Here is a 60,948-nt window from a genome sequence, read left to right as displayed (position 1 = left end):
GGTGGGCAAACTGCCCTGGGCACTCTGCACCCTGCCACACCACGCCACACTCGCGACATCCCTCCCCCCACCTCTGTAGATCTTCGCTAGCGTGAGCAACTTCTGCCTGTTGCTCACGCCAGCCTGGTTCCCCTCTGAATCACTTCCGGGTCAAGGGGGCCGGGAAGTGACATCAGAGGGAAATCCAAAGCTGGCGCGAGGAGCATGCTGGAGAAAAGCCATTTGCACTGGCGAAGATTAAGAGGTGTGGAGGGGAAGGGACAGTGCGAGTGGAAAGTGGGGGTGGTGTGTGTGCAGAAGGAGCGGGGACGCGGAGAGGAGGTCGCAGGGGGCGTGCCAGTGCCCCAGGCACCTCCTTTCCTTACTATGCTGCTGTTGAAGGAGTCTGGGACTGGTTTTCCTAAGTGTTGAACTAAGTTTTCTCTTTAATAAAATGCTGAATTATGTTTAGCTGCAGACCTAACTTATGTTCTAGCCTGCCGGCACTGGGTATTTTAGTTTGGGCATTCTAACTTCTTATGGCTATCTCAGCATACACGATATTGTATTCCGCCCTCCTGGACATGTAACAGAAAGACTGCAGGGCTTAGATAAGTGACCTGCTAGTGTGAGCTCAGGACCAATGATTGTTAAGAAAAGTAACACGTGAAAAGTTTTTTCTAGAATTCAGTTGTATAGCCAGAAGAATGTATAAATATCTCTGAAACTTCCTGGTTTCGGGACTTCTGAAGCCAGCTTGGGGCTCAGGGGTCCGCATATGGTGAATAAAACATCTGTGCTTTCTTCGAGTCTCTAAGTTTTGTGGCTGCCCAAAGTGGCCTTTCACTGTTAGGGAATTGTGGGAATGATTAAAACAGACATGGGTACTGAACAGGAGTTATGAGTTTAAAGCAGCCTCAAAAAGATGGGCATTTAGTCTAGATTTGGATACTGCCAGAGATGGAGCTTGATGTACTGATTCAGGAAGTCTATTCCAGGTATACAGTGCATCAAGATAAAAGGAACAGAGTTTTGGAGCTGCAGTGGAGGAGAAAGGTGCAGATAAGAGAGACTTACCCAGAGTTCCCAGGGAGGGGGTGTAGGGAGAGTGGAGAAATACTGAGGAGCTGCAGAGGGAATGCACTTGTAAGTAGGGTTACCAGATTTTCTAAACGGAAAAACCAGACCCCTAGCCCCCCCCCCCCCGGGTCCGCCCCATTATGCCCCAGTTTTTATAAGCTTTATATTGTATTTTAAATTATGTGTGTGATCTTTGAACACCACTTAGTAATAAGTAGTGCGTAAATGAATACATCTAAGGGCTCCTTTTACGAAGCTGCGTTAGTGGTTTAACCCGCTTAATAGCGCACGCTAATTTGCTGGCCGCACTAGCCGCTACTGCCTCCTCTTGAGCGGGCGGTAGTTTTTCGGCTAGCACGGGGGTTAGCGCGCACTAAAAAGGTGCATGCGAAAAAGCCGCTAACGCAGCTTCGTAAAAGGAGCCCTAAATCTAGGTCATACAGAATTGAGGCAAAGCGTTTATAGACAGCATATCTCACTATTTACACACGCCCTTTATTGAATACGCCAGCAAATGTTCTGGTATATATGGTCTCTATAGATACATCTTCGTAATGTTTTATTAAACGTTTCACTAGCCTCGGTGGTGCCTTCTGCATGAAACAAACTTTCTTTCATACAGGCCAATGGCTCACAGAGATTAGTAGTAGAGATTTTTATTTTAAATTATCTCATTCGGAATAGATAGTAATACTCATCTCAGTCTACGCGGGTGGGGAAAGCACTCCGACATAGAAACTATGTTTCGCCCAAACTGGGTTTTATCAAGGAAAGCCCCCTTTACGCCACACGACTCATGCTCCCCGCGCTCAGTTGTTCAGTCAGCTAGTCTCTGTGAGCCATTGGCCTGTATGAAAGAAAGTTTGTTTCATGCAGAAGGCACCAACGAGGCTAGTGAAACGTTTAATAAAACATTACGAAGATGTACCTATAGAGACCATATATACAAGAACATTTGTTGGAATAACAGATCTTTGGACATACAATTTTGAGTAATTTGGCTTGCTTTATTGTCACAGCATCTAGCTGTGTGCTATTCTATAAGGCAGGGTACCTAACTCCCATAGCGCATATCTGAAAAAGGGGCCTGGCCATGGGAGGGGCATGGGCACGTCAGTGGGGGGGGGGGGGGGGGTTCTAAAATGCTGCATGCATTCTTATAAAATACAGGATGAGTTGGTTCCAGCATTTGTACCATCTTTCAGCAGATATAAGTCTGGTGTCCAAAGTTTGGGCCCAGAAATCGGCGCAAGCGTGATTTTATAAAGGCCATGCGCTCTTTACAGAATCGTGCACAGTGCCAGTCTTCTCTGGCACCCATTTTTGAGCAAGATGTATAGAATATTTTCCCCTTGCTGACCATTTACCGCTACCATTTTTCCATGTGGACCCAGAAAGGTTAGAAAGATCCTAGTAAATCTGAACTTATGGCTGCGCGGTGAAAAGGCCGCAGCTTTCGTTCGCCGTGTCCCAGTATATGACACACAAATCACAACACTCTCTGAAGAGAGATTCTGTTGTAAAATTAACAGACTTTTATTCGCTCACAAAGTATTTATTCTTTAGAAGAGGTTTTCATTGCTTTTTTTAGGTGCTTGATACTTAAGTTTCTCTAAGTGAAGTCGGGGTGATTAAAGCGATCTCTTTTTGCTTCTCTTCCAGTGTTCATTACTCAGCTGTAACAAGACATAAAGAACAAAAATTAATTTTATATGTTTATAAAGGGCCCGATATTTTTTAAAAAACGCTCTCCTAAATTGGTGTCTTATTTCAAGCTGAAAAGTCATCTTAAAAGTTATGGGGCTCATAATCGAAACAAAAATACATCTAAAAACCGGCCTAAATCGGCAGATGGACACAAGTTGTCCAAGTGCCGATAATCGAGCCAGGTTTTAGATGTATTAAAAAAAAAAAACTAGGCCTTCACAGTGCTGCTGAATGACCAGAGCTAAAAGGGGCGTGTCAGGAGGAGTGTCGAGGGCGGGATTTGGGCGGGACGTGGGCCGTCCTAGACTTAGTCGTACTGCATGTATAACCGAAAGTTTTACAACACTGCCTAGACGGAACCTGGACGTTGTGACTTAGGCCATCTAAAACCAGGTCTAAGTCACAAGAAGGTATCCAAAATGACCAGATAAGCACTGCAGAAACAAAGTACAGACCCCCACACACTGCCCCCCCCCCCCCAGCCATAAAAATCATAATAACAACTTTACATATCTGCCTCCAGAACATCAGCACCTGGCAGCCTGGCATAGGAAAGCCTAGTAGAGCTGCGCAGAGGTGGCTTAAGTGGTCTTGGGAGTGGGTTAGTGAACCATGGAGAGGAGGACCCATGCCCATAAGCCACTCTAATCACTGCATTCATGGTGAAACATGTGCACCCACCCCCCAAAAAAAACCCCTCCAAACCCTTTTGAACTGCCATATAAGTGGCTCCTGCAGCCCTAAGGGCTATTGGGGTGGTAGATAGGTGGGTCCAGTAGATTCTGGGGGTGTTTGGGGGGGCTCACCATGACCTAAGGGAGCTGTAGTGAGATGTTTATGTGGGACCCTTTTTATGAAGTTCACAGCAGTACTCTGTAAGGTACCCCACTACTCTGGTGCCATGTCTGGGTGACCAGTCCATCACTTTTCTGGCCCCTCCCATGCCCAAAAGGTCTTTTTCTAGGCGTTTGTGACTTGGACAAATTTTTGGACGAAAATGGGGTATAAAGATGGATGATTTAGTGGCCTGGAGGATCAGATGGCTAGATATACAGTTAGACGTTTTTTTGGAAAAAAAAAAAAAATGCACCTTTTCCCATGTCCGACTTTGGACAACTTGCGACTTAGGCCCAAAATGGACTTAGATGTTTCTTTTGACTATGCTTATCAATTTAGGCCTGACATTCATTTTCTAGATTTAGGAGCCTCATTTAGGGCTCCTTTTTCAAAGCCACGGTAGAGGTTTCTAATGTGGGCTGGTGAGGTAAATGCTCTGACACTCTTAGGAATTCTTTGAGCGTCAGAATTCTTTGAGCATTTACCTCACTGGCCTGCGGTAGAAACCTCTACTGTGGCTTTGAAAAAGAAGCCCTATATGAGGCTCCTAAATGTAGGAAATGAATGTCAGGCCTAAATTGACGTCCAACATATTTTTTTTTTCCGAAAATCGTCTAAATGTACGTCCATCCATCTGATCCTCCAGGCCACTAAATCGTCTATCTTTATATCCCATTTTGGTCCAAAAATTCATCCAAGTCATAAATGCCTAGAAAAGCCAACTTTAATGAGTCTAGTGCTGAAAATCAGTGCTAATCTCCTAAGTTTTTTTTCCCAACTCTAAATCCACCCCTGTTGTCACTCACTTTTTAAGCTCCTAAATTAAGGAATTTTGAGAAATTTTGAATATAAATGTAGGCCCTCTGCCCTTGTACATTTTCAAAAAAAGGCCAATTTAAGACCTAACTCACATGAGTGCCTGTGTGTGATGTCATCCCGTCGATGTCCACACATGCGCTCGTGAGATGTTTATTTGGAACCTTTCATGTGAAGTTCATAGCAGTGCCCTCTTTTGCCATGTCTGGGTGGCCAGTCCATTACAGGACTGGCCCCTCCCATGTCCAAATGGTCTAGGTGTTTGGGACTTGGATGAAATTTTGATCAAAACTGTGGTATAAAGATAGACGTCCTGGCAGTCAGGATGTCCCAATGGCCTGGACCATAGAGGATAGAGGATTTAAAATATATTTCTAGACGTATGGTGGTTTGCCTTTTGATAATAGGCATTTTTTTTACTTCCAACTTTGGCGGGGAAGGGGGGGGACATGTGATGGCAGGGCAGGGGCAGAACAGGTTGGAGCTAGAGGTGGATTGGAGCAGAGATGGGGGCAGAATGGAGCAGGACCAATGGAGCCGGGCTGGGGCAGGACCAGTTGTCCTTTTTTTATATAGAGGAAATCTGGCAACCCTAGCCACAGGACCAGTCTCGTGATAAGGTCCTGCGGCAGCATGAGATGGCATTTTATTAAGGCCGTTTCCTGCTGTTGCTGGGAGGGAAGGCGACTGATGGTGCCACAGGATTTGTTAGTGAGGTGTGTCAGAGGCAGAGCTATGGGTAGCTGGATCATGCCCTAAATCCATCTGAAAAAAAACTGTCTCTCTAGGCAGCTCTGCTGTAGAGGTGTACTTAACTGTTAACGTGTTGACCCAGAGCCTTGAGAGTGGTGTCAGGGGTAGGGCTGCCAGATTTTCCTTTTGGAAAATCTGGACCCCCTTAGCCACACCCCCAGGTCCGCCTAGTTCCACCCATCCCAAGCCCCGCCCCCACTCCCTGCTCTTGTCGAGCAGGAAGTCCATGCATGCGCGGATGCTACTCGGTGACGTCACACGGCCACGCATGTGCGGACTTCCTCCCTGCCCGACACAGCTTGTCAAAACCCAGACAAAGTGCCAGGTTTTGAAAAGCCGTCCGGACCCCCAGCCATGTCCTCAAAAGGAGGAGATGTTTAGGGAAATCCAGACGTCTGATAACCCTAGTTAGGGGTGGATATTTGATTTAGCAGAGTGGTATTACAGTTGACATCTTCTAAAGCTGAAGGGATGGAAGGGGCACAGAGTCACTATTTTGGTACCCCAGCCCCTTGTGCTAGGTACTGTACAGCCCACAGTAAATGGTCACATTTTTCCAGGTTAGTGTGGGAGACTAGTCTGGTTTGGCTGGCTAGCCTGGCTTGCCCAGAGAGGTCAGCACATATACGGCCAAGACACAATCGCATATAAAGAGAATTTTTATTGTTAACGTTTGCCTCACACAAAATAGAATGAATTTGGCTTACCTCGGCCAAACTCCTGCAGGCACCGGTCTGTTTTCCCAAGGCCTGCCTTCGCCTATCTCTAGGGAAAACTGGAGAGTTCCTCTTTCTCCCTCGGGGACCTCTCTAGAATGAACCCAGCCCTGGCTAGAAATACCTCTCTCCTGTGAGTCCCATCCCTGTGACTCAACACTGAGCTCCGTAGCCCAGTGCATGCTGGGACTTGTAGTTCCACATTTGATTAGTGGCTCCTGCTGCCCGGGGGTATAATATTTGCATGGGGGGGGGGGGAACCCCTTAATCTGTTAGTCAGTTAATGCAGCCATGTTTACTTTAACATGGCGATGTTCTGCAAATAATTATTTTAATAAATCCTGCATTAAAGTGGGATTTGGTGAACATATTAACATCAGCATCTAAGGAGCATCCAAAGAACATCAGCATCTAAAGAACTTTAAGGTGAGTCACTGACAAATGACTGTTTTTGAAATTACCGGTATAGCTCAAACCACTGAACCATCCCATAACAGAGAGTGAGAGGGGGTTAAAATGTTTTTACCTTTCTGGGCCTCTGATGTCTGCTCATTTAACAGCATCTCCAGGAGAAGCCGATACTTCTGCAGCTGTCTGGAGTCCACCCTCATCCCAAACTCCACGGGAGCAGTCGGCTGTGGAAGAGGAAATCTTGAAAGGGTCCAATCTCATGGGTTTGATGCAGCGAGCTTGTATCAGAACTGTGCGCTAATGATTAGGGGCCAATTCTGTAACTGGCCTGGGCACCTCTGATTAGATGCCCTGAAGGTGGGTGGGAGGAGCTTATTCTATAAGGCTAATGCTAATGTAACCAGTATTAGCACTTCTAACATTTAGATACCTACATCAGTTGCATAGCCAGATCTGACGTTTTGGGTGGACTCACTGTTAAGATAGGTTGTCTTTCCAAAACTCCTCCCCCATTTGCCTGCATCTCTTTCCCTCTCCTCTTGCCCCCTGGATCCAGCATTTACCCCACTCATGGTCCAGCAACCCCCTCCCCCTCCCCCCAGTCTTCCTCAGCATCCGCTGCCTGCACAAACCTCCCAGATTTCCCTCTGCCATATGCCCCCAGAGTGGAAACATTACGGGCTAGATTCACAAAGCAAACCGATCAAGTACCCATCAGTTTGCGACCCCTTTGCGACCAGATTTCCCTCGGGCCCCATTCACTAACCTCTCCTGCGACCTGCTTTGAATCCGTGCATGCAAATGAGGTGAAATACATGCAAAGTAGGCAGGGACGCAATTCACAACACCAAATTTCACATCCGACTGGGCGGCCAATCAACTGAAGAAGCGACTGCTGGGGACCAGACGAAAACATCTTTCCGACTCTGGAAGCCCTGCTCGCCGCCCTCTCCTGCCTGCTCGCTCCCGGAATCTCCACCCCGGTTTTCTCCTGTCCTGATTTCCCCGAATCTCTCCTGCCCTTCCCTGCCCTGCGAGCCTGTGGTTTTAACCCATGGGTTAGAACCACAGGATCAAAACTAATCATAAAAGTTAAAGTAAAAAAAAAAAAAAGATTACGGCGATCCGTGCCAGCAGATGGGGATGTTCCTCCGATTGCCCTATCTGCATATTATAGTTTCCTGAATTTGTCGGACCTGCCCAGATCGGGCCCGAATCGGGCAGGTTGGTTAATCTGGCCCTAAGTGATGTCAGCAAGGGTGGGACACAACAGAGGATGAGCATCGCTGCCATGCTGGCAAAGACGCAGGGGTAGATTGGAGAAGGAGGGGGAGTTGCTGGGCCACAGGTGAAGGGAAGAAATGCTAGATCCAGGGATGGGAGAGAAGAGAATGAGTTGGCCGCCAAGGGACCTTTTTGGTGGGCCAGGCAGGGTGGGCCTGTGCTTGCCCAATGGTGTAATGGGGGGAGGGGGCAGACCGCCCCAAGTGCCTTCTTCGCCTCTTTAAATGTTCGCTGGTATGAGCAGCATCTTCCACTTGCTCCTATCTGATGTCACGTCTTGGTTGCAGGAGCCGAGACCAGCGCAAGGAGCAGGTGGGAGATGCTGATCGTGCCGGCGAACATTTCAAGTATGCAGGGGGTGCTCAAGCGGCAGAGAAGGGGGGATGCATAGGCAGTGGGGAATAGTGGGGATGCATGATGCGGCAATGCCGGGCCCCACTGCCCCAGCGCCAACCTCCCCGCTATGTCACTGTCCACCCATGGCCACCTCTAGCAATGCCACTGATCCACACTTAACATCAGCTATACATATGCTAGTGTATAAATATTTACATGTGCAGTGGGTGTGTAAATGTTTGTGCCTCAGTTATAGAATTGCCCTTTTAACGCAAAGCATCCTAACACTAGTTAAACAAAAACATTTAGCTCACCAGTGCAGTAACCAAATAGTATGCAAATGGACCATGCACAGAAATTGTGTGCTAACTTGAGAAAACACACTGGATACATATGTACAGTGTGCCCCGCCCCGTGAATTCACGGTTCATGGACTCAATCATTCGCGGTCTGCTCCGACCGCCTCTTCCTCTAGTAAAGTCGGGCTACACCAATCAGGAGCTGCGTGTCAAAGCAGCTCCTGATTGGTGTAACCCAACTTTACTACAGGAAGAGGCGGTTGAAGCAGACCGCGAGTGATTTTCTTTACCCGTTGGCGCTCCAGCTGAACCTCTCCTGCCTCTCCAGCTGCCCTCTCCTGCCTCCCCTGCCTTTTGGCATTTGCGGTTTTTCAAAATTTGCAGGGGTTCCTGGAACGGAACCCCCATGAATTTCGGGGGAGTACTGTACCTGGGTCTGTGCTGTGTCACCCGCAGGTCTTGGGCAAAACCTCTCATTGCTCCTTCCCTTATCCTGACTCCTTAATCCCCATGAATACTCTGAGAACCCATAACTCTTTGGACCTCCCCAAGCCCCTCAAATGTCCCTAGTTGCTTGTGGCCCCTGGACCATGACCTTTCACACCCCATCCTGAAGATTTTCTCTGGTGGTCCCTCTTCCCTTTCTCCCCAAATACACTCGGAACCCATTGAATCCTCTACCCCCCCCCCCCCCCACCTCCACCAAATATCTCTAGTGGTCCAAGTAGGTCCACCTACCTGACCTTCCCTCTCTACACACCTCTAAGTTGAGAGGCAGCATCAATACCTACTCACTTCTGCCTTCACACTGCCATGACCCTACGCTGGAGAGGCCGACTTGGGCCACTAACAATGCATGGATCTTGGGGTCTTCGGTGATGTTCAGTGATCTGAGGTGAGGTTTGGTTGGAAGAGTGCATGTTATTAATAACACATTAAAATTATGAAATTTTGGGTTTCTTCCTCTCATTTTTATTTGACATGAATGTGCATCCCTACTAAATATCCTGATCTGTGCATTTTTGGGGATTTGGGGGTGACTGGGTGATGTTAGTGGAGAGATTTCTACCTTGATGATTTCTGCCTCATCGCTGCTATCATGGTCCATGATGTTCATGTAACCCTCCTCTTCTGAGTGTGGCTGTAAGTTCAGCGATTTCCTCTGAAGCCTGTTCCTCTCTCTGTCCTGGAGTTACAGAAATTGCAAGAAGCATTTTACAGAAATGTCTCAAGAACTGTAGTGCAGAAACAAGATAAGCCAATCGCTCTTTAAGATCTGAAATTGCAGTTCGTTTGCCCAGACCAGCATTATGGAAAGCGCGCTATGAAGCAACTCACAGATGGTCTCTTTCAATTGCTGGTCCTGTTATTGTGTAATCAATTGCCAATGAATATTTGAATGATAACAGATATAAAGCAATTTAAAAGACGTTTTAAAAATTATCTGTTTGTAAAAGCTTTTGGTAGCAGCATAATTGAAGATAAACTAATGTAGTTAGTACACTTGAAGATATAGAAGAAGCAGAAATTAGTTGGTGGAGATATAAATTATTCTGAGTCGCCTTCAACCTATTTAAGCATAGTGTGACCCATAAATTGAGGATTACCGTAGATTTTATATTAGTGAGAAGGGCAGTTGTACAGTGTGTTATAGTGTGCTTTTGTATTAGCGGGTATGTAAATGTTTTTATAAGGTTTACCTTGTGTTTTTAATTGTGCATGTGATCTTTGTACACCGCTTAGTTAATAAGCAGTTTGCAAAGCAATAAATATAAATCTGGGCCATATAGAATTGAGACAAAGCATTTATGAATAACAATTCTCATTATTTATGTGTGCCCTTTATTGAAAACTGTCAGATGCGTAACTGCTGCGTTTGGGTGCACCCATTTTACACCTGTCATTGAGCAAATGTAAGTGGTGAACTGGTGACACTTAAATTTTCAAGCCTAATTGCTGACTTAAGCTGGTATTCTATAATGGATTAGTTAAGCTCTGGAACGCGTTGCCAGAGGATGTGGTAAGAGCGGATAATGTAGTTGGTTTTAAGAAAGGTTTGGACAAGTTCCTGGAGGAAAAGTCCATAGTCTGTTATTGAGAAAGACATGGGGAAGCCACTGCTTTCCCTGGATCAGTAGCATGGAATGTTGTTACTCTTAGGTTTTGGCCAGGTACTAGGGACCTGGATTGGTCACCGTGAGAATGGGCTACTGGGCTTGATGGACCATTGGTCTGACCCAGTATGTTCTTACGTCAGCCAAGTATAGGACCATTAAGCCGTTGTATCTTCACTGATGATTTTGGCTCTGAGGCACTTTGGAGTGAGGCATTATGACATCACAATCTCAGCTCTGGAATGTTGCTCTCATTGGGTTTTGGCCAGGTACTAGTGACCTGGATTGGCCACCATGAGAACGGGCTACTGGGCTTGATGGCCCATTGGTCTGACCCAGTAAGTCTATTCTTATGTTCTTACGTGAGCTATGTATAGGACAATTAAGCCATTGTAGCATCACTGATGAGGTTTGGCTCTGAGGCACTGTGGAATGAGGCATTATGACATCACAATCTCAGCTCTGGAATGTTGCTCTCATTGGGGTTCCAGAATCTTGCTATTCTTTGAGATGCTGGAATGTTGCTACTCCTTATGTTTTAGGCCAGGTACTAGGGACCTGGATTGGCCACCGTGAGAACGGGCTACTGGGCTTGATGGACCTCCCAGTAAGGCTATTCTTATGTTCTTATGCACAGATTAGGTGCTGTTATAGAATACTAGTGTGGTATCTAGATTTGGGATACCTAACTTTTAGCCTCTTGTAGAGAATTTGGGTATCTAAATAAAGGTGCACTGTCACTGATATCTTTTGTGACATTGATCAATTCACGATCTCCATTGCTTCAGTACCCGCTTAGGTAGCAATACATAAGAACATAAGAGTTTCCAACAGTGGCTAACCCAGATCACAAGTACCTAGCTAGATCCCTAGTAGCAAAACAGATTTTATACTGCCTATCCTAGGAATAACTACTACTACTTATCATTTCTATAACGCTGCCAGACACATGCAGTGCTGTATATAACATGCAAGAGAGAGTCCCTGCTCGAGCAAGCTTACAGTATTATTGTAACAGACAAACAGGGTGAATCTAGATGTTGCTCAGGTAGGGAATTACAGAGGGAATATCAAGGCAGATAGGATAGGGAACTATAGAGAGAATGACAAACAGATAGGGGTGCTTTACAAGTGACTAAGACATGCAATGTAAAGTCCTGGATTATTTAAAGTCCAGTGAGATTAAGAAGTTGTGAAATAAGAAGTACAGCTAAGCTCTTCTTGAAGCAGTGGATTTCCCCAAGTCCATCTTATGGAATTTTCTTTTAGGAAATGATCCAAAACTTTTTGAAACCCTGCTAAGCTAACTGCTTTCACCACACTCTCCAGTAATGAATTCCAGAGTTTAATTGCTATAAATTAAGTGCTAAGATTTAGGCATTGCAATGCCATTTGCTGAGCACCAAGCCTACGATGGCATCGTTGTACAAGCAGTTGCTACCAAAGAGTGTAGAGCAGTGGTCTCAAACTCGCGGCCCACCAGGTATGTTTATCATAATCACAAAAGTAAAATAAAACAGTTTCTTGATCATATGTCTCTTTAGCTATAAATTACAATATTATTATTAAGACTTAGCCAAAAGGAAAGATTTATAAACTATAAAGAGTTTTTTACCTCATGCAAAATTGTAATTTCTTTAATAAGACATTAACTATTTTTTCTGATGCCCTCCAAGTACCTACAAATCCAAATTGTGGCCCTGCAAAGGGTTTGAGTTTGAGACCACTGCTATAGAGTATTCTGAAAACAGACTGATTAGGCCAAGTTTTAATCCTGATATTTTTAGATTGGTTGTACAAACACTGGTATTAGTCCATATTGATTATTGCAAAATCATTTACATAGGCTGTAAAGAACCCATTCTGAAGAAACTTTAAAGCCTCAAAATTTGAGAAGGCCGCACCACTGTTGTTGAAGTTACATCAGTTGCTGGCCAAATCACATATTATTTTAAAATTATCACTGGGTTTTACTAAGCCACAGTAGAGATTCCTACCGCTTCCCGGCGAGGTAAGTGCTCCAATGCTCATAGAATTCCTATGAACATTGGAGCACTTACCTTGCCAGACCACAGTAGAAACCTCTGCCACGGCTTAATAAAAGGAGCCCTGTGTTGTTCAGTTTTCCTATTGCATGGTCATGCCCCCCAGTTATATGTTTCAGTTTACTGATTTGCCAGAGAAAAGAAATCAGGATCAGAGTCTAGGGAATTCTTAATCTTACTAGTCTTATAGCCCGTTACATTAACGGGTGCTAGAATATATGTGTGTGTGTCTGTCTTTATTTTCTTTTCTCTCTCCTTAGCCGCTTTCTGTATTTCTGTCTGTTTTTTTTTTTTTTCCCTTGGCTGTCCACTACCACCCCTTGCCTGCTCCCCCTGTCCATTCTCCCTTCTTTTTACCTCCCCTGTATCCTCCACCACCCCATCACTGCTCACCTTATCCAGCAGAAGCCCTTCTCCCTTTGTTTTATCTCCCCCTGTCCATCATCACCTCCTTCCTGTTCCCCCTGTCTTCATTTTTCTGCCCCCCTCCCTGTTCATCAGCACCTGTTCCCCTGTCCATCAACCCCTTTTCTGCCCCTCCATTTCCGTGTGTTGCAGCATTTCCCTCCCACCCCACTTCCCTGTGCAGTATTTTCCTCCCCCCCATACCTTCCTGCTGAACTCCATGCCCTACTTATGTTAACGGCCTGCAGCCTCCGACAGCCGCCGCGGCCAGCAGCCGCCGCGGCCGACATCCGACTCGGGCCGCCGCGGTCGACATCCGCCTGGGGTAGGAGGAAGAGAGAGAGCAAGCTTCGGGCGGCCAGCAGCTGCCGCGGCCGACATCCACCTCGGGCCGCCGTGGTCGACATCCGCCTGGGGGGGGGGGGAGGAAGAGAGAGAGCGAGCTTCAGGCGGCCAGCAGCCGCGGTGGCCGACATCCGCCTCGGGCCGCCAGAGAGAGCGAGCTTCGGGCGGCCAGCAGCCGCCGCGGCCGACATCCGCCTTGGGCCGCCGCAGTCAACATCTGCCTGGGGGGGGGGGAGGAAGAGAGAGAGCGAGCTTCGGGTGGCCAGCGGTCGCCGCGGCCGACATCAACTTGTCTTGCCTTGTGAGGCCAGACCATAAGCCGCGCATGCGCACTTCCTATGGGTCGCTACAGCTCATGGAAAACGGACGCACGCATAGGAAGTGCGCATGCGTGGCTTGCCGTTTTATTATATTAGATGAGTATATTACCCCAGCACCAGGAAGATTGTTTATAGGAAGATACTGTCAGTGACATTTTCATATCAGGCTGCAAATAGAAGGGATGATTTGCCTAGTATGATAAGATATCAGGCAGACTATAGTATATTTTGGAAATTGTTGAAAATGTACCTCTTTAGAAGGTACGTGAATATTAAATAATACTATTTGGCTATTATAGTTAAGGGCCCCTTTTACAAAACCGTGGTAGCGATTCGCATGCAGCAAAAGTGACATAGCCCTTCAATTAAGATGGACTGCGTCACATTTACAGCGCCATGACTCATTACTACGGCTCTGTAAAAGGGGCCCTACATCTGTAATGTCCTGGGAACGCCCAGTCTCTTAGCTTGTTGCCGCACTGAACTCAAGAGGAATGTGTGGGGTATACATGCCACAATATAATGTAATGCAATTGTTATGTGGGCATTGACATGCCTAAAATTAGACATCTGTAATTATGCCAAGCCAATGCAACTGTTGGCACCCACAATAATTGTGCCCTGAAGTGTGCATAACTTGTAGCATTCTATAAATTGCACCCATCTACCCACAGTATAGCAAGCACAAAACAGAACTCCAGCCAGCTGACCTTTTTAGATATCCACAAAGAATTTGCATGAGATAAAAGTTACTAAAATGCATATCTATCTCATACGTATTCTTTGTGGATCATCTGAAAACTTAACTAGCTGGGAACCATTGCACTAACCTAGACCTCCATCCCAACCTCTAATTTAACCTTCAATCCAGCCCATTCCATCAGCTCTAAACCTAACACAATTCCCCTAAGCCTAATCCACTTCTTATAATATAATTTTAACTTACACAAAGTCTTATATCCAGCAACTTTCAACAAAAAGTCATATAGCATGGGTTAAAGAAAGATAATACTACAATATAACCCTAAACATCATTTTAATTCATCTCATTATCCCTAAGAAAGACCTGGCACAGGCAAATCAAAGCAAGTGGGATCTCTTAGAGAGAGGAAGAGATAATGGTTACTGCGGATGTGTAGACTGGATGGGCCATTTGGCTTTTATCTGCCATCATGTTTCTATAACCATAAAGTTCTATGACATCACAATGCAGGTGTAAAGAGCCTTAGCCAATAGGGAGAGGAAGAGATAATTGTTACTGCAGATGGGCAGACTGGATGGGCCATTTGGCTTTTATCTGCCATCATGTTTCTATAACCATAAAGTTCTATGACATCACAATGCAGGTATAAAGAGCTTTAGCCAATAGGGAGAGGAAGAGATAATGATTACTGCGGATGGGCAGACTGGATGGGCCATTTGGCTTTTATCTGCCATCATGTTTCTATAACCATAAAGCTCTATGACATCACAATGCATGTGTAAAGAGCCTTAGCTAATAGGGAGAGGAAGAGATAATGGTTGTGGTTGGGCAGACTGGATGGGCCATTTGGCCTTTATCTGCCATCATGTTTCTATGAAACAAAATGGCTCCACCTCTGCATGGATGATTTACTGCAATGGAAGAGACTCACATGGGACAGCCTTACCAACTAAGGACTGTCCTAATACTGCTAGAACACTGACTTTACTAACCCTAATCCAGTCCTACAGCCCAGTCTAAATTTTAATTGCATTCTTCCCAATGTTAAACTGTGGCTTGCTGTCAGTAGCCCACTCAGTCTAACATGATCTCAAACTTCTTCACTTTCTCCCCAATTCTCCTCCCCTCCTCTCCCTATCCCAATCACTTGTTCTCCCAGACTCTCACTTGCCCACTTGGCACTAGGATTTAATTGTCATTTCCTCCTTACTTTCATCTTTGTGGCATCATTATGAGATACAAAGGAGATGTATCCCTCGGAGCACTCCACCAACAGCACCATCACATACATGACCAGAAGAAGAGATGCCACTTTCTGGGAGACCATAGTGAGACCTGAGTTAAGGAAAAGCAGAGGGAAGAGGTTATTTCTTTCCAAGCCAAAGGGACTCGGCATCTTAAATATAGTTGCCATTATTGATATAAGTACCATTTATGTTCACTATATGAGTAGGTGATAAAACGTTCTCAGCCCAACCGCCAACTTCCTAAATTCTGAGGGTTATTTTGCCACTGTAGCTGAAAAGAGTGTTATCTTATTTCATTAAGTGCCAATTTGCAGAAACAAAATTCTGTTTTGACATTGTTTCAGATCATTGATTGAACCATATCAAAATCATTCTCTTCGTGGTTGGCTGAGAACTTTTCAGCAACCCCTCATAGTGTGAAGACTTTCAGTCTCTGATAACCAGAGCTGAGCTTGTGATTAGAGAATGACACGGTGAAAAAATTGGTCCCCGTCACCGCCCCGTCCCCGTCTCACCATCCCCGTCACCGCCCCGTCCCCGTCTCACCATCCCCGTCACCGCCCCGTCCCCGTCTCACCATCCTCTTCACCGCCCCGTCACCGCCACTGCCACCCCATTCACCGCCCCGTCACCGCCACTGCAATCCCATTCACTTTTCTTTATTTACGTATAAAGGAAACATTCTTTAAAACTTTAAAACTTTAAAACTTAGTTAAATATTAGTTAATAACTATACAAAAACAAAACACGCAGAGAAAAAATTAATTAATATAAATTCTCAAAACTGACACATTTTGATCACTAAATTTAAAATAGTTATTTTTCATACAGTTTTTCAATCACTAATCTTCCACCACCCCTGGGGCTAGCAATGCAAAAACAAACACGACATGTACTTTAAATGCTTACAATGTTAGCCTATATGGTAATTAGACGCGGCCGCTGTACCTAATCGCGGCAAAGATCTCCCTGCCGTGATTAGCATAGTGACCGCGGCTACGGCTGCAAGTCTCCCCTCCCCCCAGCGATCACGGCAGGAGGGCACCCAACCCCTCCTGTAGACCCCCCCAACGGCCCTCCCGACAATCGCAGCAGAAGGGTACCCAACCCCTCCTGCCGGTCCTCCCAATGGCCTCCCCTAAGATCGCCGGCAGGAGGGTACCCAACCCCTCCTGCTGGACCCCCCCCCCAACGAACCCTCCCACCCCGGAACCCCCTTAGTCTTACTTTCCAAGTTGGACCGGACGGCTCCTCACACGTATGGCCAGCAGGCTTGCCTCCGTCCAAATGAGGCGGATTCCGCCCCTACCCTGCCCAACCCACAGGATCCTAGGGCCTGATTGGTCTAGGCACCTAAAGCCACTCCCGCTATAGGAGGGGCCTTAGGTGCTTGGGCCAATCAGGCCCTAGGATCCTGTGGGTTAGGCAGGGGAGGGGAGGGGGCGGGCCCGCCTCATTTGGACGGAGGCAGGCCTGCTGGCCAGACGAGCGAGGAGCTGTCCGGTCCAACTTGGAAAGTAAGACTAAGGGGGTTCCGGGGTGGGAGGGTTCGTTGGGGGGGGGGTCCAGCAGGAGGGGTTGGGTACCCTCCTGCCGGCGATCTTAGGGGAGGCCATTGGGAGGACCGGCAGGAGGGGTTGGGTACCCTTCTGCTGCGATTGGCAGGAAGGGTTGATCTGACAAATGAGGAGCACGGTGAAACACAGGTAAATAGCGGTTCCTAGAAGGGGGTACATTGGCCCGCGGGGACAAACCTGTTCACCGTTTCCGCGGTCGGTGAATGGCCTTGTCCCCGTCACCGCAGCGACTGCTAGTTTTCTTCCCCGTTTTCGGCGGTGACCCGCGGCTTAAATGCGGTGGCCGCGGGTAAACCGTCACCGTGTCATTCTCTACTTGTGATGTCATACTACTTCATTTCACCAATAAGAGCCAACCTCATCCGTGATGTCACAATGGCTTGATTGTCTTATACTTGGCTCACTTTAATTACATACAAGGGGGTGCTGAAAAGTTCTCAACCCAACCACCAACTTTCTAAATTCTGAGGGTTATTTTGCCACTGTAGCTGGAAAGAGTGTTATCTTATTTAGTTAAGTGCCAATTTGCAGAAGCGAAATTCTATGTTTTGACATTGTGTCAGATCATTGATTGAACCATATTCACATCATTCTCTTCTTGGATGGGCTGAGAACTTTTCAACATCCCCTCGTACCATACATAAATATAGGAGAGCATACATCGCTATCCATCCCATTGGGGGAGGGGAGAGAGAGACTTGGCATCTTAAATCATCTGTGTACATTACATTGCATAGTACAACACAGACACTTGCATAGCACAGAAGAACTGAAGCAAATACTATTTAGTCATATAGCAGTGATAATTATATATAAAAGCTTCTTAGTGTACATAGCATTGAGCAAAAAACAAAAGGAATTGACCCCAAAATATCCACAAAGAAGAAAATCCAGAGAAAAACCAAAAAAACTCTGTGGAGTGACAATGTTCCTAAATGGACTTTATTTGAAAGTATCAAAGTTCCAAAGGTACACTAAAATCATCCACATAAAAATAATTCCATCCACATAAAAGTAAATCATCCACATAAGAGCCTTAAAGGACCTAGTCCGCTAGGGATACAGGACCCAACATGGTCCGCGTTTTGACAAAAAGTCTTCTTCAGGGGTCCCTGGGGGTCCTATAAAGGTGAGTACATGGGAAACAATTGTGTGGTGAGCCGGAAGTGAGACACTGCTTGTACATAGCATTGTACAGTAAAAATTACTGAAACTGGATGTATACAAAATAATAGTGGATTATCTTTGGATCTGGGAAACCCACTAGATATGTGAAAGTGGGGACTTGTGCCCCATGAGCTGCTAACCAATGGGAAGGCAGCTTTAGCAATGCATAACAATGTGAGCTGATTAGCATGATGAAGCTGGGCAAAATTCTAAAAGGGCTGAAACCCACAGAAGATGGGTCTGTTTAACCAAATGAATACCTATGGAAATCTGAGACGTGATGGGAATATCAATTTTTCAAGACCCAAGCTGCTATCCCTGAATCCTAGCATCCTCTCCTGGTCTGTCCTTGCCAAACTCAGCTATGGCCTGGCTGCATCCACTTTTAGGAGAAGCCTGGATCTATGTACTTCTCAAATGCTTAATTGTTCAAGGATGATATAGCTTTTTTTTAAAAAAATTTCTAATCAGTTTAGCTCAACCTAGTGTCTTAGTATCTGTACTAAAAATTGACAGATTCAGAGTTTGGTTCCTAGGCCTGGCTTCTGTTCTTCACGTTAGCCAATGATGCTAAGGGTGCAACAGCTGTGATAACATTCCCAGTCCAGAATGGGGTGTGGGGTGGAGCGAAGTCTCTGTCATTGCTCATCAGTAATTCTCTAGTGGCACCTACAGGTCAGACTCAGGGTATACATGTACCAGGTTCTAGAGGGAGCTGCAGTCTATGACCTGGCTCAGAACTGTCTCTGTAATGGCTGGGCTAGGTGGAGGAGGGGTTACAATGAAGGAAAATTCTTTAGAAAGTTGCCCCTTTTGAAGGACCTGCACTGCAATCTAGCTCCTTGTCAGCATAGCCAGTCCTGGTTTTATAGAAGACAATTTTCTAAAAGATCTAGATACGTAGATATTTTGGTTTGAACCTTACCCCAGGCAGAGTGGAAAGACACTTTGGCCCAAGTTCTCTATAGATCGTCTAAAAAGAATCAGCGGCACTAAACGCAATTCTATAAATGTTAGGCGCACTGTATAGAAACGGCATAACTTTTGACGCACCGTATTTATGCCAGGGTTTTCTTGTCCTGAGTGAGGTGCACAACATTTCCTGTTCAAAAAACAGGTGCCTAACTCACTTTTAGACGCTTTGGACTAGGCGCCTACTTTTTATAGAATCACGTTTTTCAAATTAGGTGCCTAACTTTCAGTTAGGCCCAATTAATGGCAATTATGAGGTGTTAAGTGCCAACTAGTGCCAATTAAGCCTATTAACCAATTAAGTTAGGTGCCTACATTGGCTAGGTTCGCCAAAGCGGGTGCCTAACTTTAGGTGCGCAATATAGAATTTGGGTGATTGTTCCCAAAAGTCACCCTTAAACTAGGGGCTCCTGCTCTGAACTCTGTATGCCTCATCTGGTGTCATGTTTTTTCGGTTCATAGACAAAACCGCCGAAGACAAAGGCGCGCGCCGACAACTGAGCGCAAGACGGAAGCGCGCACCGAAGAAAAAGAGTGTTTTTAGGGGCTCCGACGGGGGGGTTTTGTTGGGGAACCCCCCCACTTTACTTAATACAGATCGCGGTGGGGTTGTGGGGGGTTTGGGGGGTTGTAACCGCCCTCATTATACTGGAAACTTAACTGTTTCCCTGTTTTTTTAGGGAAAAAGTGAAGTTTTCAGTAAAATGTGGGGGGTTACAACCCCCCAAACCCCCCACAACGCCCCCACAACGCGGTACGATCTGTATAAAGTAAAGTGGGGGGGTTTTCCCCCACCCACCCCCGTCGGAGCTCTTTAAAACAGACATTTTCTTCGGCGCGCGCCTCCGTGTTGCGCTCAGTTGTCTGCGTGCGCCTTTGTCCCGGCGCGTTTTTGACCTGACACCGTTTTTTCACTTGTTGCTTGCTCTGGTTGTTATGCCTCTCTCTGTTTTATCTACTTCTGGTTGTATGTCCCTTTGCAATTGCTAATAAAAATATAAAAAATAAATAAAATAAATAAGCTAGGGGCTGCTTTTATCAAGGTGCGGTAGGTGGTTAACGCGCGGAATGCCGCGCGTTCAACCGCCTGCCGCGCTAATCGCTAACGCCTCCATTGACGAGGCATTAGTTTTTTAGCTTGCCGCGAGGGGTTAGCGCATGATGAAATGTCCGACGCGCTAACCCCCGTAGCGTGCCTTGATAAAAGGAGCCCTAGGTGTTTCCAGAGGCATGTTTGGGGGGGAGGGGGAGACAGACACACAGACATGCAGAATTTCTCTCCTGGAACACTAGTAGGTAAATTGTAGGTGCAAAATTTGGGTCACCCAGTTCCAGGAGAGAGATTTTAAACCAGTCCTGGATTTCTGCCGGCCTCATTCTGATGCATTATGAGTCGCGCAGTACTAATTAGGGATTACAAATCCCATTCTGCTTTGGGATGTAAGTTTAAAACCAAGGCTGGTCAAGAAGCCTCCCTCCTGGAACTGAGTAACTTGGCAGCTCTGCTAATGTTGTCCTTGTGTCCTAGCCAGGCCTCTCTTTACCCCATTGCATGCAGGGAAATGTAGTCCTGAGAGTCCCTTAAGAAAACAGCCCTATATCCTTCTTCATGCAGTGGGGTAAAACCAAGACTGGTTCAGCTTTTCCTTGATGACCTGTTGCCATCTGGTAACTCTAGTAAGTAAGCAATATCTGAAATAAGTTTTTATTTCAGAAAAATCTCAGCAGGGTTTCCTTTTTCCTGTCATTAGTGCACATGTCCATGTTTTCAGTTTCAGAGGACTTGCTGGCACTCCCTGAACAATTAGCATGCAGTCTTTGCACTTAACGTATACTGAGGTTTTGCTGTTGGGGGTGCGTTAAGTGCAAAAACTTAACACACTTTAGCAAAATACCCCCGAAAGTCTTTTGCTGCTGTCATTTACAATCATGGGTATGGTGGTTACCACTGGTAACAGAATCACAGAAGGGAAGACAGAAAAAAATTATTACAGATACTTACAGAGTACAGAAGTTACTCGCCTGGGAAATGGTTCTTTTTCTTTTGATTCTTTCTGCCAGGTATTGCTCTTTGTTCTCTGCAAATTGCAAACCTGTCGAGCCTTTATATGCCTCACTCGAGTGTGTTATCACGAGCCATTGATCTTTGCTGACAGGTCCTAGCTCAGTTTCCACATCTGAATGTCTGATGCTCATGGAAACAGGAATTCTTGTTGAACCTCATTGGACTCAGTGACGGGTTTCCTAGAGCAGATGTTGGTGGCCACTTCTGCCCCTCTCTGAGGAAAGCTTTAGTGATTCAGTGACAGGCCACCTAGGGCAGCGGTATCCAGACACTTGTGACTCTTGCATGGTAGAGCTCTGGAGACTTAGTGGAGTGGAGGAGTCATCCAGTGGTTAGAGCTGCGGCCTAAGAACCAGGGAATCCCACTTCAAATCCCTCTGCCAGTACTTGTGGTCTTGGGCAAGTCACTTGATCCTCCGTTGTCTCAAATATAGGGTTACCAAATGGCTGCAGAAAAAGGAGGATGGATTGAGACATCCGGGTTTTACTTCCATTGTTTTCAATGGAAATAAAACGTCTCAATTCACCCTCCTTTTTCTGCAGCCATATGGTAACCCTACTCAAATACAAATTTAGATTTCAAGCACTCCACAGACTGGCCCTCCCTAGACCAGTAAATCTGTACTCTACCTGAACGCAACTCATGCTGAGCTACTGTTGTACAAGGTGTAAGTTAAATTGAATATCCTTTTCCCTTCTCTTCAATGACATGATAACTAGAACAGGTGTACACTAAAGATGACTGGCTGGTTTAGAAACTGGTTACATGGAAGGAGGCAGAGGGTGGTAGTAAATGGAATTCACTCCAAGGAAAAGGATGTTACCAGTGTTGTGTCACAAGGATCTGTCCTTGGGCTGGCTCTTTTTACCATTTTTGTAAGTGATATTGAGGAAAGGCTGGCTGGTAAAGTTTGCTTCCTTGTGAATGATACCAGACTCTGTACATAAGAACATAAGAATCGCCATACTGGGATAGACCGAAGATCCAGCAAGCCAAGTATCCTGTTTCAAACAATGGCCAACCCGGGTCCCAAGTACCTGGCAGAAATCCAAAGAGTAGCGACATTCCAGAGCTGAGATTGTGATGTCATAATGCCTCATTTCATCAATGCCTAAGAGCCAGCCTCATCAATGATGCCACAATAGTTGGTTATTCTTTACTTGACTCACATAAGAATTGCCATACTGGGAAATACCAAAAGGTCCATTAAGCCCAGCATCCTGTTTCCAACAGTGGCAACCCGGGTCCCAAGTACCTAGCTAGTAAAACAGGGTCCCAAGTAGTAAAACAGGGTCCCAAGTAGTAAAACAGGTCCCAAGTAGTAAAACGGGTCCCAAGTAGTAAAACAGATTTTATGCTGCTTATCCTAGGAATAAACAGTGGATTTCCCCAAGCCATCTCAATAATGGCCTATGGACTTCTCTTTTAGGAAATTATCCATGCCTTTTTTAAACCCTGCTAAGCTAACTGGTTTCACCACATTCTCCGGCAATGAATTCCAGAGTTTAATTACACTTTGTGCCAAGAAATATTTTCTCCTGTTTGTTTTAAATCTACTACTTAGTAGCTTCATCGCATGTCCCCCCTAGTCCTAGTATTTGTGGAAAGAGTGAACAAGTGATTCACATCTACCCTTTCCACACCACTCATTATTTTATAGACCTCTATCATATCACTCCTGAGCCATCACTTCTTGTTGACCACTGGCAATGAATGGGACACTCCCTGATATATATTATGTTTATTAAGATTTTTGATAATCCGCTCCCGCATTTTACTGACCTAAGCGGTTTACAATGTAAGAACTGAATACTGAAAGGAAATCCATTAAACATATTCAGATAGGAAAGATAAAAATAGCGATCCCCATATATATATATATATCCAGATGCTTCAAAGTGGTCTCAGTCAAGAAGGAAAGAATTTCTTACATATCGGGACAAAGTTGTTTCATTAGGTGCCTCCTTTCAGCTAAGATTTCCCTGTAAATGTTTTATAGTATTTCAAAATAATAGGTATATTTTTTATGATTCAGATCAATTACATTTCTTTTTAGAAGGGAAAGGAGTTTTATTTGCACCATAGTGATGTCCGGAATAACTCAAGTCCGTTGTGCCATCGGTTTCACTCTAATTTCTTTTTATTAATGATAATATGTTTTCTTTCCTGGAAGAGTTTCTTGTTTCTCTCCTTCTCTTTGATTGAGGACTATGTTCAAATTAAATATTGCTTTTTGATTTATATTGTTTAACCCAATAGAAAATGGATGTACTAATATCGAAATATTACTTTTTTTAAATTCATATTGTTTAACCCAATAGAATATTGGATGTATTAATATTGGAATATTACCTGTTAAGCACAACTTTGTACTTAATTATAAATTAAATAAAGAATTTTAAAAAATAGCGATCCCCTTCCTGATGTTATGTCCTCCCCTCTCTCTTCCTCTCCTTTTAATTTGTTTTTTTTAATGATGTAATTATTAACTTTCTCTTCCCCGTGCTCGATTTTAAGAAAAAATGGGACAAACATGTGGGGTCACTTCGAGGGAGTGTTTAGGGGGGAGGGTTATTTGAGTGGGCAGACTTGTTGGGCCGATGGCCCTTTTCTGCCGTCATACTCTATGTTTCTATATTTCCCTCTTTACCCTCAAGCTCATGTTCGTACTTGTAATTTGTCTATTTAATGTTCACACTTCCCCTCCCCTCATAATAATTTAATTTTAACCTTTCATTTTTAACATTGTAAACCGGCCACGTGTCCGTCGATGGCCAATATATTAAAATTAATAAACTTGAACTAGATAGAGACAAGATATGTACATCCCAACAAGTATTCAATGAGTCAAATTAAATTGAATTAAAATTAAATATTAATTGGAATATCATTGATACAGTACAAGTAGGGTGGGAGTGTGGTAATATCAAGCAACTATTGAATAGGAAAGAACAGCATTGGATATATTTATTTATTTTAAACTTTTTATACTGTTTACAAAAAACTAAATGGTTTACATCAATTAAAACATTCATAAGATAGAAACATACCATGTCATACAATCTACACACAATAGCAAACATGATTAAACAGATTCTTTTCTTCAAATACCTAATAGATCACAAAAATGCCGTAACAAATAGTTGAGTTTTTAACTGTTTCTTAAACTGAAACCGATTTACACACAGTCGCAATTGGCCCACCAGAGCATTCCACGTTTTAACACCAGCAATGACGCCAAAAGTTATCGCTCTAGTGTCTGCATAATTTCCCTGCGCTTTTGGAATTAATAGCTTTTGATTTTCAGATTGTAATAATAATAATAATAACAGCTTATATACCGCAATACCGTGAAGTTCTATGCGGTTTACAAAGATTAAGCAAAGGTACAAATTGATTGACTTTAAGAGGGGAGGAAGAAAGAGGGTTAATAGGACAGGAAATCCATTTTTGAGGAGAGAGTGATCAATAGAACAAGTTAATCGCTATAGAGGGGAGAGAGAAGAGAGGATCAGTTGTCTAGATACTTTAGGAACGGGTGTGTTTTCAGACGTTTCCTAAATTCCTCATAAGTAGTGGGCGAAAGATCTATAAGGCTTATAGAGTGCCACAACTTGTCAAAAGTACCATGGTGTTCGATGGTAGATAGTCTGGTGGACCACAGGAACAACTGGTAACCAATGTAATTGCTTCAAAATTGGCTTAATATCTGCCATCCTGTCAACTCCCATCACTAAGCTAGCTGCAGCATGTTGTACCAATTGCAACACTCTCCCTCTTGTTTTCGAAATTCCAAGACAAAGAGCGCTACAAAAGTCTAACCTAGACAGAACCATCCCCTGCACAAGAGTCCGAAAATTAGAAGGCAAGATCGACGATTTCAAACGATGGAGCATATGAAGTTGGTTAAAACATGCCTTAACGGTCTTAACTATTTGCAGCTTCATGGTCAGGCCTGATTCCAAAACAACCCCTAGAACAGTCATTTCTTTTATCTAAATACCCTTGCACCAGAGGATTTAAATTAAGAACTGGATTGGATATAACTTTGCTCTTTGGAAGTAGTTATCACGTGACTTGTGACTAAATGATGTGGAGCAGTGGTTCCCAACCCTGTCCTGGAGGACCACCAGGCAAGTCGGGTTTTCAGGATAGCCCTAATGAATATGCATGGAGCAGATTTGCCTGCCTGCCACCTCCATTATATGCAGATCTCTCTCATGCATATTCATTAGGGCTATCCTGAAAACCCAACTGACCTGGTGGTTCTCCAGGAGAGGGTTGGGAACCACTGATGTGGAGGACTTGAATATGTCTGTGTGCGTCTATATAATGAAGTCTTAGTTTGGACGCTGCTGCCATGGTTGGAGAACAGAACAGGATAATGATGTTGAATAGGTAGGAATAATAGCTTTTGCTTTTATCTACAACTTTGATGAAATGGATTCCTCATTCTCTTCTTTTATACACTTTGCAGATAGTTGATTCGTGTGGTACCTTGACCCTGAAGAAGATTATGAAACATGAATTCATATTGAGAGAGGTGTCTCCACTAACGCATGGTAATTATAAGATAAGTGCTATAGAGTAGATTAAGAAAAACTATATATAACATAAAATTACAAACTGAAAGAGTATATAAATGAAATATGGATCGATGAAGATATGTGCTACAATGGAGTATGAGAGTTCATCCTGATTAACCATCTGAGGATTCATCTAACAAATTTAAATTTTGTTGACTGGTTAGATAATCGGGAATTTCAGTTATTGTGCTGTGAAAAAGTTTAGGTTTAACGTATCTACATTTCAAAAGGAGATTGCTTCTAACATTCTTTTTCAAGAGACAGATTTAACAGATAGAAACACAAAGAATGAAAAAGGAGGGGACATGAGGAGTGGGTCATAGAAAAGATATATAGAGAAATGAACAAACAGGTCAATAATTTATTAAACTGATTTGTTGACCTGTTGGCTGCATCCTTCTGTCCATTCCTGGACTGCTGATCAGAGATTTAACAGGAGAGAAATCTGTTCTGTACCTGAGGAAGAAAACAAGCTTGTAAATACTTTCTCTCTATCCTGGCACCCTAGAGAAGCCATGCACAAAGTGTTGCAGCTGTGAATACCGTGTTCCATTCCATCTCACTACTACCTTTCAAGTGCTCTGATCACTAAGGGGCTTCCTGACTCCCTTTGTATTTATTGCAGTTTATCAGTCGAACCAGAAAAACCTGAGTGGCTCTGATGCACTGGAAAACTTAATACTGCAGTCAGAAGTAGAGAGGATGGAAGGCAGAGAGGTGTCAGGGATTTTTCCATTTCAAAAACGCACAGGGAAACACATCTGGGTGATGTTCACGGCAATCAAAATGTTTAATTGATTAATTGTGATTACAGTTTTTGATCGAACAACAGCTATATTACAGTTGTTCAGTCAAAAATTGTAATCGCAATTAATTGCCCAATTAAAATTTGTGATCACAGTTAATTGTATGTTAAATTGCTGCATGGACAGTGCTATCAAATATCCCCTCGGACTACTGTGGTAGTTAACCCAATAGTGGTGATATTCAGCCCCTTATCCAGTTAGCTAACTGGGTAGCAAGCTGAATATGGGGGTGGGGGGAGGAGGAGGATGAAAAGGGGGGGCTGGCACAGCCTGGAGAGACTAGGGATTACTCCTGCCAGTTTTACCCTCTGCGAATTCATTTCCATGCATGGTCTTTTGAGAATCACTCATCTTTTTGAAATCATTGCATTCACGGCCGCGGCTACGGCCCATCGTGGTTCCCCCCCCCCCCCCCCCCCCAGCGATATTAGAGAATCTAAGTTTGTACCTGAGACAATAGAGGCTTACGTGACTTGCCTAAGATCACAAAAGGCGTCAGTGGGATTTGAATCTTGCTTCCCTGATTCTCAGCCCGCAGGGCTACTGAAAGAAGGAGTATTGTCATCATAGCAGACTTCCCTTCAAGTCAGCAGCGAGAGTGAAGGCTCAGAAGAGTTTATCAAGGGTCGTGACATGATCAGATAACAATTGCCAGAACACCTGACAGCATCACCCACACACGCCTTATGCAGCCTTTCTGTGCCGCAGAGAGTTTTAATCATCAGCCAGGCAAAGTTCCAACTTGTGAGTCACCGGGAAGTCTCATGTCAGCATTCCCAAGGTCTCTTATTCACAAACTGACTTTTGTTGCTGGAGGCCTGCTTGATAGAACACTCAGCACTTACAACCCCTGTTATATATTCCACCTATATGAGGCCTTTCTGCTTCTCGGTTACATTTCACTTACAAAAAAAGCCTCCTGCATGGACATTTTGCGCACTGAGCATCAGTTCTAATAGTGTTTCAGTCCAATTGGCTTAGGGTTACCCTCCAGCCGACCTCAGCGTTTTGTTTCAGTCGGGTGTTAGGTTCCTGAAGAAGGGCTCCTCCCCGAAACCAGCGCGGTTGAACCTGCTTGCCTGGCGTACTCTTCTTGTGTTTTAGCTATGTGATTTTTTCATTTTGCAGATAAGTACATTATTTTTTGGTCTTGTATTTTGTATTTTGATTTTTTGGTCGTATTTTCTCGGGGTTCTCGGCTGGCAGGGTTCGTTTAGGGGTCGCTCAGGTTTCATTGGTTTACTCACCAGTTGATTTATTGGTTTGATCGGTGGATATTTTCACTTTGATTTTCAGCACACTCAGGGTGCTCTATGATGGTGTGCGGGTGGGGGGGTTTATCACCTCTACCTAAAAGTGAAGTGTTGGAGCTGGACTCCTATCGCTGGTGGTTCACACTGAGAGCACCCTTTATTTTGATACTATTCACATTAGATTGCACGTGCTTTGTGCATAGTCTGTGACCCTGAGCGCCCCCTTAATGAACCTTGATTGGATTAGGTCTGCCTTTTGGGTTGTTGCTAGTTTAGGTTTGTGGCAGCTTTTGGAGTGCATTTTTTTGTGTTAGGGTTACCTTAAGGCAGCAGGAAAAGGAGGATAGATTGAGACATCTGGGTTTTACTTCCATTGCTTTCAATAGAAGTAAAACCCAGATATCTGAACTGTCCTTCCTTTTCTGGAGCCATATGGTAACTTTAGGTAGACCAATACAGTGGTGCCTCGCATAACGAACGCCTCGCACAGCGAACGCTGTGCACAACGAACTTCATGTCTTGCTTCCTACAACGAACTTCGTTTCACACAACGAAGTCGCCCGAGCTGCATCCTTCCGCGCAGGCACCGCGCTTAACTGCCCTCTCTCCGCCTGGTTCCCTGTGCAGTGGCGGACCGTCGGCTCGCAGGGGCCCGGCACCTACTGCTGATGCGTTGGGGGGGGGGGGGGCGGAGCTACTCTCGCCGCTTCCCCGATGCTAGAAAAAAAAAAAAAATGAACAGTTAAGTCCCAGTTTTTGCCGCTGAGACTCTGCCCTCTCTCAATTAGACTCTACTTAGTCTGTCTTTAAATTTAAAAAATGTGTGTTGTTTTAAAAAACAATTATGTTTTTAGATGTATCTAAATAAAAATAATAACAAAAAATTTATCTTTTTTTATGTCATCTTAGCATATTTTATGCTACAGAACGAATTATTTTTTTTAACATGTATTGTTATGGGAAAACGCGTTTCACATAACGAACTTTTCGCATAACAAACTTGCTCCTGGAACCAATTAAGTTCGTTGTGTGAGGCACCACTGTATATTGAAAGGAAGCCCTGATTATTCTTGAAGCTTCTTTTTATTCATTCAATTTTCACAGGGGAGCTCAGAACAGTTTAAATGAATTTAATCAGGTATGCAAGCATTTTTCCCTGTCTGTCCCAGTGGGCTCACAATCTATCTAATGTACCCGGGGCAATGGGGGGATTAAGTGACTTGCCCAGGGTCACAAGGAGCAGAATGGGTTTGAACGCACAACCTCAGGGTGCTGAGGCTGTAGCTTTAACCACTGTGCCACACTCTCCCCCTGAGAAGGGCACTATGAACACTACCTTATTAGGATAAGTTTCTAAAGATGGCGCCTGGCTGGGTTGTGGGTTGTGGTGCCTCTCTCCCACCCCTGTTTTATTTTGCATTTTTTGTTTGGTTTTGTTCATTTGTTTTGTTTTGTCTTGATTGGTTTGGGCTAATTCTTCCTTGTCGACAGTTAATTCTTCGCTCCCATGGCAGAAGGTCTCCTGCCTGTTGTGGCTGGGACAGATTCGTCTGTGTCGATGTCCATCGGAGGATCGCAGCCCTCTTTTCTCTGGGGTCTGATGCTTTTCTGTGCAATGAGTAAGAGGTGTTAGCCTGCGTTGCTCCCTGCTGGTTCCCCTCTGCTGCCGGTGGCTGTTTTGTTTGGCGATGCAGCGTCGAGCCCTGCCCTTCCTGCTGGGGTGGAGCTTGGGATCTTGTTGCCCCGGTGGTGGGCCTATTGATCTGGAGACAGAGGGACTGGTGCTGTGGTGACGCTGTTATCGGCATGGGGATCGCTGTTTGCTGGGTGAGCGGGCATTCATTCATGGTCTTGCCTGGTGTTCTCTGGCCGGAGCTGCCTCCCACAACAACTGCAAGAAATCTGGCTTGATGACTGCACGTCCTAGAGACTTGAATTGAGAGTTTGTCATTCTCTTTCTGGAATAGCTAAATCTACATAGTGCTATGGATTCTGGCAAGGCTAGGAAGATGGGACTTCTGCTCCCTATCTACCGTCATACAGAATTTTAAATCGATATGACCACAAAGGTTTTCCATCTCTGTGTCAACATTCTCCCCAGCACATCTAATTACTGAAAATAAATATATCTCCTGCTTTGTCAGTCTTCCATGAGTGGTGAAGATGAGGCAGATGTGATGCTCTTTTGGGCCGGAATGAAGCATGGATCTATATACAGACTGGACTTTATTTTATTCTAATTTATAACTTATTTTGTTTTATTATGCTGGGTCTGCTTAATTTCTGATTTCTGTTTTATTTTTTATATATATATATATATATATTTTTTCATTCTTCTTGGATCTTCTGGGCTCTTTGTTACTAATTGTTCTGAAGCTTTTTTAGAGTATAGGGTGCCTATTCTAGAGATCATACCTTTAAAAAGATATAATTAGGACAGGGGTGTCAAAGTCCCCCCTCGAGGGCCGCAATCCAGTCGGGTTTTCAGGATTTCCCCAATGAATATGCATGAGATCTATTAGCATACAATGAAAGCAGTGCATGCAAATAGATCTCATGCAAATTCGTTGGGGAAATCCTGAAAACCCGACTGGATTGTGGCCCTCGAGGAGGGACTTTGACACCCCTGAATTAGGATGAAGTTGGTTCAGAGGGTGGCAACTACAAGTGTGATAGTAGTCTTCATCATAAAACATATGAGGCAAAGATCTCAATATGCAAACTTTGGAAGGGAAGGAAGGAGAGGGAAGCTATGATAGATACCTTCAAATATCTCCATGGCATCAATGCACAGGAGTTGAGTCTTCTCCCATTGAAAGGAAGCTCTTGAATGAAGGGGTAGAGGGTGAAGGTGAAAGGGTTCATAGTCAGAACTAACCTGAGGAAATACTTCTTCACAGAAAGGGTGTTGGCAACTATAATGGAAAAGAGGGGTCAGAAGGCAAAGTTTGATAGACTGTGGTGGCCTATAAAAGATTACGTGGGTAAGGATTGAATGTTGTTGGAAGTCTGATTGGGTATCTATGTAATAGTAATAATAATAATAATTTTATTCTTATATACCGCCAAAGCCATAATAGTTTGAGGCAGTTTACAGTAAGAAGGGCTGGACAATCAATGAAGAAACAATACAAATCACCAGAAATACATACATACAGGATAAAAATAAAGTAAAACAATAAATCCTTAGGTTACAAATCGATCAAACAATTGGGTTTTTACTAATTTTCTAAAACTAAAATATGTATGTATGTTTGTATGAATGGATGCTGCACTCTCTGCATATGGGGGTGGGGGGGAGGGGGTAGGCTATGTTGTAAGTTTATGGTTATCCTATGCTTGTGTCAATAGAGTTATAAGCATATTTTCACAACATTTATGTTCTCCTGTTTGTATATTACGCAAAATTTAAATAAAAATGTATAACTTATAAAAGTTATACTCCTGGTATAGAGGTGGTGGAAACAAAGCCTTTAGCTGAATTCATGCAATCTTGGGACAATTATAGGATCTCTAAGGGAGAGGAAGTGATAGCAGATTGCATGGATGAGCAGACTGGATAGGCCCATATGGTCTTTATCTTTTTTTCTGTTTTCCCATGTTTTTCCCCCCCTTCATCAAATTTTCCTCATATGGATTTCTAAATGTTAATGGCCTGCATTTCAAAGTGCCTTTCAGATAGCGCATAATATAATCGCAGAATATGGGGATTTTACATTAGTTGTAAGAATTTATTCACACCGTACGCACTGAGGGAGGAACTATGGGGAACTAATTTGCAGCTTTGCTGCTCGTGAATCATGGAAACTTCTCCCCTTATGGGGATCAGTAAGAATAAAACCTGCACACAATGGACAATCCTTGTATATTCTCTATTTAATTAACAGCTGCCTCTGATATTTGCTTTATGCTAATATCAAGCTGCCATGTAAATTCCTAGTTACTATTATTAATTATGAAATTAAAGAGCAATTTACAGCATGTTTGGCAATAATTCTTGTATTAAGTAGAATACAGTCACACTCTGTTTTTTCAACAATTTCTGTCTCTTATAAAGCAGTCAGACTCACCATCTGCTTGACATTTATTGCTAATGAATTTTGGAATATGCTTTATGTAAGCATTTTACACATGTAGGCAAAAAAAATGGAGCTCTCTCCATCATGGGTTCCCCTCTCACAATCATAAATCTGAGAACTCCTCATCACCTTAAATTCATAGGTCCCCTGCTCAAGAGAAGAGAAAATGGTAATTGCGGATGGGCAGACTGGATGGGCCATTTGGCCTTTATCTGCCATCATGTTTCTATGTTTCTATAACCATAAAGCTCTATTCTATTACATCACAATGCAGGTGTAAAGATCCCTAGCCAATAGGGAGAGGAAGAGATAATGCTTACCTCGGATGGGCAGACTGGATGGACCATTTGGCCTTTATCTGCCATCATGTTTCTATGTTTCTACCAAGTAGTGCTCTTCCTAGCAACATAACCTCATGTATCTCCTACTCAGTGGCATAGTAAGGGGGAGGGGAACCGGCGCATCACTTCCTTTCCACACCCTCCTGGTACCTCTTTAAATGTTCACTGGCACGAACAGCATCTTCCACTTGCTGCTTGCACAGCCCTCTGCTCCCTTCTGATGTCACTTCCTGGTCAAGGGACCAGGACGTGACATCAGAGGAGAACCATTGCTGGTGCGAGCAGCATATGGAAGATGCTACTCCGTGCCAGCAAACATTTCAAGAAGTACGTGGGGTGGGGGTGGGGGTGGGGGTGGGGGGGCGCTTCAGCGGCTGAGAAGGGGTTGTATGATGTGGCCACCAACCTCCCTCGCTACGCCATTGCTCCTACTAACTATAATCATGCATCGTAACCAGATGAGTGCTCCAGTCACTGCCTCTAAGCTGCTCTCTCCCTAGTGTCTTAACCTTGGTGGTCACCGATAAAACTTTCTCCAATATTAAAATTTCATGGGTATCTCACTTGATGCCACTAAGGCAAGCTCTCCCCAGCACCATGACCTTGTTGGTCCCCTACTTATTGCTAGCATTATACTGGAATTTCATTGGTCCCACATTCACTGCCATTAAATTGAGCAGGCTTCAATATTTCAAGTTTTCCCTGATGCTAAAAGCATCCTTGAAGAGGTTTCTTCATGGTGCTATTTCTTGTTAGGAGCACGAACAGAAACACAGTTTCAACTTGGTCTTATGGCCACCATTCTGTTTCTTGCTATATTACATAATGATATTACACGTCCTGCTAACACAGTAGGTTTCTGTAGATCAGAAGGTGAACACTGTGGGGGAAATGTTGAAAAACTTAGGTGTCTTTTGCATGAGCAACAATAACATTAAACCCATCTAAATCTGTCGTCTCCAGTTAGGTGTATATTTATCCATGAGAACATATGGATATAGTTTGAAAATGCACATATTGAAAAGAAGTGTTTTAGGGGAGGGAGCCATTTCACAGGCTTGTTTGAAAATCTGGACTCCCTAGACCAGGGGCGGGCAACTCCGGTCCTCGAGGACCGGAATCCAGTCGGGTTTTCAGGATTTCCCCAATGACTATGCATTGAAAGCAGTGCAGGCAAATAGATCTCATGCATATTCATTGGGGAAAATCCAGAAAACCCGACTGTATTCCTGACCTCGAGGTCCAGAGATGCCTACCCCTGCCCTAGACCCACCTCCAGGTCTGCCCAGTTCCACTCATCCCCGCCCCCAATCCCGCCCTAGCCCTGCCTCCGCTGCCTGCTCTCGGGCAGGAGGGCATCCGATCATGAATGCGTGTGCGTGACGTCATTAAGAACATTTGCCACTGCTGAGTCAGACCAGTGGTCCCTCCTGCCCAACAACAATTTGGAGGAAGCTTTTCAAAACCTGGTCAAAGTGCCAGGTTTTGAAAAGCCTTCTGGAACCCCCGACACGTTCTCAAAAGGAGGACGTGACCGGGGAAATCCGTAAGCAAAAATCCTGAGATGGGAAATCTGGACGTCTGGTAACCCTACCTATACAGAATTGAGGAGTGGCCTAATGATTAGTGTAGTAAGCTGAGACCCCGGAGACCTGCGTTCAATTTACCCACCGCAGCTGCGTGTGACACAGGACCACAGAGTAAATAAGGAAAAGCCCTGAAGGCCTCCAAAAGATTTCAAACTTACACATTCTACTAATTTTGCAAACTGCCTTGACCTGCTTGTTCAGACTGGGTATCAAACATTAAAAAAAAAAAATAATAATACTAATATTGATTCTACAACACTTCAAGGATATGTTTTAAAAACTCACTTTATTTTGGATTGTCAACAGCACCAAATGTCATAAAGGAAATAACCTCAAGTATGTGAAGAAAGTACTCTAATCAAATGCCTCCAATACACTGTGATTGCATCTCTATATGCCTTGACTCGAATATATGACAAATGTTTTCTCATCAAATGCCTCCAATACATTGTGAATGCTTCCTTAAATGCCTCCAGTACATTTAAAGCAGTGGTCTCAAACTCACGGCCCGGGGGCCACATGCGGCCCGCCAGGCACTATTTTGAGGCCCTCGGTATGTTTATCATAATCACAAAAGTAAAATAAAACAGTTTCTTGATCATATGCCTCTTTACCTATAAATTACAATATTATTATTAAGACTTAGCCAAAAGGAAAGATTTATAAACTATAAAGAGTTTTACCTCATGCAAAATTGTCATTTCTTTAATAAGACATTAACTATTTTTTCTGCGACCCTCCAAGTACCTACAAATCCAAAATGTGGCCCTGCAAAGGGTTTGAGTTTGAGACCACTGATTTAAAGGAACCACCATAACTTGTGATGCTCTATCACCTACCATTACATTGTTCATCTAAAGTCCCCCTGCCTCCAATATATTGTGAATATGCCGCTATATCCCTTACCCCATTTCTCCAGTATAATGTGAATGTACCCTTAACCCTGTACCTCCAAAAACATTGTGAATGTATCGCTGTAATCTGTCCTGGGCTCTTGGGGAGGAGGGGCTATAAAAGTGTGTGGCGCGGTGGTTAAACCTACAGCCTCAGCACCCTGAGGCTGTGGGTTCAAACCCACACTATTCCTTATGACTTAATCCCCCTGTTGCCCCAGGTACATTAGAGAGATTGTGAGCCCACCAGGACAGACAGGGAAAAATGCTTGAGCGCCTGAATAAATTCATATAAACCATTCTGAACTCTCTGGGAGAACAGTACAGAAAATTAAATAAATAAATAGTTGGCAAGCCAGAGCTGAGATTGTGACATCATAATGCCTCAGTCCACCAATGTCTAACAGCCAACCTCATCAGTGATGTCATAATAGTTTGATTGTCCTTTACTTGGCTCACTTTTACAACATTTTGATTTCTAGAGTTGTGCAGTGGTTAACACTACAGCCTCAGTACCCTGAGGTTGTGGGTTCAAACCCATGCTGCTCCTTGTGACCCTGAGCAAGTCACTTACCCCTCCTCCCCCTTTTTTTTTTTTTTTTTTTTAAATAAAGCATAGCACATTTTGTAGCACAGAAAGGAGATGCTACCTTCACAGGGACCATCGGCCACAAGAGGGCACCCGCTCAAACTCAGGGGCAGAAAATTTCATGGCGACACCAGAAAGTATTTCTTCACAGAGAGAGTGGTTGATCATTGGAACAAGCTTCCAGTGCAGGTGATCGAGGCAGACAGCGTGCCAGACTTTAAGAATAAATGGGATACCCATGTGGGATCCCTACGAGGGTCAAGATAAGGAAATTGGGTCATTAGGGCATAGACAGGGGATGGGTATGCAGAGTGGGCAGACTTGATGGGCTGTAGCCCTTTTCTGCCGTCATCTATGTTTCTATGTTTAGGATGTGAAGGCAAAAAGGAAACCAGCGAAGGTGACTGATTGGTGTTGGGTTTGTTCGGGAACTGCCTGGAGGAAGAGCGCATTCTGACATATTTGAAACACAGAAATAAGCATTGAAGACTGAATACCTACACAAATATCATCTTGTCATACATTCAGACTCCTGAGACAGGCTCACCCGAGGCCGAAACTCGATCGTGTTGTCTTTCTATTCAATAAACAAGACTGAACACCAATCAGTCACCTTCGCTATGAGCTGTACCTCCATGGCCGGTGCTAAAAACTGCCCTAATTTTTGTATGGTGTGGGTGGGGGGGGGGGAAGGGGGGTTTAATCCCTCCATTACCCCAGGTACATTAGATAGATTGTGAGCCCACTTGGACAGACAGGGGAAAATGCTTGAGTACCTGAATAAATTCATGTAAACTGTTCTGAGCTCCCCCTGGGAGAATGGTATAGAAAACCGAATGAATGAAGACATTTAAGAGATTATTTACAGTTACTACTGTACATCAAGTGGGCATTTGCAGGATTTGAAGAGCATTTCAGTCGACTATATGAGGGATGCAGTGGAAGACTTTGGAGGCCATGAGTTGCATTAGGTGCCAGCTCAAGATCAGGAATGCCAGCTGTAGAGCTTGGTAGCATGGTATGGTGAGCATCTTCAGCAGACCGGGCAGAGTTGTTAGTTGTTGCAGCCTCACCAGCTCAGTTATTTTTATTGTGAGTTGGGGGAGGAGGGCATATCAGAAGGGGGTGGGCAAGGGACATTTTGTGCCCACCCACTGTGCCCCTAGGACCACCCAAAAAAGTTGCTGTCTGTCTACTCTACTGATTTGTAGCCTAGACCAGTGGTTCCCAACCCTGTCCTGGAGGAACACCAGGCCAATCGGGTTTTCAGGCTAGCCCTAATGAATATGCATGAAGCAAATTTGCATGCCTATCACTTCCATCATATGCAAATCTCTCTCATGCATATTCATTAGGGCTAGCCTGAAAACCCGATTGGCCTGGTGTTCCTCCAGGACAGGGTTGGGAATCACTGGCCTAGACTAGCCAATGTTGGGCGCAGGATGCTGGGCTCCATGGTCCTTGCTCTGACCAGCGTGGCTTATTTTATATCACCAGTTAGTCCAGTATAAGTTAGCAGCTTAATTGTAGCTGTTATAATAGTGTGAGGCAGACGTAATCGTAGAATGTAAAACAAAAAACTCGTTATTAACTCAAATCTCCAGGTCTAGTACAAGGTACTAGAAAGTGTAAATGACATGACATTAAAAATCAATTTGACTTAAATAAACACTTATATACACATCTTGTTCATTTTATATTTTGTGTATATAATTATTTATTTAAGTCAAATTGATTTTTAATGTTCCCATATTCGCCACGAGATATCAATTGATAAATTTAAGGCTAAATTAAAAACTTTCCTATTCCAAGACGCGTTTTCCTGCTCGCAAATATAATCTATTCTTCAATACTTCAACCGCTTTTAGGAAGCGATCCCATTCCTTATGTTTCATCCTTCTCTTTTCCATTTCCTTATTTTTTTTTTTTTTTTTTGCTGAACAATGTAATTTTTTCCCCTTAAATTTCTTTATTCCCTGCCATCACTTTCCAGTATGTCTAGTTAAAGTCTAAATGTTCACAATCCCCTTTTCTTTTTAATTATCTTATATATTGTATTAATTTTATCTATTATCTTATTTTAACTTGTAAACCGGCTAGATACTTGTTGACAGTCGGTATAGTAAAATTTAATAAACTTGAAACTTGAATGTCATGTCATTTACACTTTCTAGTACCTTGTCGTCCCCTGAGGAAGGTGATGCAGTCGCCGAAACTTGGATCCTAATCGGGACCATTTTCAAACTGTAATCAAGGACTTGCATTTGGACTTTGGACTAATTTTCAATAAAGTATATGTAACTAGAGGTTGGGTTTTGACATCTGCTCTGCCTCTTCTTTTTTTGTTTTGTAAAAGACCCTCCAGTAAGTATTAAAAATATTAAAAAAAAATCATATTTTAAAAAAGTTTACTATTTTTCAGGAAAATAAATGCTTTTAACATAATGGAAAACAAATATATTTGATTCCAAGGGGGGAGGGGAGGGGGAAGGCAATGTATTCCATAAATTTATAGCTCGTTAAGGAAATGTGGATGAAAAAGTTGCTTGTATCTTATCTGATTAATAATTCAGGCAATTTTGCCATTTAGTTTTTAAAGATTTGCAATGTCGGCCAGTCTTCTGACTTCACGTGTGCGGGGACTGTTTGGTGCGACACTTTGCATTCCGTCTCGGAAGCCTCCCTGCAGGACTTGCAGCCACAGATGCTCACTGAGACGCCGCATCTCCTGGCGATCATCGATTCCTAAACCTTCCCATGTTTGCCTTTCGTTTCAGATGGCTGCCGATTTACTTGCAATGGTATTTGATGCTCTCTGCTTAGCACGGCTCCAGTGTGAGGGGGTTAAGTGTTTCTTCTTCCTGGAAATGATGCTAATCTATATACACACTACTGATGGCTTAATCCATCTGAAGATATCAAAAGAATCACCAGAAACGTCAGTGAACACAGCTCAATCATCTGTTTCATCTCATACTGCTGTTATCACATTCCCAAGTGACTTACTCACTCTGACAAGCCAGACAATTATTGTCCTGTAAGATTTACAGGGATTTTTAGATCCTCTTCTGCCTCTTATTATACATGTTACATGAATACTTTGCCCCCTGGTGTGTCTAAAACATTCCATTCCCCATAGTCCTTGCTCTGTCATAGTGTAAATGTTGCAGGAACACTCTGCTCCCAAACAGTCTTTGTAGTGTCACGGTGTATATTCTGTAGCACAAAAACACTTGACCCCCCTACATTCCTGCCCTGTCTTACAGTATATCTGTCACTGTCATGCTCAGTCTCTCTACAGTCCCTGCTATGTGTGTATATTAAAGCAGTGGTCTCAAACTCACGTCCCGCGGGCCCCATGCGTCCCGCCAGGTACTATTTTGAGGCCTTCGGTATTATAAAGAACGATTCTTTATGGAAAACTTGTGCCTTAAGTGTCCGGCGGTTGCGTCCGCAACCACCTTCAGCTCTCACCTCCTCCAGCACGAGACGACGTACACACGCGCAAGCTGCACTGCTTCCAGTGGGTACCTTACATAAGAAGTGCCTCTGCTGGGTCAGACCAGAGGTCCATCGCGCCCAGCAGTCCGCTCGCGCGGAGGCCCAACAGGTCCAGGACCTGTGTAGTAGTCCTCTATCTATACCCTTCTATCCCCTTTTCCTTCAGAAAATCGTCCAATCCCTTCTTGAACCCTAATACCGTACTCTTTCCTATCACGCCATCTGGAAGCGCATTCCAGGTGTCCACCACCCGTTGGGTAAAGAAAAACTTCCTATCATTGGTTTTGAATCTGTCCCCTTTCAACTTTTCCGAATGCCCTCTTGTTCTTGTGGTTTTTGAGAGTTTGAGGAATCTGTCCCTCTCCACTTTCTCTATGCCCTTCATGATCTTATAGGTCTCAATAATGTCCCCTCTAAGTCTTCTCTTCTCCAGGGAAAAGAGCCCCAGTTTTTCCAGTCTCTCAGTGTATGAAAGGTTTTCCATACCCTTTATCAAACGTGTCGCTCTCCTCTGAACCCTCTCGAGTATCGCCATATCCTTCTTAAGGTACGGCGACCAATGCTGGACGCAGTACTCCAGATGCGGACGCACCATCGCCCGATACAACGGCAGGATAACTTCTTTCGTTCTAGTTGTAATACCCTTCTTGATTATACCTAGCTTTCCTGTACACGATTGTGAGGTGGAGCGGAGAGGACAATTGCCTACAGACGCAGGAAAGTGCTTGCGTGAGGTTACAGCGGTGAGGCGGGCAACGTTCCGGAACGTGAGGTAACCACTGGAGGCAGCGCAGCTTGGTGTGTGTACGTCGTCTCGTGCTGGAGGTGAGAGCTGAAGGTGGTTGTGGACGCGACCACCGGACACCTAAGGCACAGGTTTTCCATAAAGAATCGTTCTTTATAATACCGAGGGCCTCAAAATAGCACCTTGTCTCTTGCAGTTGATACTTTGATAGTTTTTCCACTTTCTGCAGGTTGCATTGCTTTCAGCTTATCAGAAGCAGTTAAGGAAAGATTTATAAACTATAATGAACTTTACCTCATGCAGAGTTGTCTTTAATAAGACATTAACTACCGTATTTTCACGCATATAACGCGCGCGTTATACACGATTTTACAAACCGTGCATAACCTTGTGTTATAACCTTGAGAAGGTCCTGCCCCTTCTCTGAGCCCTGCTGCGCTGCTTCCTCTTCCGGCGGTCCCACCTTTTCTCTGATGTCAGAGAAAGGGCGGGACCGCCGGAAGAGGAAGCAGCGTAGCGCAGGGCTCAGAGAAGGGGCAGGACCGCCGGCAGAGGAAGCAGCTGGGCTCATTGGCATCTGGAAACAAGGTAGACAGCTTCTCCATGGGGGAAGGGGGGGGAGGCTGTGGGGGTGCGAGCGGTTCTTCGGGTGGGAGTGCGAGCAGTCCATCGGGGTGGGAGTGTGAGCGGTGGGGGTGCGAGCGGTCCTTCCGGATGATGAATCGGGCATCGGGGGGGGGGGGGCATCAGGCTTTCAGGGTGGGGACAGGACTTCAAGGGGGAGAGTAGAGTCGGGGCAGTGAATGGAAAGTCGGGGCGGATGAAAGGAGAGTCGGGGCAGCCAGAGGAGAGTCGGGGCAGCGAACGGAGAATCGGGGCAGTGAATGGAAAGTCAGGGCGGGTGAAAGAGTCGGGGCAGCCAGAGGCGAGTCGGGGCGGCATGCGCGGTATACCCGTGAGCGCGGTATATAAAAATTTCTTTACATAAATTTGTGTTTCCCGCGCGCTATACCCGTGTGCGCGTTTTACACGGGTGCGCGTTATCTACGTGAAAATACGGTATTTTTTTCTGCGACCTTCCAAGTACCTACAAATCCATAATAAGGGTTTGCATTTGAGACCACTGTATTAGAGCAACAGTCTTGCATCCAACAGTTCTTGCAGGGTCACAGTGTATATATTACAAGAACACTCTGCCCCCTACATTCCCATCCTGTCTCACAGCGTATCTGTCGCAGTCACATACAGTCCCTGCTGTGTCACAATGTATCTATTACCGTGTTCGTAGTAGCAGCAGCCCTCACTTTATATGAAGAGATGGTTTCCAAGGCCATTATTTTGACCATTTTTATACTGTGCTCCAGTAATGGTATTGCAATTTACCTCACTCAGCATGGATCTGATTCGTCTGTAATGGAGATGATGTCACAAAAGCCAACATGTCAGAGACAAGTGCATGCAATCTGAATTGTCATTATGGATGTGACAGCTCCCAGGAGGGCCCCAGGCAATTTGCAGGACGGCAGCTTTATGTCGGTAAAAACATGTAACATTAAAGTAATGCTTTTTAATTTAGGGAACTGCCTGCTAAATTGCCCCTGAAAGGTTGTGTAGTGAAGGCTGGATATCTTTTTCTACTCGGGAGGTAATGCAAAGAAAAACAAGAAAAGTTGAACCTGGGCACTCCTACCTTTTTGCTGGAGAAAGCTTCAGTGACAGAATACCTTGATACTTTTCACTGATGATTTGCTGACAGAATACAGTACCTAGAATAAGAATACCCTAATACCTCTCACTGAGGATATAGTGACAGAATGCCTAGAACAAGGGTGCATTGATACTTCTCACTTAGTGACAGAATACCTAGAACAGGAATAACCCCAATACTTCATACTGGAGAAAGCTTCAGTGACAGAATACCTAAAAACAGGGGTACCCTGATACTTTTCACTGACAGGATACCTAGAACATGGTTACCCTGAAAATTCTCACTGAGCACTTAGTGACAGGAACAGGAATACCCCGACAATACTTCTCACTGGAGAAAGCTTCAGTGACAGGAGACTTCCATACTTCTGAGGACTTAGGGACAGAATACCTAGAACAGGGATACCCTGATACCTCTCACTGAGAACACAGTGATAAAATACCTAGAACAGGAGTACCTTGATACCAAGTACTTATGCCCAGATTCTCTAAAGTCACCGTGCATTAAAGATGGTGCTAAACCATCATTAAATGTACATCTTTTACTGTCCGATTATCAAAAGGGTTCACCGTGGCTTTTTTCCGTGCTTTCTTGCAGACTCTAATTGTACTATGCAAATGTAGTACAATGAGGTGATTAATATTAAAAAGGTAGTACAACAAAGTCATTAATATTATAATGAGCTCTGCAGGTGATTCTCAAAAAGGAATGGCCCTCCATTTATAAGGAATCAGGGTCGATATTTACCAGCAAGGTCTAAGCTGTCTTAGCCTTACTTTCCTATCAGTGCCTGAGCGCAGATTGGCTCAGGCATTGACAGGAAAATAAAGCAGCTCAGACCCACCACCAAGAATGGCTCTGATTTCTTCTCCCTTTCCCGCAGAGCCCCAAAACAAGCCTGGTGGTCTAGTGGCCTCCCCACCATTGCCTCCCCCTTCAGTGCCCCCACTGAACCCCATGCAGAAGATCGGCAGGAGAGATGCCCACTGCCTCTTGTTGCAGGCTCAGGGATCCCCCCCCCCCAGGCCCTGATGGCAACCTCCCCCTGATGGCAATCCACCATCACACCAAGCCCCCAAGATGAAACCCTGGTGATCTAGTGGGTCATCCCCCCTGACCCCTGTACGTTTTTTAGAAGTCCAGCAGGAAGGATGCTCATTCCCTCTTGTCAGCAGTCCCGTCTCTTCAAAATGGCAGGCCTTCCCTTTCCTGGTGCATCCTGGGATGCACTGGGAGGGGCCTAAAGCCCTGATTGGTCTATGTGCCTAAGGCCCCTTCCAGGGCCACTGGGGGGAGGGGTCTTAGACACTTGGGCCAATCAGGATGCACTGAGAAGGGTAAGACCCACCATTTTGAAGAGGCAGGCCTGCCAACAGGAGGGTGTGAGTATCCCTCCTGCCAATCTTCTAAAAAAGGTACAGGATGGAGGTCAGAGGGATTTGTAGGAGGAGACAGCCTACTACACCACCAGGGTTTTGTCTTGGGAGCTTGGTGTGGTGAGGGGTTGTCGGGGAGGGAGCTTGCCATCAGGGGGGATCTCCCAGCATGGCAGGGAGTGTATCTTAATCCTGCACAGCAGGAGGGAGTGGACATCCCTCCTGCCGATTTTTTTTAAAAAAGGTACCCTGATGTTGGGGATATGGAGGGCTTCTAGCATCATGGTTTTGTGTGTTTTTAAAAAAAATAGGCACAGCTCTTACGTGTGTGCTGTGCACCCACAACTGATGTACTCATTAAAAAGAAGCAGCCCCTGCTCTCCCTGCTTGCCGGTTCAGACACAGAGTGCAGGGCTGCTTTTTTTTGGCAGGAGGAGGAGGAGCTGTGCTAGTGATTCTGAGCAAGCGCCAGACACAGTTTCTACCCTCCCCCCCCAATTATGGGCGATTCTGTGCAAAAATAGCATGCATATAATTTGCATGCTGTTGTGCTGAGAATTGGCAGTAAAACAAAAATTGTTGCCACCACGGTATTTTTTATTTTATTTTATTTTTTTACCGTGGTGTTGGAGCTTAGAGATTCTGGCTCATAGCGATAGGATAACTAGAACGGACTTGAATACTCATTCCTCTTGCTAGTCTTGTTCGTAAACCACCCAAGGCTCTGGATCTCCAACTTCAGTTTCCCACTGGAGATGAAGGCGCCAACAGATTTCCAATAACCTGCTTAATTCCAGTCAGCAGCATGATGCAATTCTGCAGAGGGGCCATGTTTGTGTGGTTAATTCATTCTTAAATAAAACACAGACCCCCCCCCAACCCTCTTGGCAAACTATGAACGTGTCTGGGTCCCATTAAACACTGCCACACACTCTTGGAGGGCCTCTGATGCACAGCTGTGTCTGTACAAGGGCATTTTAGGCCATGGATTACTGATTGTATGCTGTCAGTTCCACTCTAGATCACCTTCAGCCAGGAGGGTCTATGATTGAATTCAATTACAGGAGAAACTTATGTATTTTTTTCCCCTACTATATGGTTTCCAGCAGCCTTCTACAAATTCTTTCTCTCTCTTTAACCTCTTTGTTACTGGAGACCTCCTAGCTAGGTAAAATAAACTGCTATTTTTTTGTGGGGGAGGAATGGCATTGGTGAGAGCAGAGGAGACTCATACAGTGCAGAAAGGAAATGTTCAGAGTTCCAGCAGAACCTAGTTTATGAATTATAAATCAGGCATTTTATTCTTATTAGACAGCAGGGAACACTGGTTCACTTTATAGATCTTTTTTCATCAACAGCATTTTTCTGTTTTGGTTCAATCTATTATTCTAGGTTGTGTTGGACTATTGGGTTGAACCGAGACTAGCCTTCAAAGACTTCAGCTGATACAGAATCCTGCTGTTAAACTAATTTTCGGGAAAAGCAAGGATGGCCACGTGTTCCCCATTACTTAAAAAATTACACTGGCTTCCTGTTCATTGCAGAATCCATTTTAAACGTGTCTATATCGCCTTTAAGATCTTATTTGGATTTATTGCTCCTCTCGTTCCTCATTCCTGGAATTTTCATAGAGCTCATCTTGCTAGAAGTACTCAAAGATATAAACTCTCCTTTCCCTCATTTAAGGGAGTATAATCTGCTCGTACATTCAATCATTCTTTCATTTTCAAATTGTCGTATCTATGGAATGGCCTGCCTCTTTTTCTAAGGGTTTTAGGTTCTTTTCAACTCTTTTGAAAAACTTTAAAAACAATTCTATTCACAAAGTATTTTGGTAACCATTCTTAGTAGTCATGCTTGTTGTATACTCTCCTAATTTTTTTTCTTTCTTTCTTACTATTTATTGTAAACCTTATCGAGTGTCTTCTTTGAAGATGACATGGTCTATAAATCTAAATTTTAAATTAAATTAAATCTTTGCTTGCTGCACTATGGTTCTGAGGGGACTGAGGTTCCAAGATGGCAATGAGAAACTAGTTGAGTGGTAGAGAACAGAGGGAGGTGGTAGCAGAGATGCCACGTTATCCAGTTCCAGGCTGGAGATTTTAGGACAATCCTGGATTTATAACCACCACACCCTGGTGCATTATGGGACCTCTAGCACTGATTTCAATGGGCAAAATCAGGCACTACAAATCCCGCAGTGCTCATGAAAAAGAAGGAAACTTTTTTCAGTAGAAAGGAAGGTAATATACATAACTCCTCTTCTGTGTTTCCATTATGGACCAAAGGCTCACTTTATTTTCTTTTAATTAATTAATTTTCTTTTCTTATATATCACTTGCAAGCCTGAAGACTGTTGAAACAATGCACATTCAGGTATGGCAGGTACTTTTCTAACAATCTAAGTTTGTGCCTGAGACATTGGAGGGTTGGATGCTGGGAATTATTAAAAAAGGGATGGTTAACAAGACTAAGAATGTTATAATGCCCCTATATCGCTCCATGGTGCGACCTCATCTGGAGTATTGCATTCAGTTCTGGTATCCTTATCTCAAGAAAGAAAAGGTTCAAAGAAGAGCGACCAAGATGATAAAGGGGATGGAACTCCTCATATGAGGAAAGACTGAAACAGTTAGGACTCTTCAGCTTGGAAAAGAGATGGGTGAGGGGAGATATGATTGAAATCTACAAAATACTGAGTGGAGTAGAATGGGTACAAGTGGATTGATTTTTCACTCCGTCATAAATTACAAAGACTAGGGGACACTCAATCAAGTTACAGGGAAATACTTTTAAAACCAATAGGAGGACTTTTTTTCACTCAGAGAATAGTTAAGCTCTGGAACTCATTGGCAGAGCAGATAGCATAGCTGGTTTTAAAAAAGGTTTGGACAAGTTCCTGAAGGAAAAGTCCATAGTCTGTTATTGACAAAGACAGGGGGAAGCCATTGCTTGCCCTGGATTGGTAGTATGGAATATTGCTACTCCTTGGGTTTTGGCTAGGTACTAGTGACCTGGATTGGCCACCGTGAGAACGGGCTTCTGGGCTTGATGGACCATTGGTCTGACCCAGTAAGGCTATTCTTATGTTCTTAAGTAACTTGCCCAAAAACACTGTCCATTGGCTCCCAGTCCAATGGACTGATAATAAAATCTAGTGATGATTCTTTGGCAGGGTGAAGAGGTTCGCCACTTCAGGGCTAACTCATTATTTGGATTTCTTGAGATATATCAGGAAATATTCAAATTTAAGAACAGTTTACCTGTTCCTAAGTTACAATTTTTAAGAATCATTCTGTATCTGTAAAAGGCAAATGGGGACAGATTTAAAGATCTCAATATGCATCCTTTGATGAAAGGTATGAGAGGGGAGACATGATAGAGACATTTACTTACCTATGTGGCATAAAAGTGCATGAGGCAAGTCTCTTTAGAAAGGAAACCTGAATGAGGATGAAAGTGAAAGGGGATAGATATAGAAGAACCTCAGAAAAGACTTTTTCACAAAAAGGGTGGCGAATGCTGAGAAGGGCCTCATGGTGGAGGTGATGGAGACAAAAAGTGTGTCTAAATTCAAGAAAGCTTGTGGCAAGTACACTAGAACTCTAAGGGAGAGGAGAGGATAGTAGATGTACAGAACTATGGTGAGACCTCATCTGGAATACTGTGTGCAATTCTGGAGGCCACATTACTGTAAAGACGTGCTTAGAGTTGAGTCGGTTCAGCGGATGGCCACTAGGATGATCTCGGGGCTCAAAGGTCTCTCGTATGAAGAAAGACTAAACAAATTGCAGCTCTACACTCTAGAGGAACGCAGGGAAAGGGGGGGGGGGCATGATTGAGACATTTAAATACATCACAGGACGTGTCGAAGGGGAAGACGACATCTTCTTTCCCAGAGGACCCTTGGTCACAAGGGGACACCCGCTTAAACTCAGAGGAGGGAAATTTAATGGTAACACCAGGAAGTATTTCTTCACAGAAAGAGTGGTAGATCACTGGAACAAGCTTCCAGTGCAGGTGGTCAAGGCCACCAGCGTGCTTGACTTTAAGAATAAATGGGACATCCACGTGGGATCCTTGCGAGGGTCGAGATAAGGAACTAGGACATTAGCACCCAGACCTAATGGGAGGGTCAGTAGAGTGGGCAGACTTGATGGGCTGTAGCCCTTTTCTGCCGTCAACTTTCTATGTTTCTATGTTTCTATGGCATGGTTAGGCAGACTAGAAAGGCCATTTGGTCTTTATCTGCCTTCATTATATATGTTTCTATAGCAGAGCAACAACCATTATGAGCTATTAAGAGTCCCACAGAATCCAAAGACTCAAGGTAACACAGTCACATTTAAAGTGTCTATTGAAATAACAGCTTCTTGCAGTCGAAGGAATTAATTTTAACAGGCAAATAGTACTCTCTAACCAAAGGAGGCAATTTATCTTGAGGTATTTCCAAAACGTCCAACAAATATGTTTTGAACAGTTTCTCAGCTGATATCATAGGTAAGTGAGGCAAATTTAATATCCTAAGGTTTGCACATCTGGTGCGATTATCCAATGCCTCTAATTTTAGCCTCAGAAATGACAAGTCAGAAGACACAACAGCTTGAAAAGGATAAAAAGCTTGAACAGATTGCTCCATCTGCTGCAAATGAGGTTTTAGCATCTTCTAAGTCTGCTCTGTATTGATCCATTTTAGATTCCAACACCTTAACCCTATTGTCCAAAGCAGCAAAAGAGGACAATAATGTCTTACCCAAGACTGTAATCACCTTCCATATAGCATCCAGGTGATGTTTTGTTTCTGCAGTAAAGAAGAAGGGAAACCTACTGATATCTCACTTCTCCTGGGACTGCAGAGATAGTTGCACCTTCACTTTGGGCCATCTCTGTCCTTCGCAAAAGTAGACTGGGGTCACCCAACACTGCTGTTACTATGTCTTTACTGGCATCATCCAGTCCTGTCTCCCTCTCACCCTAGCTTCCAACTATCAGTGTTTGGGGCTCTGGAACCAGTAAATTCTGTGCACAAGGTTGGCAAGGAGGAACTCATCAATCTGGGCCCCAATTCTGATTCACCTGTTCCCTCCAGTGCAGTCCGCTGTAGTGGGTGATGCTCTGAATCCATCTTCTGGTCGTCAACAAAGACCACAAATGTATCAATTGGGCCATGACTGAAGAAGCAACCGCTTGAGAGGAAGAGCAAGGAAGCTGCCAACCCATTTGTTGCCCATATCAACAAAGAAACAAGAAGGAAGCAAGTTAACGATACCATAATCCAACAAAAGCTATCATGTGTTTGCCATCTTGGATCCCTTGGAACTAACCTAACGTAAATGCTTATTGACCATCACATAAACATTTATGTGCTGGTTTGACCCCTAGATATTTTATATGTTCAGGCTGCACATAAATGTCTATCCCTTCATATATTTTGGAACAGGTTCCACTTCAGCAGATCCTGTATTAAAATGCTAATGGAACTTGAGACATTCCAACTTGGTTTGTATTACTTTCTACAATCAACCTCCAGGCCTATAAATACAGTAAGTACAACTGGCAATTTTAGAAAAAGTGTTTTATACATGTATAGGGCAGCATGCAGGATTTTCTATGTCGTAAAAGGACAAATGTTCTTAGTATTCAGGTCAAATGTACTTATAATTTTGTATTTTATTACAGCGATGCATGTATATATCAGCAGCTTAACCATCTCTAAAGCTTATCTTTTGAGACCTGGGACTTTGAAGAGTGGCTGATAGTTGAGAATGGCTCATTTCTCTGACTAGTAATTCCACCTCCCCTGGGACAAAGTTTGCCTTTCAGATGAATGACCTCCTTCTTTCCTGCTGTTGCTTATTACACACCTACAATATTTGCCTTATACACATGTAAGTGCCGCTCTATTGTATATGTGACTAGGTCCCTGAAGTTGATAAAATAGCAGCGTAGACATAGTAAATGCTGGTAGATAAAGACTCACCCAGTCTGCCCAACAAGGTAGCCAGAGCTGTACCTGCCACTGCATGGGCCCAAGTCACCCATGCTTTAAACACTGGTTGTCAAGTCTCCACCATGCTAACCATAAGGGCAGCCAAACATGATAGGGATGATATGTGGTTATAACCAAGACTTCAACTATCGCTGACAGTAGTCAACTTACCACTCAAAATATTTTCTTCTCTTCCTTTGCAGTTGTACAGCACTTAACATAGAAACATGATGGCAGATAAAGGCCAAATGGCCCATCTAGTTGGCCCATCTGCAGTAACCATTATCTCTTTCTCTCTCCGAGAGATCCCACATGCCTATCCCAACTTTTCTTGAATTCAGACACAGTCTTTGTCTCCACCACCTCTTCCGGGAGACTGTTCCACGCATCTACCACCCTTTCTGTTAAAAAGTATTTTCTCAGATTACTCCGGAGCCTATCACCTCTTAACTTCATCCTATGCCCTCTCATTCCAGAGCTTCCTTTCAAATGAAAGAGACTCGACTCATGCGCATTTATATTACGTAGGTATTTAATTGTCTCTATCATATGTCCCCTCTCCCACCTTTCCTCCAGAGTATACAGATTGAGATCTTTAAGTCTGTCCCCATAAGCCTTATCATGAAGACCACACACCATTTTAGTAGCTTTCTTCTGGACCGACTCCATCCTTTTTATATCTTTTTGAAGGTGCAGCCTCCAGAATTGTACACAATATTCTAAATGAGATCTTATACAGAGGCATCAATACCTCCTTTTTCCTACTGGCCATACCTCTCCCTATGCACGCTAGCATCCTTCTAGCTAGTACATGATAGCAAAGTGATCTTCAACACTGATGTTGCTGAACTTCACCTGTCTGTTGCCAGAACATGGACCACAGAGGTCTGTTGTTCACCATTAGCTTAGGCTCTCCCATGCTGGATTTGGCAAATCTTCTTTCAGTTTTTTTGCTGTTTGTGGGGCTCAGACTGTAGAAGTCTATCCGGCTTCAATTTAGTTCCCTCTACTCTTACCTAGCACCGTCCCTTAACAACCATGTTGTGTTTCCATTCTCTTTCTATTGAGGCCTGCATTTTTGAATTCACTCACCATTTTTGACACTACCCCCTCTCCTGGAAGGGCATTTCAGTCGTCCACTACCCTCTCTGTGAAAAAGTATTTCCTGACGTTACTCCTAACCCTACCTCCCTGCAGCCTCCATTCATGTCCTCTAGTTCTACCTTCCCTATGTATCTGTGTAAGTCTTGCATTTTAAACTTCTTGCTTTTTGTGTGTGCACATTTATAAAATGGGCCTGTCTTATATAGTATACATATTTGAATATTCAGCCAGCCCTATGAGAGTACTGAAAAAGCTCTATTCACAGTTTCCAAATGGAAATACTAGCACTTACACATGTATATCACATATATATGTGAAAACCCACAATTTATACATAGAAATCCTACTCCTGGTGGAATTCTGTGCAAAAGTTATAAAAATTCTGCAATGTTTATTTGTAGTTTTTTGTGTAGAATTCTCCTATCCTGAGGCCTGAAATACCTTCCTGCATTCCCCTTTCTCAGGTTCCAGCCTCTTCAGTTCCCTCTTTCCAACTGCACTTCTGTCTCCCTCTAAATCCTGGCCCTCTCTCACTTGCACCCTGAATCCCCTCCTTAGCCCCCATAGGCTGGCATATCTCTCTCTCGCTCTCTCCACTAAGAATCTCTTCCTTCCCATCCCTTTTCTGGTCTTGGTCACTATTCTCCCTCTACCATTCCCCATCCCCACTTGCGGGTCCAGCATCCATGTCCCTTCACCCCACCCACCACCTCACTTGCACCCTGAATCCCTTCCCTACTCCCCATGGTCTGGCATCCCTCTCTCTATGGTTAAATATCTGTTCCTTCTCACTCCCCTTTCTGGTCTGGGTTTCCTTCTCACCCCCTTTCCCCTTTACTTATGGGTCCAGCATCCATGTCCCCTCCCCTCTTACCTTACCCCTGCAGGTCTATCATCTGTGTCCCCTTCTCTCCCTCCAACCCCAACTGCAGTGCAGCATCTATTTTCCCTCCCCTCTCTTCCTCTCCTTGCAGGCCTAGCATCCATGTCTCCTCCTCCCTTCCCCCAACTTGCAGTTTAGGATCCATGACCTCTCTTCTCCCCCCACTATGGACCTCTCTTCTCCCCCCACATGTTCCCTCCTCCACCCCAAATTGTGGCCCAACAACCATGTCCCCATCCTCTCCCCTTCCCCTGTGTCAGTCTGGCCTCTCTTACTGACTTACTGACTAATCGATGCTCCCCATGGATCAGACATACCTGTGGGCCTTCCAGAGCGGCAGCTGACCGGCAGAGGCAACGCAGTGAACAGGCTGCTTGTGGCAGGCCCTGCCAGATCCTTCCCTCTGCAGCATCATCTATCTACAGGAAATGATGTGGCAGAGGGAAGGCCCTGGTGGGGCCGGCCGCGAGCAGTCCATTCACAGCGCCTCCTCTGTCGCCACTGCTGCTTCCTTATGAGGCCCACTGGCATGTCTGATCTCACCGGGTGGGGAGAGGATCGGTTGGAGGGAGGGAGAAGGAGCGCACAGGGGAGAAGGAGAGGACAGGGTAAGGGGCAGAACAGAAGGTTTGCAGAATTCTGTGCTGCGCATTTGCACAGAATTCCGCCAAGAGTAAAATCTATTCTATATAGAGATTTAAAGGGGCTTGGTTTGGAAATGATTTGGGCAGGCTTAGAATTTACATGTGTATTCCCCATAAGAAAAAGGAAATTTCATGTAAACTTTTACACTTGCACAATGGTTTTTTTTAGTGTTCATTTCAGCCAGGACTTTACATGAAGTGACGCTGCATGTTGAACCTCGCAAGATTTCTGATGTTTCTCTGCTGATGACAGCTAGGGAAGGAGCTCTGCATGATCTCAGCAATTCATCACACCAGGTCTCTGACAAGCACTTGCTGCATCATACGCCTGGAACAGACTGTCTGGGTCAGTACTTCAAGCTCTGTCCCCCGGCAGTATTTAAATCGCTTTTAACTCCTAGCCCTCACTTGCTTGTAAAGCACCCATGTCTGAGAAACTCCCCAATCCCCTACTTGTCCTGTTGTCTGTTTGATTAGATTATAAGCTCTGCTGAGCAGGGATTGTCTCTTGAATTCTGTAATGCAGAGTGCTGCATATGTCAAGCAACGCTATAGGAAAAGAGTAGTAGCGGTAAAATTTGATACCAGATTGGTTCCTAATGTGGTGACTCTTGTCCAGAATATTGCACAACATACAGAGCTAAGTATTATTCTTGGTTCTTTGATATTACAAAAACCATGTGCCTAAATATTTACAATATATGAGACAATTTATAGTGACATTGATTGATTTTGGATAGATATATTTTTTAGAACTGCATTTTGAATCATGAGTCTTCGCATAAATTGCAAGAGCATTGGGAGTGATGATTGACATGCTTGGGCTGGATATTTTGGTCTGTAATTTCCATATTAAAGCCTTTTGCCAGATAATCCCTCTCACCATTTGTATTTATACGAAAGATGGTTTCCTAGGGCACTATTGATTTTTCCTTCATTAGTTTGAATTACTTTGCGGCAGTGGATTCATTTTGCTCAAGCAAAACATATTCTGAAATTGCTGTAAGTCAGTGTCTCTCAAACATTTTTAGCCCTGACACACTAAACGGAGCAAATGTTTTTCTTTGAACATTATAATTCAAATGATAAAATTTCAAAACCAACAAAAAATTAAATTTGAGAGTTATTTATTTAGGATCCAGTTTAAATGCGCATGCATAATCTTCAAGCTTCTCTATGGAATATTTGATCCTTTTGTCCCCTTATGTTGGAATACCCTTAGACTTTGCCATTTGAGAAACACACAAAGATATGTTAGCCTTCCCTTCCTTTAAGGGAATTAAATCTGCTGGGAACCTCAGTCGATCTTTTGTTTTCAAGTTTGTAGAGATCTGGAATGAAATTCCTGACTCCATTAGGCTTTTAGGCCAGCTGCAATTATTTCGTAAATTCCTGAAAACTTTGTTCTCGCAATTTTTAAATGGTTTAACTACAGCCTCAATGAAATATAGTTATTTTTCTTATGCTTTTCTTATGTACTTTAGTTTTTAATTAGTTCTTCCTTCTCTTATGTTTTCTGCTCTGTATTCTAGTCTTAATTATATGTGAACCAAGTCGAGCTCCTCTGGGAGATGACCCAGTATATAAACCAAAGATTAGATTAGATTAGATTAGACTATATATGGTTAACTATAATAACAGTGAAACTAAAGAAGATAGAATAGAATTGCTAATCGATGCAATGGATGTGCTTGTTTTTGAGCACAAATTAACTCAAAACGCGGCTCGATACAAGCAAACACATTTCATCATCCACCATCTGCAGTCATTCTCTTTTTTCGATTTAATTTCTGTCAGAGCTGAAAATCCAAGTTCGCAAAGACAAAAGGATCCAAATGGTAACAAAGTCTTGATTGCTTTGTTGTTATGTGTTAGGATAACTCCTGCACAAAAAATAAAAATAAAATTACTTTCCATTAGTTTTCAAGGACCAATCACTTCATAGAATGATGCTTGTCTGGGTGGCTGTATCCTTAAACACACAGACACTCATAACATTGACAGACTCTTGTGTATGCGATGTACATGTCATCTATTCTAGCGTATACTTATGAAGGGAATTTAAAAAATAAAGTAAAATTCTGGAATCTCTTGTGGCACGCCCAGAATCTCTTCAGGGCACACCACTGTGCCATGGCACACAGTTTGAGAGATACTGCTGGGTGCTTCTACGATTCTGTAAGATCTTCCACATCAGCCACAAGTCAATTAATAGAGCAATGAAAAGCAAAATAAGAGTCCTCTTTCCCACAAAATCATTGGATTTTGTGCTGGTCCAAGAAAATAAAAGTCACTTCTGGTGCAATTTTTAATAGTCCACACGGTGCTTGTAAGCTCGTAGCCTGGAAGCAGAAAAGGTAACAGAATGCAAGGGGATTAGTATATTTCAACCAAAAGAAAGGACAGTGGAACCATTGCGGCTCTCATTTCTTTCTCTCTCTTTTCCCAGCTTCCCTATCTTTGGGGCCTTTTACTAAGCATCAGTAAGCCCTAATGCATGCCTACTGCTACTTAAAAACGGCAATAGAAGCTGCACTCAGGAGCCACATGCTAATTGCAGGCTTGGCACACATCACCCATGTATTAAAAATACATTTTAATTTTTAGCGTGGGGTGTGTGTATGGAGGCGGAGAGTAGGCATACCCTGCGCTAATTGGTTAGCTTGTGGGCATTGGTGTGCAATGACGATTAGTGCACGATAATTGTAGGAGCTCATAACTAGGGTTACCATATTTTTCTCCAGGAAACCCCGGGCACATGACCCCTCCCCATTCCACTCCAGCTCCACCCCATTCTGCCCAGTCCCGCCTCCAGCCCCGCCCAGCCCTACCTCCAGCCCCGCCCCATTCCTCCCCCCAGGACCGCCCCCATAAAGCCTCCTCTCTTCTTTTGGACGAGCTCCAGCCACATCTAGAGGGCCTGGAGCACGTGTGGGTGTTTGTGACGTTATCTGCGCATACTCAGAGGCCCTCCAGACATGGACAGAGCTTGTCAGGGCTTTCCAAAAGCCGGACAAATGCCAGGTTTTGGAAAGTCCATCCGGGAGCCTGGACAGTCCTCTAAAAAGAGGACATGTCCGGGTTTTCCCAGACGTCTGGTAACCTTACCCGTACTGCCTACAAAATAGGTAACGGTAAAGGCTCTAGCGTGACCATTAATAGGGAAACCCAAATTGCAACCATTTTAGAGCCACACTGAAAAGTATCCTCAGCACATGGGTAACCCATGTGCTATAAATAGCACAGACCCCTTTTTAGTGTGGCTTTGCAAAGGGATCCTTTGTTTCTTTCTTCATTCAGGTAGACTAGGTATTTTTGTGTCCCTGGAGGGCTCACAATTAAAAAAAAATCACAAACAGCTAACATGGGATTTGAACCTGGGTCCCCTGTTTCTCAGCCCATTACTCTAACCATTAGGCTACCCCTCTCATGGAGGTCTATGTAGCCATTTTATAGCATGCATTAAAAAAAAAAATGACTCCCTCCATGAGTAAAATGCTCAGAAATAAAACCAATTAAAACGCTTGTAATAATATTGAATGGGAAGACACAAATTATATCTCAATTACTAGCGAAAAATTAAATAAATACTTTGCAATGAGAGAATTTCACTAACTTTGGTGATCCAAGACGCTCAATGAAGGCTGCACTCCAGAGACAAGCTCCGTTTAGCTCATGCACTCGTTACATCACCAAATATTCTTCTCATGTACTATATACCGTATTTTCACATAGATAACGCGCACCCGTGTAAAACGCGCACACGGGTATAGCACGCGAAAAACAGAAATTTATGTACAGAAATTTTTATATACCGCGCACACCCCTATACCGCGCATGCTGCCCGACTCTCCTTTCGCCCGCCCCGACTCTCCTCTGGCCACCCCGACTCTCCTTTCGCCCACCCCGACTCTCCTCTCCCCCTTGAAGTCCTGTCCCCACCCTGAAAGCCTGATACCCCCCCGACGTCCGATTCACCCCACCCCCGCAGGACCGCTCGCACCCCCACCCCGAAGGACCGTTCGCATGCACCCGCACCCCCACCCCGAAGGACCGCTCGCACGCACTCCCACCCGCACCCGCATCCCCACCCTGAAGGACCGCTCGCACCCCCACAGCCTCCCGACCCTCCCATCATGTAGAAGCTCCTACCGGTGTCCTGCTGCTTCCTCTTGGTGGTCCCGACTCCCCGACACGATCGGGGCAAGAGGGAGCTCAAGCCCTCTTGCCCCAGCCAACCGCGGCACCCCCGACACGATCGGGGCAAGAGGGAGCTCAAGCCCTCTTGCCCCAGCCAACCGCGGCACCCCGGACACGATCGGGGCAAGAGGGAGCTCAAGCCCTCTTGCCCCCCCCCCGACTCCCCGACACGATCGGGGCAAAAGGGAGCCCAAGCCTTCTTGCCCCGCCGACTCCCCAACTCCACAACAATATCGGGCCAGGAGGGAGCCCAAGTCCTCCTGGCCCTGGCGACCCCCCCCCCCCCCCCGCTAGTTGTTCGGGCCAGGAGGGAGCCCAAACCCTCCTGGCCACGGCGACCCCCTACCCCCACCTCGCACTACATTATGGGCAGGAGGGATCCCAGGCCCTCCTGCCCTCGACGCAAACCCCCCTCCCCCCAATGACCGCCCCCCCCAAGAACCTCCGACCGCCCTCCCAGCCGACCCGCGACCCCCCTGGCCGACCCCCACGACACCCCCACCCCCCTTCCCCGAAACTTTGTGTAGTTGGCCGGACAGACGGGAGTCAAACTCGCCTGTCCGGCAGGCAGCCAACGACAGAATGAGGCCGGATTGGCCCATCCGTCCCAAAGCTCCGCCTACTGGTGGGGCCTAAGGCGCCTGGGCCAATCAGAATAGGCCCGGGAGCCTTAGGTCCCTCCTGGGGCGAGGCCTTGGGCACATGGTCGGGTTGGGGTGCAGGTGCGTGCGAGCGGTCCTTCAGGGTGGGGGTGCGAGCGGTCCTGCGGGGGGGGGGGTGAATCGGACATCGGGGGGGGGGAACTATGTAAAAAAAATTTTGTACAATGTGCTCACGCGTATAACACGCAAGGGTATGCACGGTACGTAAAAACCACGTATAACGCGCGCGTTATATGCGAGAAAATATGGTACTTTTTATTTTAAATAAATAATTGTATCTTCCCATGCACAAAGCTACAGATTTTATTCATCCTAATTCAATTCATTGTGCTTTAATATGAAACGTGCACTTTAAATGCACTTCATCAATGCATATATTTAGCATTCATTAAACGCACTTCATAAACACATATATTAAGGTTTTGATCAAATAGTTTAGAAAAACCTATCTAGAAACCCAAATGACGAAGCTACGACTGTCTTATTTTGGTCACACTGTCAGAAGAGAAAGATCATTGGAGAAGGACATCATGTTTGCAAAGATCGAAGGAATCAGATGACTGAACACGTTGAAAACAACCACAGGGATGACCAGTCTCTTCCGCTGACATCACTTCCGGGTAGGAAGTGACATCAGCGGGAGAGACGAGGAGCACATTGAAGTTCTTGTTGTTTGCAGTAGCGAACAACTAGAGGTACATGGGAAGGGAAGGGCAGGGGGGGGGAGGTGGAGATGAGGGCGGGGGAGTGGTTCTACTGCCCTAGACACCTCTCACTATCGTTATGCCACTGGGGATGACACTGGAGGACCTTACTTGACTAGCACAAAACCGATCTCTTTTTAGATCTGTAATTCATCAAGTCACTAGGACTCAAGCACGAGTCGATGGCACCTAAGCAGAATCCTATATTTGACTAGCAAAAAAGTCACATTATCACTTGCAACTGACATTGCCAGTATTCAAACTGTACCATCCTTTATGTCCACTGGATGGCGCCCTTAGCCTAGGAGAACAGGGAGCCTGGCAACAATTCAATATGTGGGTTTTGTAGACATTACATAGTGCCTAAGATCCTCTCAACCCTGGAGTTACTTATTCCTAGTTTTGGCTACTGGAGCCAACATATAAAGTTCCAAAGATACTGACTCCAGAGAGGCAGTTTTAGAGTTAATGAGATAACTGTGTAATTTTACTGTGTGACAATAGAAGCTGCCTCAGGTTGTTACACAAAGTGACAACATTGATTAAAAACACATCTATTAATTGAAGATCAGGTTTGACTAAAGTAAGATATGTTTCATAACAGAAACATAAAAAGATGAAACAAAGAACAATAAACAGAAAATGAGAGAAACTTTTGCCTCAGATGCATCATGGGTGTAGCTGAAGGAGTTCCCAAACCTACCAGCTGAAGACATTGGCAGCCCACCAAAGTTGCAAACCTCTGTCGAAAACCACAGCAGTCAGCGTCACCAACCCATGATCAGTTCTCACATATGAATTGAGCATGTACATGGTGCCAGTGTGGGCATTACAGACTTTTTGAAGAGGGTTTGCAACTTTGGTGGATTGCCAATGTGTTCAGCTCTTAAGGTATTAATGATAAAGTATGGTAGGGCAGCAGTCTCCAGTCATGGTACATGTGCTTGACGTGCCAATGGGGCTTGTGCACATTACACGGACTTGCCCCCAAATACATTACTGACCTTTTCTCCTTCTCAACCAACAGACACAAGAGAAGTTCACATTCCAACTTCGTTTCCCCCCCCCAGTGAGAGGTTGCAAACTGAAAAGACACCATGAATTCCTTCTCTCACACCAAGCAGCATCATGGGTAAAGACCTAGAACAATTACTTTCGCCCTCTACTTATGAGGAATTTAGGAAACGTCTAAAAACACACCTGTTCCTAAAACATCTTGACAACTGATCCACTTATCTCTTTCCTCTCAATAGCGACCTACTGTCCTTTTGATCACTTTTCTCCTCAACAATGAATTTCCTGTCTTATTACTTCTCTTTCTTCTTCCCCTCTTAAAGTCAGTCAATTTGTACCTTTGCTTAATCTTTTGTAAATCGCATAGAACTTCACGGTATTGCGGTATATAAGCTGTTATTATTATTATTATTATTATATGAGAAACTGGAGGTGATAGAATAGAAATTGTAAAGGATTTCAATCTCCTGGGTTCTTTTGTAAACAAAAAAGCAACTACCAGGGAAGAATGGCACTTGGTCGCTCTTCAGTGAAGGCTCTCGACAAAGTATTCAAAGGCAAGGAGGTAACACTCCAAAAGAAGATCAGACTTGTCCATGCCCTCATTTTCTCAGTGGTCAGTTACAGATACAAAAGCTGTACACTATGGAGACAAAACAAAATGAGGATTGACTCATCTGAGCTTTGGTTTTGGAGAAGGATTTTAGGTGTGCCGTGAACTGCAATAAGAACCAACAAGTTGATTCCGAAAGAGATCAAACTGGCTATTTCACTCGGAGCCCAAATGGTGAAGTTACAACTGTCTTATTTTGCTCACGTCATCAGAAGAGAGAGATCACTGGAGAAGGACATCATGTTTGGGAAGATCAAAGGAATCAGGCGAAGAGAGCGACCTGCATTCAGACAGCTGGACACGTTGAAAACGACCATGGGGATGATGCTGGAGGTCTTTATGCAGCATCCCTGGACCCTTAATCAGTCACGTGCTGACTCTGCCCTCCAGAATGCCTCCAACATAGCCGTCTTTGAGTTTGGCGTCAACTGCAGTATTCAGCAGCTCTTAGCCAGTTAAGTGCCGCTGAATATTAGCAGCTAGCCCCAACCAAGTGGTTTAACCAGTCAGTGGCCGGCTAAATTGCTTTGAATATCGGGCCCTTAATTTTCATTCCTTACTGGGAAAACCATTTGAGTGTGAGTTTTTCATTCCTGCAGATTGAGGAGGAAAATCCCTGTCACTGAGGGACCAACTATTCATCGAGCTCACATACATAAAAGGCCATTTTTGATGGGATGTTTAAGTTCGAATTTGGTCGTTTCCCGCTAAACTTCCAAATTTTCGAAGTACAGAAATGTCCATTTCTGAACTGGACATTGAAATAATTATTATTTTTTTTAAATCACCTACTTGGATGTCTTTGCCACCATAACTTCTAGATAACCAGGACATCTAACTTTATTCACCATTTTCAACCACAAAAATGTCCGTTAGAAACATCCAAATCAGCACCATTTAGAAGTAGGTGGGGGCCACCATTCTAATGGACTGGCCACATTGACATTCCAACAGAGCAATCGGGCACCTTAGAGGGCACAGCTGCGAAATTCACATAAAGGGTGCCAGATATGCCAGATACCCTTATAATTTATGCTGAGCCCTCCAAAACTCCCCTAAATCATACTATACCCACCTGTCTACCACCCTAAAAGCCCTTATGGCTGTAGGTGGCACCTATATGACAGTATAGTAGAGTTTTGATGGGCTCATGCTTGCCACCAAAATGTTGTGGTTAGAGTTCCTTATGGGTGTGGCTCCTTCTCTCTATGGCTCATTAGTCCATCCACCAGGCTATTTAAGACACCTGTGTGATGCTCTACTAGAATTTCCAATACCAGATGCTGCTGTTCCAGAGACAGGCATGTACTGTCTTATTCAAAGTACTGTGGGGTGGGAGGGTGTTAGAGACCACTGGGGGAGTGTGTGTGGGTCATTACTTAATACCTCCAGTAGTCATCTGGTCAGTTTCAATGCCCTTTTGACACTTAGAAACTTCCAAAAGAGGTCTAGACCAAAATGTCTAAGTTCCATCCAGGACTTTTTGAGAAAGGTTTGATTATCCCTGTAAAATGTCCAAGTCTAGCACACCCAAAGCCTACCCACAACAGGCCCATAAAACTCCTCATGCCCTTTGAACTCTAGATGTACAGTGGATAAAATGTCATGCTAGACGTCCAGGAAAACAGTTTCAGTTATTGGCACTTGGACGTCCTGGCGATTAGAATATCCAAGTGCCGACTTAGGCAGTTCTTTTTAACATTTTCATTTTTTGATTATGGCTCTAATAGTCACAGGTGGAGGAATGGCTACGTCTCATTGGCCATATTTGCAGGAGAAGCTGTGGGCTAAGAAACAGTTCAGACACAACAAGCACATCTGCCAGGGCTGCGACTATATCTCAGCCACCGGACTGCTGACACAATATTATAAACCACAAAATAGAATCGGCATTCGTGATAGTCAACTGTTAACTGAGAGATTTGATATGCAAAATATCTAGCAATTATGATGCTTCCTGTTCCTGAATGGTGGGTGCCCTAAGGGTCCTGTCCATCAGCCCACTGTTTATGTGTTTGCAAGATAGACTTATGTTATGCCAGATTGTTAGTGTAACCATAGGGAGCAACAGGTACTAATATGATCCCATCTCTGTTTCTGACAGAAGAGCTACTCGCCACAGATGCTTGTTATGAGCCCCGAGCCAGCAGGGCTAGTAGCTCATATTTTAAAAGGATATTATTGCAATCAGATGGCGGGACATGGTGGGACTTCGTTGCGGCCCCAGATCATTTTTGAGTTGTGCAGGCCTGATCTATGAGAAAAACAGAATAGCACTTAGCGCTTACGCACATTGAGGGCTAGATTCGGTAAACAGTGCCCAAATTTGGATGCCAGAAAAATGAGCTCTAGGCGCTATTCTATAAAGGGTGCTCTGAGTTGGGCGCCACTTACAGAATAGCAGTTAGCGCCAAGACCTGCACCCAATTGTGGGCATGAGGATGTACACCTACTGAAACTTAGTATAAATCCTCAAGCCTAAATTAG

The 60,948-nt window shown here is 44.4% G+C and overlaps 1 protein-coding gene across 1 annotated transcript; it reads right to left on the bottom strand.

Moving 5' to 3' along the window:
* Positions 1-2,598: 2,598 nt before the first annotated feature.
* Positions 2,599-27,143, bottom strand: MLN (motilin). Its single transcript, XM_033918405.1, has 6 exons — positions 27,020-27,143; positions 26,148-26,221; positions 15,361-15,485; positions 9,288-9,404; positions 6,415-6,523; positions 2,599-2,735 (listed from the first exon to the last, which is right to left on the bottom strand). Exons 2-6 carry the CDS (start codon positions 26,170-26,172, stop codon positions 2,728-2,730), a joined length of 384 nt encoding a protein of 127 aa, XP_033774296.1. The 5' UTR covers positions 26,173-26,221; positions 27,020-27,143; the 3' UTR covers positions 2,599-2,727.
* Between the last annotated feature and the right edge of the window lie 33,805 nt (positions 27,144-60,948).

The sequence above is a fragment of the Geotrypetes seraphini genome, chromosome 13 (genome assembly GCF_902459505.1).
Source record: "Geotrypetes seraphini chromosome 13, aGeoSer1.1, whole genome shotgun sequence".
Taxonomy (NCBI): Eukaryota; Metazoa; Chordata; class Amphibia; order Gymnophiona; family Dermophiidae; genus Geotrypetes; species Geotrypetes seraphini.
Note: the sequence above shows the minus strand (reverse complement) of the source record. Positions and strands in the feature narration are given on the sequence as shown.

Bases quoted from the DNA above. Each gene is read 5' to 3' on its own strand.
- MLN (XM_033918405.1), bottom strand. From the start codon at position 26,172: ATGGACAGAAGGATGCAGCCAACAG. The intron at 15,486-26,147 runs GTCAACAAATCA...TCCTTAACTCAG, and splicing joins CAGAAGGATGCAGCCAACAG to GTCTCACTATGGTCTCCCAG. The intron at 9,405-15,360 runs GTAAGGAGGAAA...CTGTAACTCCAG, and splicing joins ATGATGCCACAAAGATGAAA to GACAGAGAGAGGAACAGGCT.